The sequence below is a fragment of the Triturus cristatus genome, chromosome 1_1 (genome assembly GCF_964204655.1).
Source record: "Triturus cristatus chromosome 1_1, aTriCri1.1, whole genome shotgun sequence".
NCBI classification, from domain to species: Eukaryota; Metazoa; Chordata; class Amphibia; order Caudata; family Salamandridae; genus Triturus; species Triturus cristatus.
In genome coordinates this window covers 763268955-763340825 of record NC_140579.1, presented here as the reverse complement: position 1 = coordinate 763340825, position 71871 = coordinate 763268955, and positions in this window count along the sequence as shown.

Genomic DNA, 71871 nt, shown 5'->3' with positions numbered 1-71871 from the left:
CACAAATGTTGAAGAGATGAAGAAGTTCTTGGGTTTTTTGATGGGCTTGCTAAGGAAGCCATCATTGGCTTCATATTGGTCTAGCAGTCCCTTGATGGCAACGTCTATTTTTCCGGCAGTCATGACTCGTGACAGGTATTTGCTTCTGCTTCGGATGATGCACTTTGTTGATAATGGTTTAGCGTTGCCACGAGATCACCCTGATTGTGACCGTCTTTTTAAGATTAGGCCTGTCCTTGATCACTTTGTTGATCGATTTTCTGAGATTTATGCCCCTGGTAGAGAAATTGCAGTGGATGAGTCTTTGGTGTTGTTCAAGGGCCGCTTGGTTTTTAGGCAATACATTCCTAGTAAGAGGGCACGCTATGGAATAAAGCTGTATATGCTGTGTGACAGTAGGACTGGATATGTCTCTAATTTCAGGGTGTACACCGGTAAGGAATCTAGGTTTAACCTCCCCGGTTGTCCGTCCACTTTTGGAGTGACTGAGAAAATTGTTTGGGAACTTGGTAGAGGATTTTTTAACAAAGGCCACCATTTATATGTAGATAACTTCTACACTGGTGTACGGTTGTTCAGGGAATTGGCCAAAGTGGACACTTTTGCTTGTGGCACAGTCCGCTGTAACCGTAAAGGTTTTCCGAAAGAACTTGTTTGTCAAAAGCTTGTGCGGGGACAGTGCAGTGCGTTGCGTTGCCAGGAGCTTCTTGCTGTGAAGTTTACAGACAGGAGAGATGTCTACATGCTGACTTCCATCCATGATGAAAGCACTGCACCTGTGACTGTTTGGGGTCAGGTCGCTGAAGCGCGCAAACCTGTATGTGTTTTAGACTATAATAGGTACATGGGTGGTGTTGACAGAGTAGATCAGAGGTTGGAACCTTACACTGCTCTTCGTAAGGCTTACATTTGGTACAAGAAGTTGGCTATCCATCTTTTCCACTTGGCAATGTTTAATGCTTTTGTTGTGTTCCAGGATTCTTGCCCTGAGTCAAAGATGACTTTTGCTAAGTTTCAGGAGTCTGTAATAGGCAGCCTTGTTGTAGTGGAACAGGCAAGTGTTCCTAGAGTTGGACTGGTGGAGGATGTTGCTAGATTGAAAGAACGCCACTTTCCAGATCACATTCCTCCCACACCCGCAAAAGATTTTCCCAGTAGGAGATGTAGAGTCTGTTGGCGAAGAGGTTTGCGGAAGGAGAGTCGTATGTACTGCCCCGATTGTCCCTCTCATCCTGCACTGTGTCTCTCTGCTTGTTTCCGAGCGTACCACACGCGTAAAAACTTCTGGGAAGATTCATGAGTGGTAAAGTGAACTGCCTGGTCTGTATTCTTTGGAAAATATGATTCTGTTTCAAGGTTGGTGTTAGTGCAGCGTATTTAGTTGCTGATTTTCTGTTAGAAGATTTGTATCTATTTGCAATTTGTTTGTGTTTTTATTTTTTTCTAAAAAAATCCAAAATGTGATGGCGGTGTGTGTAGGCTTGCGCTTGGCTGTTGGTGTGTGTGGACTGGCACTTGGTTGGTGGTGTGCGTGGAATGGTGCTTGGCTGACGGTGTGCGTGGACTGGCGGTGTGCATGGACTGGCGGTGTGCGTGGACTGGTGCGTGGCTGGTGGTGTGCGTGGAATGGTGCTTGGCTGGCGGTGTGCGTGGACTGGTGCGTGGCTGGTGGTGTGCGTGGAATGGTGCTTGGCTGGCGGTGTGCGTGGAATGGTGCTTGGCTGGTGGTGTGCGTGGAATGGTGCTTGGCTGGCGGTGTGCGTGCACTGGTACTTGGCTGGCGGTGTGTGTGGACTGGTGGTGTGTGCGGACTGGTGTTTGGCTGGTGGTGTCCGTGGACTGGAGCTTGGCTGGTGGTGTCCGTGGACTGGAGCTTGTCTGGTGGTGTGTGTGGACTGGAGCTTGGCTGGCGGTGTGCGTGGAATGGTGCTTGTCTGGTGGTGTCCGTGGACTGGAGCTTGGCTGGCGGTGTAGGTGGATTGGCGATTGGCTGCCGGTGTGCCTGGACTGGCGATTGGATGGCGGTGTGCCTGGACTGGCGCTTGGCTAGCGGTGTGCGTGGACTGGCGTTTGGCTAGCGGTGTGTGTCGACTGGTGCTTGGCTGGCTGTGTGTGAGTAGTGACTTTCTGCTGGTCACTACACACACTGCTAGCTGAGTGCCACTCCACGCAATCCTTCAGCCTGTGTAGTTGCTGTGTCTGGATTGTGGGCGTGTGAAAGTGATGGGCCCTTGAATGGCGCTGTGTGCTGGTGTGAGTTTTGTTATGTGATGGGCCCGCGGCTGGCGGTGTGAATGGTTTTGTATGTCTCACACGTATGAAAGGTGTATGAATGGCCTGTAAAGAGGTTGGTGCCTTGTCGTGGCTTTACAGCTCACGAGCTGTGAGTCAATGGTTCAGTTTCTTGCCCTTTCAATTATTACCAGTGCATTTCATGTTTTGTGAAATCACTTGGTAATACAATTTTATCTACTGAACCATCACTCACCCTCGTGCCAAATCCAACCAGTATGTGTGTGTGCTTGCGTGTTAGATGACTGTGCAGTAATATTTGTCTTTCTGAAGCAGGGTGTACCTTGTCCCTTTTTGGTGATTTTTGTACTGTGTTGCTTTTGTACCTGGTGGTGCGAATGGTCTTGTTTGTATCACGTATGAAAGGTGTGTGAATGGCCTGTAAAGCGGTTGGTGCCTTGACGTGGCTTTACAGCTCACGAGCTGCAAGTCATTGGTTTGGTTTTTTGTGAATTTAATTATTGACAGTGCATTTCATTTTTGTGAAATCTCTTGTTAATAAAATTTAATACACTGAACCATGACTTGCCCTCGTGCCAAATCCAACCAGTATGTGTGTGTGTTTGAGGAATAGATGGTTGTGCAGGAATCTTTGTCTTTTGTTTCTCTGCCAAGGTACACTTTCCATGTAAGAATAACCCACCAACTGTAGATATTGTCGAAAACCCTTGGGAGTTCATGGTGATGTCTCTCTAGTAATTTGAAAAATATTTTTTATCCCCATTGTCCTGTAAACCTCAAATTGTCTGCCACATTTTCTTTGCAGTATTATTCCTAAATTCTCACGCTGTAGTAACAATAGGTAATCTGGTTTTGCAAGGGGGGTTACTTTGGTTTTTTGCCCAGGGCTCGGCGGCCATCTAGGGAAACCTTTCCAACCCACGCATTTCTGAAAACTAGACACCCGGCGGCTTCCAGGGAGGTATGGCTTGCGTGGATCCCCCTACATTTCCTTACCCAGAATCCCCTGCAATCCTCATTTTTTGCCCAAAAAATCACTTTTTTCACACATTTTGGGGTGGGAAAGTAGTGGCATCACCGGGCTCACACAAATTTACCACCACCCAGCGTTCCCCCAGGTCTCCCGGTAAAAATGGTGCCTCACTTGTGTGGGAGGCCCAAGTACCCGCGGCAGGCAAGGGCCCCAAACGTAGTGAGGCGACATCAAGATGGCCTATCGCCAAACCACCTGGTTTTGCAAGGGGGGTCACTTTGGTTTTTGGCCCGGTGCGCGGCGGCCATCTAGGGAAACCTACCAAACCCAGGCATTTTTGAAAACTAGACACCCGGCGGCTTCCAGGGAGGTATGGCTTGCGTGGATCCCCCAACGTTTCCTTACCCAGAATCCCCTGCAAACTTCATTTTTTGCTCAAAAAATCACTTTTTTCACACATTTTGGGGTGGGAAAGTAGTGGCATCACCGGGCTCACACAAATTTACCACCACCCAGCGTTCCCCCAGGTCTCCCGGTAAAAATGGTGCCTCACTTGTGTGGGAGGCCCAAGTACCCGCGGCAGGCAAGGGCCCCAAACGTAGTGAGGCGACATCAAGATGGCCTATCGCCAAACCACCTGGTTTTGCAAGGGGGGTCACTTTGGTTTTTGGCCCGGTGCGCGGCGGCCATCTAGGGAAACCTACCAAACCCAGGCATTTTTGAAAACTAGACACCCGGCGGCTTCCAGGGAGGTATGGCTTGCGTGGATCCCCCAACGTTTCCTTACCCAGAATCCCCTGCAAACCTCAATTTTTGCTCAAAAAAACCCTTTTTTCACACATTTTGGGGTGGGAAAGTAGTGGCATCACCGGGCTCACACAAATTTACCACCACCCAGCGTTCCCCCAGGTCTCCCGGTAAAAATGGTGCCTCACTTGTGTGGGAGGCCCAAGTACCCGCGGCAGGCAAGGGCCCCAAACGTAGTGAGGCGACATCAAGATGGCCTATCGCCAAACCACCTGGTTTTGCAAGGGGGGTCACTTTGGTTTTTGGCCCGGTGCGCGGCGGCCATCTAGGGAAACCTACCAAACCCAGGCATTTTTGAAAACTAGACACCCGGCGGCTTCCAGGGAGGTATGGCTTGCGTGGATCCCCCAACGTTTCCTTACCCAGAATCCCCTGCAAACCTCAATTTTTGCTCAAAAAATCACTTTTTTCACACATTTTGGGGTGGGAAAGTAGTGGCATCACCGGGCTCACACAAATTTACCACCACCCAGCGTTCCCCCAGGTCTCCCGGTAAAAATGGTGCCTCACTTGTGTGGGAGGCCCAAGTACCCGCGGCAGGCAAGGGCCCCAAACGTAGTGAGGCGACATCAAGATGGCCTATCGCCAAACCACCTGGTTTTGCAAGGGGGGTCACTTTGGTTTTTGGCCCGGTGCGCGGCGGCCATCTAGGGAAACCTACCAAACCCAGGCATTTTTGAAAACTAGACACCCGACGGCTTCCAGGGAGGTATGGCTTGCGTGGATCCCCCAACGTTTCCTTACCCAGAATCCCCTGCAAACCTCATTTTTTGCTCAAAAAATCACTTTTTTCACACATTTTGGGGTGGGAAAGTAGTGGCATCACCGGGCTCACACAAATTTACCACCACCCAGCGTTCCCCCAGGTCTCCCGGTAAAAATGGTGCCTCACTTGTGTGGGAGGCCCAAGTACCCGCGGCAGGCAAGGGCCCCAAACGTAGTGAGGCGACATCAAGATGGCCTATCGCCAAACCACCTGGTTTTGCAAGGGGGGTCACTTTGGTTTTTGGCCCGGTGCGCGGCGGCCATCTAGGGAAACCTACCAAACCCAGGCATTTTTGAAAACTAGACACCCGGCGGCTTCCAGGGAGGTATGGCTTGCGTGGATCCCCCAACGTTTCCTTACCCAGAATCCCCTGCAAACCTCATTTTTTGCTCAAAAAATCACTTTTTTCACACATTTTGGGGTGGGAAAGTAGTGGCATCACCGGGCTCACACAAATTTACCACCACCCAGCGTTCCCCCAGGTCTCCCGGTAAAAATGGTGCCTCACTTGTGTGGGAGGCCCAAGTACCCGCGGCAGGCAAGGGCCCCAAACGTAGTGAGACGACATCAAGATGGCCTATCGCCAAACCACCTGGTTTTGCAAGGGGGGTCACTTTGGTTTTTGGCCCGGTGCGCGGCGGCCATCTAGGGAAACCTACCAAACCCAGGCATTTTTGAAAACTACACACCCGGCGGCTTCCAGGGAGGTATGGCTTGCGTGGATCCCCCAACGTTTCCTTACCCAGAATCCCCTGCAAACCTCAATTTTTGCTCAAAAAATCACTTTTTTCACACATTTTGGGGTGGGAAAGTAGTGGCATCACCGGGCTCACACAAATTTACCACCACCCAGCGTTCCCCCAGGTCTCCCGGTAAAAATGGTGCCTCACTTGTGTGGGAGGCCCAAGTACCCGCGGCAGGCAAGGGCCCCAAACGTAGTGAGGCGACATCAAGATGGCCTATCGCCAAACCACCTGGTTTTGCAAGGGGGGTCACTTTGGTTTTTGGCCCGGTGCGCGGCGGCCATCTAGGGAAACCTACCAAACCCAGGCATTTTTGAAAACTAGACACCCGGCGGCTTCCAGGGAGGTATGGCTTGCGTGGATCCCCCAACGTTTCCTTACCCAGAATCCCCTGCAAACCTCAATTTTTGCTCAAAAAATCACTTTTTTCACACATTTTGGGGTGGGAAAGTAGTGGCATCACCGGGCTCACACAAATTTACCACCACCCAGCGTTCCCCCAGGTCTCCCGGTAAAAATGGTGCCTCACTTGTGTGGGAGGCCCAAGTACCCGCGGCAGGCAAGGACAACAAACGTAGTGAGGCAACATCAACATTGCCTATCCCAAATGTCGCCTCACTACGTTTGTTGTCCTTGCCTGCCGCGGGTACTTGGGCCTCCCACACAAGTGAGGCACCATTTTTACCGGGAGACCTGGGGGAACGCTGGGTGGTGGTAAATTTGTGTGAGCCTGGTGATGCCACTACTTTCCCACCCCAAAATGTGTGAAAAAAGTGATTTTTTGAGCAAAAAATGAGGTTTGCAGGGGATTCTGGGTAAGGAAACGTTGGGGGATCCACGCAAGCTATACCTCCCTGGAAGCCGCCGGGTGTCTAGTTTTCAAAAATGCCTGGGTTTGGTAGGTTTCCCTAGATGGCCGCCGCGCACCGGGCCAAAAACCAAAGTGACCCCCCTTGCAAAACCAGGTGGTTTGGCGATAGGCCATCTTGATGTCGCCTCACTACGTTTGGGGCCCTTGCCTGCCGCGGGTACTTGGGCCTCCCACACAAGTGAGGCACCATTTTTACCGGGAGACCTGGGGGAACGCTGGGTGGTGGTAAATTTGTGTGAGCCCTGTGATGCCACTACTTTCCCACCCCAAAATGTGTGAAAAAAGGGGTTTTTTGAGCAAAAATTGAGGTTTGCAGGGGATTCTGGGTAAGGAAACGTTGAGGGATCCACGCAAGCCATACCTCCCTGGAAGCCGCCGGGTGTCTAGTTTTCAAAAATGCCTGGGTTTGGTAGGTTTCCCTAGATGGCCGCCGCGCACCGGGCCAAAAACCAAAGTGACCCCCCTTGCAAAACCAGGTGGTTTGGCGATAGGCCATCTTGATGTCGCCTCACTACGTTTGGGGCCCTTGCCTGCCGCGGGTACTTGGGCCTCCCACACAAGTGAGGCACCATTTTTACCGGGAGACCTGGGGGAACGCTGGGTGGTGGTAAATTTGTGTGAGCCCGGTGATGCTACTACTTTCCCACCCCAAAATGTGTGAAAAAAGTGATTTTTTGAGCAAAAAATGAGGTTTGCAGGGGATTCTGGGTAAGGAAACGTTGGGGGATCCACGCAAGCCATACCTCCCTGGAAGCCGCCGGGTGTCTAGTTTTCAAAAATGCCTGGGTTTGGTAGGTTTCCCTAGATGGCCGCCGCGCACCGGGCCAAAAACCAAAGTGACCCCCCTTGCAAAACCAGGTGGTTTGGCGATAGGCCATTTTGATGTCGCCTCACTACGTTTGGGGCCCTTGCCTGCCGCGGGTACTTGGCCCTCCCACACAAGTGAGGCACCATTTTTACCGGGAGACCTGGGGGAACGCTGGGTGGTGGTAAATTTGTGTGAGCCCGGTGATGCCACTACTTTCCCACCCCAAAATGTGTGAAAAAAGTGATTTGTTGAGCAAAAAATGATGTTTGCAGGGGATTCTGGGTAAGGAAACGTTGGGGGATCCACGCAAGCCATACCTCCCTGGAAGCCGCCGGGTGTCTAGTTTTCAGAAATGCGTGGGTTTGCTAGGTTTCCCTAGGTGCCGGCAGGGCTAGGGTACAAAATCTACAGCTAGTCACTTTGCCAAAAAAAGGGTCATTTTTCACTGCAAAACCACGTTGCGTTTTGCGCCGTTTCCTGTCGCGGGCACTAGGCCAACCCGCACAAGTGAGGTACCATTTTTCTCGTAGGACTTTGGGGAACGCGGGGTGGGTGGAAATTTGTGGATCCACGCAGATTCCAGAACTTTCCATCACAGAAATGTGGGGAAAATGTGTTTTTTTTGTCAATTTTTTACGTTTGCAAGGGATTCTGGGTAACAGACCATGGTGGGAGGCAGTCAAGTCACCCCATCCTGGATTCCCCTGGGTGTCTAGTTTTCAGAAATGTATAGGTTTGCTAGGTTTCCCTAGGTGCCGGCAGGGCTAGGGTACAAAATCTACAGCTAGTCACTTTGCCAAAAAAAGGGTCATTTTTCACTCCAAAACCACGTTGCGTTTTGCGCCGTTTCCTGTTGCGGGCACTAGGCCGACCCGCACAAGTGAGGTACCATTTTTCTCGTAGGACTTTGGGGAACGCGGGGTGGGTGGAAATTTGTGGATCCACGCAGGTTCCAGAACTTTCCATCACAGAAATGTGGGGAAAATGTGTTTTTTTTTTCAATTTTTTACGTTTGCAAGGGATTCTGGGTAACAGACCATGGTGGGAGGCAGTCAAGTCACCCCATCCTGGATTCCCCTGGGTGTCTAGTTTTCAAAAATGTATAGGTTTGCTAGGTTTCCCTAGGTGCCAGCAGGGCTAGGGTACAAAATCTACAGCTAGTCACTTTGCCAAAAAAAGGGTCATTTTTCACTCCAAAACCACTTTGCGTTTTGCGCCGTTTCCTGTCGCGGGCACTAGGCCGACCCGCACAAGTGAGGTACCATTTTTCTCGTAGGACTTTGGGGAACGCGGGGTGGGTGGAAATTTGTGGATCCACGCAGATTCCAGAACTTTCCATCACAGAAATGTGGGGAAAATGTGTTTTTTTTGTCAATTTTTTACGTTTGCAAGGGATTCTGGGTAACAGACCATGGTGGGAGGCAGTCAAGTCACCCCATCCTGGATTCCCCTGCGTGTCTAGTTTTCAGAAATGTATAGGTTTGCTAGTTTTCCCTAGGTGCCGGCAGGGCTAGGGTACAAAATCTACAGCTAGTCACTTTGCCAAAAAAAGGGTCATTTTTCACTCCAAAACCACGTTGCGTTTTGCGCCGTTTCCTGTCGCGGGCACTAGGCCGACCCGCACAAGTGAGGTACCATTTTTCTCGTAGGACTTTGGGGAACGCGGGGTGGGTAGAAATTTGTGGATCCACGCAGATTCCAGAACTTTCCATCACAGAAATGTGGGGAAAATGTGTTTTTTTTGTCAATTTTTTACGTTTGCAAGGGATTCTGGGTAACAGACCATGGTGGGAGGCAGTCAAGTCACCCCATCCTGGATTCCCCTGGGTGTCTAGTTTTCAGACATGTATAGGTTTGCTAGGTTTCCCTAGGTGCCGGCAGGGCTAGGGTACAAAATCTACAGCTAGTCACTTTGCCAAAAAAAGGGTCATTTTTCACTCCAAAACCACGTTGCGTTTTGCGCCGTTTCCTGTCGCGGGCACTAGGCCGACCCGCACAAGTGAGGTACCATTTTTCTCGTAGGACTTTGGGGAACGCGGGGTGGGTGGAAATTTGTGGATCCACGCAGATTCCAGAACTTTCCATCACAGAAATGTGGGGAAAATGTGTTTTTTTTGTCAATTTTTTACGTTTGCAAGGGATTCTGGGTAACAGACCATGGTGGGAGGCAGTCAAGTCACCCCATCCTGGATTCCCCTGGGTGTCTAGTTTTCAGAAATGTATAGGTTTGCTAGGTTTCCCTAGGTGCCGGCAGGGCTAGGGTACAAAATCTACAGCTAGTCACTTTGCCAAAAAAAGGGTCATTTTTCACTGCAAAACCACGTTGCGTTTTGCGCCGTTTCCTGTCGCGGGCACTAGGCCGACCCGCACAAGTGAGGTACCATTTTTCTCGTAGGACTTTGGGGAACGCGGGGTGGGTGGAAATTTGTGGATCCACGCAGATTCCAGAACTTTCCATCACAGAAATGTGGGGAAAATGTGTTTTTTTTGTCAATTTTTTACGTTTGCAAGGGATTCTGGGTAACAGACCATGGTGGGAGGCAGTCAAGTCACCCCATCCTGGATTCCCCTGGGTGTCTAGTTTTCAAAAATGTATACGTTTGCTAGGTTTCCCTAGGTGCCGGCAGGGCTAGTGTACAAAATCTACAGCTAGTCACTTTGCCAAAAAAAGGGTCATTTTTCACTCCAAAACCACGTTGCGTTTTGCGCCGTTTCCTGTCGCGGGCACTAGGCCGACCCGCACAAGTGAGGTACCATTTTTCTCGTAGGACTTTGGGGAACGCGGGGTGGGTGGAAATTTGTTGATCCACGCAGGTTCCAGAACTTTCCATCACAGAAATGTGGGGAAAATGTGTTTTTTTTGTCAATTTTTTACGTTTGCAAGGGATTCTGGGTAACAGACCATGGTGGGAGGCAGTCAAGTCACCCCATCCTGGATTCCCCTGGGTGTCTAGTTTTCAGAAATGTATAGGTTTGCTAGGTTTCCCTAGGTGCCGGCAGGGCTAGGGTACAAAATCTACAGCTAGTCACTTTGCCAAAAAAAGGGTCATTTTTCACTGCAAAACCACGTTGCGTTTTGCGCCGTTTCCTGTCGCGGGCACTAGGCCGACCCGCACAAGTGAGGTACCATTTTTCTCGTAGGACTTTGGGGAACGCGGGGTGGGTGGAAATTTGTGGATCCACGCAGATTCCAGAACTTTCCATCACAGAAATGTGGGGAAAATGTGTTTTTTTTGTCAATTTTTTACGTTTGCAAGGGATTCTGGGTAACAGACCATGGTGGGAGGCAGTCAAGTCACCCCATCCTGGATTCCCCTGGGTGTCTAGTTTTCAGAAATGTATAGGTTTGCTAGGTTTCCCTAGGTGCCGGCAGGGCTAGGGTACAAAATCTACAGCTAGTCACTTTGCCATAAAAAGGGTCATTTTTCACTGCAAAACCACGTTGCGTTTTGCGCCGTTTCCTGTCGCGGGCACTAGGCCGACCCGCACAAGTGAGGTACCATTTTTCTCGTAGGACTTTGGGGAACGCGGGGTGGGTGGAAATTTGTGGATCCACGCAGATTCCAGAACTTTCCATCACAGAAATGTGGGGAAAATGTGTTTGTTTTGTCAATTTTTTACGTTTGCAAGGGATTCTGGGTAACAGACCATGGTGGGAGGCAGTCAAGTCACCCCATCCTGGATTCCCCTGGGTGTCTAGTTTTCAAAAATGTATAGGTTTGCTAGGTTTCCCTAGGTGCCGGCAGGGCTAGGGTTCAAAAACTACAGCTAGACTCTTTGCAAAAAAAGTGTAAATTTTCAGTGTGAAAATGTGGTGTGTTCACCTTAGGTTTTGAGCCACTTCCTGTCGTGGGCACTATGCCTACCCACACAAGTGAGGTACCATTTTTCTCGGGAGACTTAGGGTAGTTCAAATTTGTAAAGCAACTGTTATTACCTATTGATTTTTGATGCATTTCTCCCTTCCAAATGAAAGACATTGTGTAAAAAAAAAGTCATTTTGAAAAATGACCAATAATTGTCATGCAAATATGAGTATTCCCAATTTCGAAAATGTGCAAATATGCACTGTTTCTGAACTCTGTAATTTGTTCCCATTTCAGAAATACATAGGTGACTTTCATACCGATTTTTCCATGTATACATTTTCCCACAATAATTGCTATATACCCGGACCAAAAAAAAAAAACATTACAAAATGCTGCTCATTTTTCTACTCTGGGTTCGTTGGGCTCTTGGTGAACCTACAAGTCCTATATGTCCCCACAACCAGGAAGGTCTACCGGATGTAACGGTACATTGCTTTCAAAGAGATGTCATAATTCGAAGAAGTTACAGGTAAAAACGTTGACTCAAAAGGCTGCTTTTTTCAACAAATTTTTAATTTTTCCTATATTTGCCTGTAAATTTCTATAAAGAAACCTTGATGGATCTACGCAAATGACCCCTTGCTGAATTCAGAATTTTGTCTACTTTTCAAAAATGTATAGCTTTCCAGGATCCATTATTGTTTTGTTACCCTTTTCTACCGTTAACTGGAAGGAGGTTGAAAGCACAAAAAATAGCAAAAATAGGGTATGTCCCAGAAAAATGCCAAAACTGTGTAAAAAATGTTGGTTTTCTAACAAAATTCTGTCATTCCCTAAAAGCTGGAGAAATTGTGATTTCAGCCCCACAAACCCTTTTTTGATACCATTTGCAGAGAAAAACCCAGAAGCTTTCATTTGCAGCCCGTTTTTCACATTTTTCACAAAAAAAAAAAAAATTGCTGTATTTTGACTAATTTCTGGGAACCCTCTAGGAGAATCCACAAACCCTGGGTACCTTTAGAATCCCCAAGATGTTGGAAGAAAAGGACGCCAATTTGGCGTGGATACCTAATGTGGTCAAAAAGTTACAGGGGCCTAAGCGCGCACTACCTCAAATAGCCCAAAAAGGGCTTAGCACAGGAGGGGAAAAGGCCTAGCAGCGAAGGGGTTAAAGACTTTAGTCGTGTAGCAGTAGTAAACAATTTTTTGGGTGGCTGTGCATCTAATATATGAATCCTCTAGCCACATCTTCAAAATCAGCAATGGAATAAAAGAAGTTATAGGTTTGAATGTTACATTAAAATCTCCAGCAGTGATTTTTGTTAAACCTGTTCGCCTATTTGACAAATACTGGTCAAGTTTAGCAAGCATGAGAGTCTATTTGCTCAGTCCCACAGAACGGTTGTAAATATTATATACACTTAAGGGCCTCCTTAAAGTCAAACCAGTTACATCAGAACAAGCTAATGATACTTGTTTAACAAGCAGATTTAGCGAAATCCGTATTCAGATAAAAACACCTCTGGATGGATGCCCGGCTCTGAATGGGATAGCTTCAATGCTAAAATTTGTACATCCAGAAATAAACAGGATCTAAAAACGAGGTCTCTTGCAGCAAAATGAAATGTAATTGACCCAATCCGATTCTGCCATCTTAGCACATAGCTATATTCCATGACAGCAGCTGTAAACTAGAAAAGTAGCCTGACTGTCAATAAAGAAATAGCTGGATCTAGTATTTTGGAATCATGTTTGTTTACAGTACAGGCAAGAAAAGAGGGATTTTCTGGGCATAGATGGACATTTTGATTGCCTTTGTGTGAACCTGGTTCATGTAAGAAGGGAACAGATGAAAAAGTGAGTAGCTGATTCTGAAGGGTAATGAAGTCTACAACATCATGGAGAGGGATGCTTGATGCAAGGGCGGAGCCATGGTCCCTTCTCTTGGGCTGGCAGATCTGGAGTTGTTCCGCTTTGATTAATGCAGGAGCAGAGGGGCGCAGATATGGAATGGCCTTTTCAGCCCTTACTTTATGTTTTTAGGTGGTAGGAGTTTGCAGGGCATGGAGCACTTGAGTCACATGATCGCAGTCGGTGGCAGGGATCTGACTTCCATTTCCAGTAAGCCATCTACTAAATCAGTACCGTCTAAAACAAGCTTAATTGAGTCACAATTGTTCGACTGACCAGAAAGGCGACAAGCCAAAATTAAATCTTTGTGTATTAAGGAACAGCACTACTGATTGTTTTGGATCCAGTGGATGGTTTTATTGATTAGAACTTCCTTGCCTTTCCTTTGAACTTGGTTACATTCGGCATAAAAATTACAGCCCCTGTATCAGAACCTATCTGCTGGGTCGGACCAGAAAAGACAGGGACGTCTTTGTAAATCTGGTGCAAGGTTCCTCTTAATGTCTTCCCCTGTGTTGTGGTGGAAGAAGTAGCACCGCTCCTACACTATTGAGGGGGTGGATGGAATTAACTACCCCAGAGTTGCAGAGGATCATCAGTTGCTTATCATGGCTCTGTAGAAGCACCAACTTTCCTCTGTTTTTTCCATGAAAATGTAAGCGATTCTTCTGTTTGGTGTTTGCTCTTTGGGTCATCCTTGATGCATTATTAGAGCCTCCACAGCGTGGAGGTGATGATCTGTCTTGCATGTATCCAAACTTAGGGCCATTAATGTCAATGGCCAACTGTCCTGAGAGCTTTTTCATTTGGGGCTCGAGGGCACCAGAGGCCCTCTGATTGGTAGATGGTATTGGGGCTCGATCAAAGTTCTGCTGTAGATCTCAGAGCCTGCTGTCTAGCAAAGAGATTCCATCTTTAATCAAATATACCTCTGGTCTCAAATAGTCCATTACGGTCTTAATTCCCTCATTGTCCAATGATTGTACTCTCTTCCCATGTTCAGCCATAGGTGCATTAGATCTCTGGGATGTTGCTTGCGAGGTGTGGGAATTGGCGTAGCTTGGGCCATGTGGATCATGTTGGAAGATGGACTCTTTAGGAGAAGTGGCTTCTGTAATGCAGGAGCCCTCTTGGGCAGATGGAATAGGTAATTGGACCTCGTCCTGAGAATGATTTGTAAGTTCTATAAACACTGCAGCAGAGGAAGAAATAGCTGCTGGCAAACCTTTGTCAGCAGAGGAGATTGGTCTAATGAGTGCACGTTTGACTTAGAAGCCACCTTGGCTAGTAGCTTGAGGCAGTTTATTGCCTTGGTTAAGTATGCCTTCAACCTGCAGAATCAACTCGTCAATCTCTTGGAGGGGTTCTGTTTTTTGCCATGTGCCTTGCTGCTTTCAGCCCTTAGCACTGTCCAAGATTGCGTCTGCTTCCTTTCCCGCCCTCATAATTATGGCAGAAATTACTCCAGTAAGGATAGGTGCAATCTGTCTTTGCCTCAATCCCCGTCCAATTTGTAATGTAATCATAATAGAAAATGAACTTGAGATTCTGACCACATCCTCCTCCTCATTTTTTGCATCCTAACTGGCAGTTTTTGAAGGATTACATTCATGTTTATTTATTTTTTACAGGCAATTAGTATGTTGTGGTAAGAAAATAGTATATGCATTTAGTTGTAGAGGGTTGGTCCGTGAACTACGGGCAATGGTTTTGTATTGTTTTTGTTTATAAACTTTTCTTCACTTCTGTTGTTTATCCTTTTGCCAAAGGTAGGCAAATTTGCCAATTAGCACATTTTGGGCAAACGGTCATAATGTACATCACTGAAGAATCTGTAGACACCTAACATTTTTTGAGTTCAGAGAATAGATTTCTTTAAAGAATGTGGGCTTCATTTAGAAGTGGGCAGTAACAAGCCTTCTGCCACAAATAGATGGAAGTCTACTTCACCTTCCTTTCTGCTCTGCAATCAACAACAGCCTTTTGACAGTTCTGATATGGAACTCGATGCCCTAGTTAGTATAGTTGGCACTAAGTAATTTCCGCAAGCATATAATTGTTAGGGATCACCCTTTAACCCCTTTGCTGCTAGGCCTTCTCCCCTGTGTTAAGCCTTCTTTTTTGCTATTTTATTTGAACTGTTTGTTGGACTTGACCCTTTGTGCAGGGTCATCCCTGAACTTTTTGCCTTCCTCTTATATATTTTCTGACCTGTTGTTGGCTGTTTTATGACTCTGGGCACTTTACCACTGCTGATCAGTGCTAAAGTGCATATGCTCTCCCTATTGTAAATTGATGTATGAATTTGTGATTCCATGATTGGTTGGTTTGGTTTACCTATCAGACCCTAGTACAGTGCACCAGGAGTGCCCAGGGCTTGTAAATCCAAATGCTGGTGGGCTTGCAGCACTGGTTGTGCCACCCACAGAAGCAGCCTGTAAAAGTGTGTCTAAGGTCTGCCATTGCAGAGCCTGCATGCAGTCTGGTACTGTCATGCCGACTTGGCAAGTGCACCCACTTGCCAGTCCCTAAACCATCCCTTTTCTTCATATCAGACACCCCTATGGTAGGCCCAAGGGCAGGGTGCATTGTAAGGATAAGGTAGGACATGCCCTGGTGTGTGTGGCATGTTCTAAAAGTGAATTACAGCCATTTTCATTTTTCACTATTGCAAGGCTACCTGTTCTCCATAGGTCAGAATGAGCAGTTTGATTATTACATCTTATAATCCTAACTGACTCAGGGAACAAGGTAGAAATTCGAATTTAGTATGCCTGAACTCAGAATGATAAAATACATCTTTTAGTGAAGTTGGTTTTAACATTCTGTGTTTGAAAATGCCACTTTTAGAAAGTATATAAAGAACAATGGTTCCCTTGGGTAGAAACAATGCGTATTGCAGTTAGCCGTAGTTACTTCAGCATAACATATGATACATTTCTGAAAGCCAGAACATTTCTTAAGCAAATGGGGGAAGGAACAAGAACACAGAAAAAGGGTTTTTCATTAATTTATGTATCAGAATTGATAGCATTCGTTATGCGAACCAAATTACATACAACAAAAATACATTGCAGAATTTTTGCACTTCAAAAGGAATTTAATTACTTTCGAACAATGGGAACTTGAACACTCATTATTATAATACTCCTTCCCATAGGCGGCCTCTCCTCCTCCACAGTCCTGATGAAGACCCGCTTGTGACACTCCACCAAGCGCCCATAGGGTTGAAACGTCGACGATCTATTTTGGCACAGATTGCAGGACATAGTCGCTATCAACTATATAATTTGTTTAACGTACTTGTCACTGCTTCTTGAATTTGGCCCTCCAAAACAAACCGCATCCCCCCACTACCACCTCACTGCACTGTGTATCTATATCACCACTGAGCATTACTATCTCACCATTGTGTATCACTGTATGAATTTTGAAGTGCAAAAATTCTGCAATGTATTTTTGTTGTATGTAATTTGGTTCGCATAACGAATGCTATCAATTCTGATACATAAATTAATGAAAAACCCTTTTTCTGTGTTCTTGTTCCTTCCCCCATTTGCTTAAGAAATGTTCTGGCTTTCAGAAATGTATCATATGTTATGCTGAAGTAACTACGGCTAACCGCAATACGCATTGTTTCTACCCAAGGGAACCATTGTTCTTTTTTTTATATCAAATACCCAGGTTCCTAGGGACACAGGGTCACCCCATTTTGTTAATATATAACTTTTAGAAAGTAGGCATTTTCTTGTCTAACCATTCAAGCCTGACTCTGCTAGGCTGTGTATTCCCTGTCTTGAGTTTTGAGTGACAGGGCTAGGGAATTCCAGGAGACAGGGTGAGGTGTCCCAGTGGTGAATAGAGAGATCTGTATCTAGATGGGTGGGAGGGGTTGCACCCGGGACCTGAATAGGGCTGTGCCTTCCCTCCACAATCCTAGCTCCACCTCCTGGGGTGCGTCTGATGTCTCTGCCCTGCACTCTGAAAGGAAAGGAGCAGTCAGGTAAATAGAGTGCTCCAGGACTGACCAGAACTGGTTTGAACAAGGCAAAGGCCCCTCTGCCTTCAGAGGACAAAGGATTTTGGGGTATAAGTATTGGGACCCTGATCCCAAGAATTCAGATCACTTTGGGAAACAAGAAGAAACTCTGCTGAGGAGAGGAACCAAGAAGAAACTGAGGAGAGACTATCCCTGAAACTGGGGGATTGGCCTGCAGGGGTTGCCTACTGCCAAAGAGAGGAGAAAGGAACTTAGTGTGTACTTTTGCTCAACTCGTGAAGGATCTCCAAGGGCTTGGAAAAGAGCTTGCCTCCTGCTGAAGTCTCAGGGACAACAGACTTCACCCCCCAGCTCCCTAGAGTTCTTTGGAAGTGCCTGCTGCTGTTCTTGGGCCTTCTGAGGGACTGCGTGTCGCAAGGAGCTGGAAGCGTGACTCAAGAAGGAGAAGCGCGCTGCCGTCGGAGCTGTTGTCGTCGCATTGTGTAAAGTGTGTCGCCGCTGCAGCATCGCATCGAGCGGAAGCGTCTCGCATCATCCAGGAAGTGTCTCGCAACGCCGAAGAAGCGTGTCGCCATCGCAGCCACCGTAGCTGACGCATTGCACCGCATCAAGCGAAGAGTCTCGCATCGAGGAAGAAGCATGTCGCCATCGCAGCCATCGTAGTTGTCGCATTGCACCGCATCAAGAAAAGCGGCTCGCATCCACGGAGAGGCGTGCCGCCGTCGGAGCTGTTGTTGTCGCATCGCGTAAAGGGGTGTCGCCGCTGCAGCATCGCATCGAGCGGAAGCGTCTTGCAACGTCGGAAAAGAGTGTCGCTGCCAAGGCCGTGGTCAACGCATCGCGTAAAGTGTGTCACCGCTGCAGCTGAAGCATCGAATCGAGTCTTCTCGCAACATCGGAGAAGCGTGCCGCATCTGGAATATCTTCACGTCTTTATTTCTTTGCACCAAAAACTTAATCGCATCAACATCGTTGCAACACTTTCGTTGCCCTGCGTGTCGCATCTAAAAAGGTACATTGACTTAAAGTGTCGCGTCTAAGAACTTAAGAGAACTAAGCTAAAATTCTACCATCTAAGTAACAGTATTGTCTGTATTTGTCGTTTAATGGTCTTGTGGTAAATCTTTATAAAGAATACTTATTTTTTATATAAAACCTATGTGGTGTCCATCTGTAGTGTTGTCACTTGATTACTGTATGTATTTACAAATGCTTTACACACAGCCTCTGAGATAAGCCTGTCTGCTCGTGCCAAGCTACCAAGGGGGTGAGCAGGGGTTATTTTAGGAGTGTACCCCCTCACCCTGACTAGAGGCGAGGGTCCCTATTTGTCACAAGTGCATACCTGTTCCAACTAGAGACCCCCAAGTCTAACCCTGTTAATATTTTAAATTTTTGTCCACATAAGGTATCCATGCCAAATTTGTGTTATTTTCATCCAACATCCTGAGGATTCTAAAGGTACCCAGGGTTTGTGGATTCTCCAGGAGAGGGTCGAGAAATTAGCCAAAATACAGCAAAATATAGTTTTTTGGGGGGGAAATGGGAAAAAAGTACTGCTGAAGAAAGCGTCTGGTTTTTTATCTACAAATAGTATCAGTAAAAGAGGTTTTGATACTAAAATTACCATCTTTCCATCTTTCAGGAACAGGCAGACTTTTGTCAGAAAACCTACATTTTCTGCACAGTTTTGGCATTTTACTGTGACATAGCCTATTTTTCCTATTTTGTGTGCTTTCAACCTCCTTCCAGTTAGTGGTAGAAATGGGTGTAAGACCGATAATGGATACTGGATAGCTATACATTTCTAAAAAGTAGACAATATTCTGAATTCAGCAAGGGGTCATTTGTGTAGATCCTTAAAGGTTTTTCTATAGCAGCTAACAGTTGAAATAACAAAATATTGAAATTGAGTTGAAAAAAACAGCCATTTCTGCCTATATTTTCACCTGTAACTTCAACTAAGTATGGCAGATTGTTGAAAGCAATATACCATTACGTTTGCTGGACCCTTCTGGTTGTGAGGATATATAGGACTTGTAGGTTCACCAAGAACTCGAGGTACCCACAGCCAATAACTGAGCTGCGTCTTGCAATGATTTTTCATTGTGTACCTGGTATCCAGCAATTCATTTGGTAAAATATAAAGAGTGTAAACTAGGTATGAAGAAAACCTATGTATTCCCAAAATGGGAACAAAGTATGGAAATTAGAAGCAGTGGTTATTTGCACATCTCCGAATTTGTGGGAACCCATACTAGCATGTGAATTAGAGGGCATTTTTCAAAATGACTTCTTCTTTACATGTTGTCTGACATTTGGAAAGCAGAAATGCATATAAAGTCAATTGGTTCTACCATTCTGTGTTCCCCTAAATCTTCCAATAAAAATGGTATCTCACTTGTGTAGATAGGCCTAGTGCCTCCGACAGGAAATGGCCCAAAACGCAATGTGGACCAATCACATTTTTCCATTCAAAATGGACCCTTATTTTTCGCAATGTGCCTAGCTGTGGATTTTGGACCTTAGCTCAGCCGGCACCTAGGGAAACCTAGCAAACGTGTACATTTCTGGAAACTTGATACCCAGGGGAATCCAGGATGGGGTGACTTGTGTGGCTCTCACTAGGTTCTGTTAACCAGAATCCCTTGCAAACCTCAACCTTTGTCAAAAAAACACATTTTCCTCACATTTCTGTGATGGAAAGTTCTGGAATCTGCGGGGAGCCACAAACGTCCACCCACCCAGCATTTCCCTAAGTCTCCCAATAAAAATGGTACCTCATGGGTGCGTGGCCAGGATGGCGTCTCTGTAAAATGCATTTTCGGAGCTCTCTGCTTCCACCGGATCCACTTCAGCGATCTCGATGGCACGATAGTGCCGATCCTGGCAGAAAGCATCGCTGGTGTGGAGCTGTCCTGTGAAGGGGGGCACTCGCGACACAGACTCTGCGGCCGTTCAACCATGAGGAGCTGTTGGGCGCCCGGAGGAGCCTATGACGATCCTGGCGGGGAGACCAGGAGCCCGATCCCATGAGGGAGCCCCCCGTGTGCTGGGGGGGCTGCCATGCTGCTTCAGTTGGGCGATACCTGTGCAGTGGAGCTGCCTTGACCCCACCGACGCCATACCGGAGGACCCGGGCTGCGGTGAACACGCGAGGCCCCGGCGCTAAGGTAGGAAAGGGCCTCGCCCTCGAGATCTAGGCAAGAGAGGAACCGCTGTGCCTGCGGCCCTCATGGCGCCCGGCGCTCCCTCGCACCATCCATCGACCTTACTCCCTGAGGAGCTCACTGAGAGTCCCTGGAAGACGGGATGTCGGCCCTGCGGCCGACCTCACTGCAGCCCCAGGGAGCTGGGACAAGTAAAGGCACAAGTAGGGGCCCGGAGGACTTGAAGGCCTCAAGACCAGGCCCGAGCACATACAGGGCCCTAGCAGCGAGTGCACGTGGCGAGGACGCCTGGCCAAGCCCACCTACGCATCGGCCCAGCGGGTGAGGCTGCCTGGGCCCCGCGCTACCGTAATTGGCCCCCCTCCATAGCGGCTATCAGTTCGTCCCAGCGCATCCCCCGGCGGCTCAACTAGACGACAGTCAGCCCTGTCTGGGCAGGTACCCCACTAGAGAGACTCAGCGGGCGCAGAATCCTTCCGGACTGGCCCCCACATGCCACGCTCCGTAGACGCGGTCGTTCCCGATCAGGGTCAGACCAGGGGCCCTCCTGTAAGCCACCTGCACCATTGCGCCCCCAGGGATCACGGTTGCTAAGGCCCACACCTCGTGGTGGTGCCGGGGCCCCTGAAGCAGACAAACGCAACCTCAGATGCCTGGGCTGTGAAGGTGGCGCCTGGGTGACTCTGATGAGATGACCAGGCCCGGAAGCAGGTCCCGGCTGCACGCTACACCCTAGCTGTGTGGCCGGCCGCAGGGCGATCGGAGGGGACCCGGGTGAACTGTTGCATAGCTGTGGCCCTCTTGCCGGGCTACTCTCTCCACTGCCTATCCTAGGCCTCCCTCGCCGGCCGTCCTACATTCCTCTTGCACCCATACCTGCAACGGATCCCACCCACATTGAGACCATGGCGGCTCCCAAAAGCAGGAAGGACAGATCAGTCAAAGAGCTCCTTTTTAATTCACAGCCAGAGCACCAGACGAGTCCATGGCATGCAGACGATACTTGGAGTCCCTCTTTTCCTCCCTCCGAGATGACTTGGCTACCATGAAGCGCGACCTTCAAGTGGATTTGCGGGATGTACGCCACACTGTGGACTCCTTGGGAGAGTGAGTCCACTCGTTGGAAGAGCACGAAGCAGGCAGAGACGAGGCAATTGAGACCCTCCAACAAGAAATACTCCGGTTACAGGAGCAGCACCTGGACTTGCAGGCTCATACCGAGGACCTAGAAAATAGGGCCCGAAGGAATAACATTCGCATCCGGGGTCTGGTGCATGGCGACAGCGACATCGAAGCCTTCGTAGCAGGCCTCTTTCGCCCTATTTTAGTAGATCCTCCAGAGTTCCCGGTCAGGCTAGACTGTACTCACAAAGATGGCCCACGCAGGGCGGCCCATGCCCCCCGGCGGACATTTTAACTTGTGTCCATGACTATCAACTGAAGGAGAAGATACTCTGTGAGTTTCGCGGAAACCCGGAACTCACGTATCGGGGACAAAAACCCGCTTTATTACAAGACTTGGCCACTTCCACCCTGCTCAAGCGCAAGTCTTTCAGACCAATCACGCTCCACCTTCAGGCCTCTGGCATAAAATACTCCTGGGGGAATCCATTCAGGCTGATTTTCTCCTAATAGGAGGAGCTGAGACAAATCTGCTCCCTTTCGGCGGCCTACAAACTCTTGGGACTCGACGAACCCACACTGGATCAACCTAGCCAGAGCTCACGCCCTCGCAGACGCCGAAGCGGCCATGGCTGGACCACCATTAAGCCTCTGAGCTCCACAGCGCGTCCTGGTCCAGACACTATGGCCAAGGAGCCGCAAGCAGTGCTCTCCTCCCTCTCAGAGGCACCCTCGGATTGAGGCGGCATCTCTACTACCTGCATTTTGGTGCTCTGCATGCACACTCTCGTGTCTAGCCAATAGTGTTTGGTGGGCCTCACTGGTGGGAGCGGGAGCTGCGGGCTACGAATACCCTTCTTCCTCTCTTCCAAGGGCAGGACGCTCTGGACATTGACTCTGACCTCTCATTTCATTTTCGGTTTCTGTTCTCTATTGGGTTTTGTTTGTTTCAATGTTGGGGTCTCCTCCCCCTTGCAGAGTTTCTCTCATGTACACGTGGGTCAATCGCTCATGCATGCCATCAGCGACCTACCGGGGCTCCTCCGGCTCACAGACAATTGCGACTCCCCTGGCCCTTCAAAAATTGCAGCGCATTGCGCCCCCCCTCATCCCGGGTAGATGAGTTTTAAGATCCTGACATTAAACGTCAACGGGCAAAATCAACCCAGTTAAAGGTAGGGCTCTCTTATCTTATTTGGAAAACTCTGGGACCCATATCTGTTTACTTCAGGAGACCCATTTGGTGCCCAGCGATACCCATAGAATGCACTCCAAGGCCTTCCCGCAACAGTATTACTCCTCCCTCCCTTCCAAAAAAGCTGGGGTAGCTATCCTAGTTACCTGCACGTTCCCCGGGAAGGTGGAGGCCAAGGTGACAGAGATCAAAGGGCGGCTTTTGGCACATTCGGTGACCATAGGGGGGACACCTTCACTCTAGCCTCTATATACTTCCCAAACGAGGGTCAAGAGCCCTTTCTACGCAAGGCGATAGGCGACTTAACTACCGCACCTGACCGACAAATCCTTCTCGGGTGCGACCTGAATATTGTATTCGATGGTCAGATAGACCGTTCAGCACAAAGACAGGGACAGACAAGGGCCCTTTCTGCCACGCAGCGCCAATAGATGCATGACCTAGGATTAACGGATCTATGGCGGCACTTCCACCCCCACACGCTCGACTATACGTTTTACTCACATGCCCGGGGAACATACGCCGGACTGGACTACTTTTTAGCAACCCATTCTCTCCTTCAGGCAGCGCAGACCTCAGTCATCGAGCTTCAGACACTTTTGGACCATGCGGCCCTGACCACGACTTTGCTGTTCCCTCCTACCCTACCTCTAGACCGTCATACTCCTGGATGCTTAGGGACACCCTCCTTCACAGGCCTGAAATCGTAACCCGCCTTACACAGACACTAGAAGACTATCTAGCCACGAATGACACGCAAGACACCTCCATTCTTTCACTCTGGGAAACACTCAAACTAGTAGCTCGGGCCGACTTCATAGCCACATCGGCTGCTGACAACAGGGCACGCAGAGAGACGAGGGACAAACTTTCCAAACAGGCACTTGAATTAGTAGGGATCCACAAGAGGACTGGGGCCCCCCCGAATCTGGAGACAATTGAAAGCTGTCAGGGCACAACTGGCCAGCCTTGATCTTGATAGGGCGGAACATTCTACGCTCCGCTTGAATCATGCATTCTATACTGTGGGAGACAAATGCGGCCGCTTATTGGCCCATAAATCATGCGCACAAAGGCAGGCAGTGACAGTCCCACTCATTTACTCTGATAAGGGGGTCGAGGTAACACGGGTCGAGGATATAGCAAACGCCTTCTGGGATTTTTACGCTAACCTGTATACCGCACAGTCTCTACCTGATCAGAACCCATCTGGATATGTCCAAGGCATAACGCACTCCAAGCTGACGGCTGACCAAGAAGCGTCTCTCGATAGTCCTATTAGAGTTGGAGAAGTTATTTTGCCCATAGCCCGTCTTAAACCCCTTAAATCCCCTGGCCCAGACGGCTTTACTGCCCTTTTTTCTAAAACGTTTTGCTCGCTTGTAGCTCCTGTACAAATACGACTGTTTAATGCCATTGATGACAATAGGGAGCTGCCGCCCAAGATGCTTTAAGCCTCTGTGGTGGTCTTGCCCAAGCCCGGCAAAGACAATAGATACTGCGCCTCCTACAGGTCGATATCTCTCTTGAATATTGACTTCAAAATTCTTACAGAAATACTTGCAGCTAGACTGGGGCCTCTTATGCTGGGATTAATGGACCGAGACCAAGCCGGATTCGTGACAAGGCAGTGCAGCAACAATACTAGAAGGCTATTGCATCTCCTGGACAAGTACCATCGACAGTCGAAGGAGAGTGTTTTCCTATCAATAGTAGCCGAGAAGGTCTTCGATAGGGTCTACTGGCCCTTCCTAGAGACAGTATTAGAGAGCTTCGGGTTTGGTCGCCGCTTACGCCAATGGGTTTTTAGCGGCTACAGCTGCCCTTCGGCTACTGTCAGAGTGAATGACTTCACCTTCACCCCCTTTAATATCACCAGGGGCACGCGCCAGGGCTACCCGTTCTCTCCCTTGTTATTTGCTCTCTATGTGGAGCCACTGGCTCAATGGGTCAGGGAGAATCAGCTTATACATGGGGGAATGCCATACGGTTAGCCTTTACGCCGATGATGTTGTGGCTACACTGGACTACGCAACTTGATAGGGTCCTAGGCTACAATGGGACTCATTTTTTAATACCTGATATACACTGGTTGAACAAGGGCTAGTGTATATATTTCACTAACAAAGAGGTGTCTGTGGTGTTTGGTGAGTGTGGCGACCCCATATGGGATGTGTGAGGGTGGAGTAACACGCACTCTTTGGTGACTATGTGAGACTGGCTGCATGTAGGTAAATGGGTTGAAGACATGATTTTCAGTTTCATAAGGAGGAACACACAAAGGTTGGGGAATAAAAGACTGAGAGGTTTTGTCCTTTCTCCTCCCTCCCCTTTTTCTTTTTATAGGAATTTGTTCCCTCTTGGAAATTCCCAGAGTATATAAGAATTGGATATTGTTCCACAGTCTGAATAAGAAGGTAAACACCCGAATAGGGGTGAAGACCAGAAAGGAGGGGCCAACACCCTGATGAATGCCAGAGCAATCCTTGTGGGCGCATAATATTGGCAGAAACATGTTGGTATTTGCAGTGGGGCTATAGGGGTCGTTACCTCCCCTTTATATCCCTGATCTTGTTTTTAATCCTACCAGGGGTTAACAGACAGAATAAAATACTAAGTGTTGACCCTTAGGTTGTTTTAAGTATATGTATCTGCACTGTTTAGTCTCGTCTCCCAGGGGTAAACATTTCCCCTCTTTAAGTTGTGTCATGTTTGTTACATGTTTTTTGTGTGTTCTATTACTTTTCCTTACTTTCTCTACCCTCACCACTGTTCTTCGTCCAAAAATTATTGCGCTCCATCCAGAGTGTTGGTCTGCACCTGGATGTATGATGCGGCCCTATGATGAAGCATGACACTGCAAAGTGTGTGAGGGCAGTATTAAGACATTTATTGTCTTTCCCTTGTTTGTCGTGGGTCTGGGTGGATATGATATGTACCATTCCCATGTGAATGGCTACATGAATGGTAGCACCTGTCTACCTTGGATCCCAGGGGATAGGATATTGTTTGCAGGACTTCTCTGTTGTGTGAGATTTACACTGGAGTCTCCCCATAGTTCTCTTACGGTGTTCTTGGCCGAACTAGAAGCATTTGCAGCAACCTCTGGCTTTAAGGTCAACATAGCCAAGTCCCAAGCATTGGGTTTTTCCCTGACGCAAACCACTCTCACAGCTTTGTCCCAGGCGTGCCCTATTAGGTGGGATCAAAAGACTATGCCCTATCTTGGTATTACGCTATCTCTATCCACGGCCGAAGCAACGTCCTTGAACTACTCCCGGCTACTGCGTCAAACTAAGCAGGAGCTCAAGCGGTGGCCACCATTCAATCTCTCCTGGTTGGGCAGAATAGCAGCCCTCAAGATGAGCATACTCCCCAAAATACTATATCTCTTCCAGACCCTTCCGGTGGAGCCCCCCCGCGGGTGCTCTAAAGCAGCTACAGTCTGAATTTAATGCCTTCGTTTGGGCGGTAGGAGGCCGCAACTACATAGGGACCTGGGTTTTAGACCCCATGATGAGGGGGGGCTGGGGATCCCTGATATTGACCGTTATTACTAAGCGACACAGCTGCAGGCTCTACCAGAGTCTGAGAAAAGCTGGCTATTTATGGAACGCACGCTAGCAAAAAAAGCCCAATGGAAGGTCCCGTTTCTTCGCAAGGCTTCTGGACCCCCTGGGCTAAATGGCTCCCCTATAGCTCGTGCCACGCTGAAGGCCTGGGATGCCACTGCTCTCTGCAATGGATTGACATCTTTCCCTTAGCCCCTTACTCCCATCGCGGAAAATCCGGATTTCTCCCCAGGCCTTAACTGGGAGGCATTCTGTCAGTGGGACGCAGCTAGACGTAGGTATATCGGGTATTTTTATGATCTCGATGGCCCTCGATCCTTTGAGGACTTTAAGTCCGACTCCCCCATACCTGAAGCCGAACGCTACCATTACATGTAAATCAGACATTGGGTCCTGCAACCTCAAATCCGCCCAGGAGCGGAGAGGCTCTTCACCCGATATGAGCGCTCGTTACTCTCAAAGAACCCCTCCAAACGACTGATCACAGAACTCTACCACATTCTACGTCCCCCAGAACCAGCAGCTAAGTCTGCAGGACAAAGACGGTGGGAGGCCACAAAAATGATGGCATACTGGTATCTTACACCCTCCCGACTCCATAAGCGCGATCCTGATTGCTCCCCTACTTGCTGGAGGGGGTGCGATGCTGAAGGCACACTCTTACACCTCTTGTGGGAATGCCCTATCCTCACCAAATACTGTACTCAAGTGCTCGAGAAAGACGGCCACTTTGACACCACGCTCCTATGCTTCCCCTCATACATGGTTCTGGGAGTATCAGATAGGCTTACCTTTCCCCTCAGGTCTCGTAGGGGTAAGCAACTGGGTATAGCCCTAGGGGCGGCACTGCAGAACATACTGTCACATTGGGGCACAGATGGAACACCAACGGTGCAGGGGTGGCTACATCGACTATGGTATGTTCTAGGCATGGAGCGCATCTCTTTCTCACTTCAGGGTGAAGGAGCCTCTTTTGCTGAGGCGTGGCAGCCCTTTGTTGCTTTGTTATGCACTGAGTTCCGGGAGTTGTGTTGCCCTCGATACTTGCGACTGCTCCGCCTTCCTGAACTGAGTCAAAGTACACACTAAACATCACGATCTGGCGCATTCTGATGCTAGGTCTATATTTTGTTCTACAGCTGGAACACGTTACACGGGGAAGGAGATGGGAGGGGGTAGGGGCGGTTGGGGATAGGAAGGGGGGCGGGTTGGTTCACCTGGCTGTTTTTGTTTCTGATGCTCTGCGCAGCACCAAAATATCTGCTGGCCTATGACCTAGGCCTCTTTACTCAATGCATCTTGTTTGTTGACAACCCAAAAAAAGATTTCAAACTAAAAATGGTACCTCACTTGTGTGGGTAAGCGTTGTGCCCGTGACAGGAAACGGCCTAAAACACAGCGTAGACAAATCACATTTTTCCAGTGAAAACTGACCCTTTTTTCACAATGTGCCTAGCGGTGGATTTTGGACCCTAATTCAGCCAGCACCAGGCACCCAAGGGAATCCAGGATGGGGTGACTTGTGTGGCTATCATCAAGTTCTGTTACCAAAATCCATTACAAACCTCAAACTTTGTAAAAATAAACACATTTTTCGTACATTTCTGTGATGGAAAGTTCTGGAATCTGTGGTGAACCACAAACGTCCACCCACCCAGCATTCCCCCAAGTCGTCAGATAAAAATGGTACCTCACTTGTGCATTTAGGCCTAGTGCCGGTGACAGGAAACGGCCCAAAATGCAACATGGACACATTACATTTTTCCTGTGAAAACTGATCCTTTTTAGGTCGAGCCTAGACAGCGTTTGTGCTGTCTGCAAGACATGTTGTATTGTATCGTTGTGTATTAAAAAAATAACTGCTTTCTATTGGCTGTTGGCTGTGCCATTCAAAAATGTAGCCTGTGTATTGGTGTTGGGTTGTAACAGTCCCTCCATTCTCTCCTTCTGGCGATTTCACTTACTGAATATTTAGTTTGGCCATCACCCTGTGTAGCGTGTGGTGGCTCCTGTTTACAGAGATGTGCATCTGTTAGCAATTATCTTTATCGTAACTGCAGTCTGACTTTCATTCTGCCCTAAAGAAGCTCTGTGGATTTATTTCTGTTTCAGCGTGCATCTGTTAGCAATTATCCTTATCTTAACCGCAGTTTCACTTTAATTCCTACCTAAAAAAGCCCTGCGCCTTTGTTTATGTTTTAACGTGCATCTGTTATGAATTATCCTGATGGTAACTGCAGTATAACTTTATTCCAACCGTCAAACTTAAAAATGATATTAAAAAACCACAGAGCATTTTATTTCACTAATATTAAACATTGCGTGTCATTAATTAAATAATATGGCAGAGCGTTTTTAGTTTCCTTTTCTGTTGAAGTTGTTGGGGCCTGTTTTCCGTTTTTCCAGCAGACATAGGTAGAGATGCCGAAGTCATGTAAGGTGTGGCTGGAAGTAAATCGCAGTGCATATGCATTTGTTTCAGCACCAGCTTTTTAGAGCGAACAATGGTGAGCACCGGCAGGACCCAGGACAATTAAAGCTAGTGTTATTAAAAAATAAGTTCGAGCATTTTTAGTTGCTTTTTCTGTTGACGTTCTCGGGGTTTGTTTTCCGTTTTTCCGGCGGACATAGGCAGAGATGCCGAAGTCATGTAAGGTGTGGCTGGAAGTAAATCGCAGTGCATATACACTTGTTTCGGCACCAGCTTTTTAGAGCTAACAATGGTGAGCAGCACCCGGGCCAATTAAAGCTGGTGTTATTAAAAAATACGTTAGCATTTTTTGTTTCCTTTTCTGTTGACGTTGTCTGGGTTTGTTTTCCGTTTTGCTAGCGGACATGGGCAGAGATGCTGGAGTCATGTAGGGGGTGGCTGAAAGTAAATCGCAGTGCATAGGCACATTTTAGAGCTAACAATGGTGAACACCGGCAGGACCTGGGCCAATTAAAGCTGGTGGTATCAAATAAATACGTTAAAGCATTTTTAGTTTCTTTTTCTGTTGACGTTGGCGGGGTTTGTTTTCCGTTTTGCCAGCGGACATGGGCAGAGATGCTGTAGTCATGTAAGGTGTGGCTGGAAGTAAATCGCAGTGCATATGCACTTTTTAGAGCTAACGATGGTGAGCACCGGCAGTACTCGGGCCAATTAAAGCTGGTGTTATTAAAAAATATGTTAGAGCATTTTTAGTTTCCTTTTCTGTTGACGTTGTCTGGGTTTGTTTTCCGTTTTGCCAGCGAACATGGGCAGAGATGCTGGAGTCATGTAATATGTGGCTAGAACTAAAACGCAGTGCATATGCACTTGTTTCTGCACCAGCTTTTTAGAGCTAACGATGGTGAGCACCCGCACGACCCGGGCCAATTAAAGCTGGTGTTATTAAAAAATACGTTAGAGCATTTTTAGTTTATTTTTCTGTTGACGTTGTCGGGGTTTGTTTTCCGTTTTGCCAGTGGACATGGGCAGAGATGCTGGAGTCATGTAGGGTGTGGATGGAAGTAAATCGCACTGCACATGGACTTGTTTTTTCACCAGCATTTTTGAGTTAACAGTGGTGAGCACCCGCAGGACCCGGGCCAATTAAAGCTGGTGTTATTAAAAAATACGTTAGAGCATTTTTAGTTTCTTTTTCTGTTGACTTTGTCGGGGTTTGTTTGCCGTTATGCCAGCGGACATAGGAAAGAGATGCTGGAGGTCATGTAAGGTGTGGCTGGAAGTAAATCGCAGTGCATATGCACTTTTTAGAGGTAACGATGATGAGCACCCGCACGACCCGGGCCAATTAAAGCTGGTGTTATTAAAAAATACGTTAGAGTAGTTAGTTTCCTTTTCTGTTGACGTTGTCTGGGTTTATTTTCCTGTTTGCCAGTGGACATGGGCACAGATGCTGGAGTCATGTAGGGTGTGGCTGGAAGTAAATCGCAGTGCATATGCACTTGTTTCGGCACCAGCTTTTTAGAGCTAACGATGGTGAGCACCGACAGGACCCAGGCTATTAAAGCTGGTGTTATTAAAAAATACGATGGAGTATTTTTAGTTTCTTTTTCTGTTGACGTTGTCGGGGTTTGTTTTTCCGTTTTGCCAGCGGACATGGGCAGAGATGCTGGAGTCATATAAGGTGTGGCTGCAAGTAAATCGCAGTGCATATGCACTTTTTAGAGCTAACAATGGTAAGCACCGGCGGGACCCGGGCCAATTAAAGCTGGTGTTATTAAAAAATACGTTAGAGCATTTTTAGTTTCCTTTTCTGTACAGGTTGTCGGGGTTTGTTATCCGTTTTGCCAGTGAACATGGTCAGAGATGCTGGAGTCATGTAAGGTTTGGCTGGAAGTAAATCGCAGTGCACATGGACTTGTTTTGGCACCAGCATTTTAGAGCTAACAATGGTGAGCACCCGCAGGACCTGGGCCAATTAAAGCTGGTGTTATTAAAAAATACGTTAGAGCATTTTTAGTTTCTTTTTCTGTTGACGTTGTTGGGGTTTGTTTTCCGTTATGCCAGCAGACATGGGCAGAGATGCTGGAGGTCATGTAAGGTGTGGCTGGAAGTATATCATAGTGCATATTCACTTGTTTCGGCACCAGCATTTTAGAGCTAACAATGGTGAGCACCCGCAGGTCCTGGGCCAATTAAAGCTGGTGTTATTAAAAAATACATTAGAGCATTTTTTGTTTCTTTTTCTGTTGACGTTGTCTGGATTTGTTTTACGTTCTGCTAGTGGACATGGGCAGAGATGCTGGAGTCATGTAAGGTGTGGCTGGAAGTAAATCGCAGTGCATATGCACTTTTTAGCGCTAACTCTGGTGAGCACTGGCAGGACCCGGGCCAATTAAAACTGGTGTTATTCAAACATACATTAGAGCATTTTTTGTTTCCTTTTTTGTTGACGTTGTCGAGGTTTGTTTTCCTTTTTGCCAGCGGACATGGGCAGAGATGATGGAGTCATGTAAGGTGTGGCTGGAAGTAAATCGCAAAGCACATGCACTTTTTTCGGCACCAGCTTTTTAGAGCTAACGATGGTGAGCACCGGCTGGACTCGGGCCAATTAAAGCTGGTGTTATTAAAAAATACGTTAGAGCATCTTTAGTTTCCTTTTCTGTTGACGTTGTCTGGGTGTGTTTTCCTTTTTGCCAGTGGACATGGGCAGAGATGCTGGAGTCATGTAGGGTGTGGCTGGAAGTAAATTGCAGTGCATATGCACTTTTTAGAGCTAACGATGGTGAGCACCGGTAGGACCTGGGCCATTAAAGCTGGTGTTATTAAAAAATACGTTAGAGCATCTTTAGTTTCCTTTTCTGTTGACGTTGTCGGGTTTGTTTTCCGTTCTGCCAGAGGACATGGGCAGAAATGCTGGAGTCCTGTAAGGTGTGGCTGGAAGTAAATCGCAGTGCATTTGCACTTTTTAGCGCTAACAACGGTGAGCACCGGCAGGACCTGGGCCAATTAAAGCTGGTGTTATTAAAAAATACGATAGAGCATTTTTAGTTTCCTTTTCCATTGACGTTGTCGGGGTTTGTATTCTGTTTTGCCAGTGGACATGGGCAGAGATGCTGGAGTCCTGTAAGGTGTGGCTGGAAGTAAATCGCAGTGCATATGCACTTTTTAGTGCTAACGATGGTGAGCACCGACGGGACCCAGGCTATTAAAGCTGGTGTTATTAAAAAATAAGATGGAGTATTTTTAGTTTCCTTTTCTGTTGACGTTGTCGGGGTTTGTTTTTCTGTTCTGCCAGCGGACATGGGCAGAGATGCTGGAGTCATATAAGGTGTGGCTGCAAGTAAATCGCAGTGCATATGCACTTGTTTCTGCACTAGCTTTTTAGAGCTAACGATGGTGAGCAACTACAGGACCCGAGCCAATTAAAGCTGTTGTTATTAAAAAATACGTTAGAGTATTTTTAATTTCTTTTTCTGTTGACATTGTCGGGGTTTGTTTTCCGTTTTGCCAGTGGACATGGGCAGAGATGCTGGAGTCATTTAGGGTGTGGCTGGAAGTAAATCGCAGTGCATATGCACTTTTTAGTGCTAACGATGGTGAGCACCGACAGGACCCAGGCTATTAAAGCTGGTGTTATTAAAAAATACGATGGAGTATTTTTAGTTTCCTTTTCTGTTGACGTTGTCGGGGTTTGTTTTTCCGTTTTGCCAGCGGACATGGGCAGAGATGCTGGAGTCATATACGGTGTGGCTGCAAGTAAATCGCAGTGCATATGCACTTTTTAGAGCTAACAATGGTGAGCACCGGCGGGACCCGGGCCAATTAAAGCTGGTGTTATTAAAAAATTAGTTAGAGCATTTTTAGTTTCCTTTTCTGTACACGTTGTCGGGGTTTGTTATCCGTTTTGCCAGCGGACATGGTCAGAGATGCTGGAGTCATGTAAGGTTTGGCTGGAAGTAAATCGCAGTGCACATGGACTTGTTTTGGCACCAGCATTTTAGAGCTAACAATGGTGAGCACTCGCAGGACCCGGGCCAATTAAAGCTGGTGTTATCAAAAAATACGTTAGAGCATTTTTAGTGTCTTTTACTGTTGACGTTGTCGGGGTTTGTTTTCCGTTATGCCAGCGTACATGAGCAGAGATGCTGGAGGTCATATAAGGTGTGGCTGGAAGTAAGTCACAGTGCATATGCACTTGTTTCGGCACCAGCTTTTTAGAGCTAACGATGGTGAGCTCCGGCAGGACCCAGGCCAATTAAAGCTGGTGTTATTAATATATACGTTAGAGCATTTTTAGTTTATTTTTCTGTTGACGTTGTCGGGCTTTGTTTTCCGTTTTGCCAGTGGACATGGGCAGAGATGCTGGAGTCATGTAGGGTGTGGCTGGAAGTAAATTGCAGTGCATATGCACTTTTTAGAGCTAACGATGGTGAGCACCGGTAGGACCTGGGCCATTAAAGCTTGTGTTATTAAAAAATACGTTAGAGCATCTTTAGTTTCCTTTTCTGTTGATGTTGTCGGGTTTGTTTTCCGTTCTGCCAGAGGACATGGGCAGAAATGCTGGAGTCCTGTAAGGTGTGGCTGGAAGTAAATCGCAGTGCATTTGCACTTTTTAGCGCTAACAACGGTGAGCACCGGCAGGACCTGGGCCAATTAAAGCTGGTGTTATTAAAAAATACGATAGAGCATTTTTAGTTTCCTTTTCCATTGACGTTGTCGGGGTTTGTATTCTGTTTTGCCAGTGGACATGGGCAGAGATGCTGGAGTCCTGTAAGGTGTGGCTGGAAGTAAATCGCAGTGCATATGCACTTTTTAGTGCTAACGATGGTGAGCACCGACGGGACCCAGGCTATTAAAGCTGGTGTTATTAAAAAATAAGATGGAGTATTTTTAGTTTCCTTTTCTGTTGACGTTGTCGGGGTTTGTTTTTCTGTTTTGCCAGCGGACATGGGCAGAGATGCTGGAGTCATATAAGGTGTGGCTGCAAGTAAATCGCAGTGCATATGCACTTGTTTCTGCACTAGCTTTTTAGAGCTAACGATGGTGAGCAACTACAGGACCCGAGCCAATTAAAGCTGTTGTTATTAAAAAATACGTTAGAGTATTTTTAATTTCTTTTTCTGTTGACGTTGTCGGGGTTTGTTTTCCGTTTTGCCAATGGACATGGGCAGAGATGCTGGAGTCATTTAGGGTGTGGCTGGAAGTAAATCGCAGTGCATATGCACTTTTTAGTGCTAACGATGGTGAGCACCGACAGGACCCAGGCTATTAAAGCTGGTGTTATTAAAAAATACGATGGAGTATTTTTAGTTTCCTTTTCTGTTGACGTTGTCGGGGTTTGTTTTTCCGTTTTGCCAGCGGACATGGGCAGAGATGCTGGAGTCATATACGGTGTGGATGCAAGTAAATCGCAGTGCATATGCACTTTTTAGAGCTAACAATGGTGAGCACCGGCGGGACCCGGGCCAATTAAAGCTGGTGTTATTAAAAAATTAGTTAGAGCATTTTTAGTTTCCTTTTCTGTACACGTTGTCGGGGTTTGTTATCCGTTTTGCCAGCGGACATGGTCAGAGATGCTGGAGTCATGTAAGGTTTGGCTGGAAGTAAATCGCAGTGCACATGGACTTGTTTTGGCACCAGCATTTTAGAGCTAACAATGGTGAGCACTCGCAGGACCCGGGCCAATTAAAGCTGGTGTTATCAAAAAATACGTTAGAGCATTTTTAGTGTCTTTTACTGTTGACGTTGTCGGGGTTTGTTTTCCGTTATGCCAGCGTACATGAGCAGAGATGCTGGAGGTCATATAAGGTGTGGCTGGAAGTAAGTCACAGTGCATATGCACTTGTTTCGGCACCAGCTTTTTAGAGCTAACGATGGTGAGCACCGGCAGGACCCGGGCCAATTAAATCTGGTGTTATTAAAAAATAAGTTAGAGCATTTTTAGTTTCTTTTTCTGTTGACGTAGTCGGGGTTTGTTTTCCGTTTTGCCAGTGGACATGGGCAGAGATGCTGGAGTCATGTAAGGTGTGGCTGGAAGTAAATCGCAGTGCATATGCACTTTTTAGAGCTAACGATGATGAGCACCGGCAGGACCCGGGTCAATTAAAGCTGGTGTTATTCAAAAATACGTTAGAGCATTTTTCGTTTCCTTTTTTGTTGACGTTGTCGGGGTTTGTTTTCCATTTTGCCAGCAGACATGAGCAGAGATGCTGGAGTCATGTAAGGTGTGGCTGGAAGTAAATCGCAGTGCATATGCACTTTTTAGAGGTAACGATGATGAGCACCGGCAGGACCCGGGCCAATTAAAGCTGGTATTATTCAAAAATATGTTAGAGCATTTTTAGTTTCCTTTTCTTTTGACGTTGTCGGGGTTTGTTTTCCATTTTGCCAGCGGACATGGGCAGAGATGCTGGAGTCATGTAAGGTGTGGCTGGAAGTAAATCGCAGTGCATATGCACTTGTTTTGTCATCAGCTTTTTAGAGCTAACGATGGTGAGCTCCGGCAGGACCCTGGCCAATTAAAGCTGGTGTTATTAAAAAATACGTTAAAGCATTTTTATTTTATTTTTCTGTTGACGTTGTTGGGGTTTGTTTTCCGTTTTGCCAGTGGACATGGGCAGAGATGCTGGAGTCATGTAGGGTGTGGCTGGAAGTAAATCACAGTGCATATGCACTTTTTAGTGCTAGCGATGGTGAGCACCGGCAGGACCCAGGCTATTAAAGCGGGTGTCATTAAAAAATACGATGGAGTAATTTTTGTTTCCTTTTCTTTTGACGTTGTCGGGGTTTGTTTTCCATTTTGCCAGCGGACATGGGCAGAGATGCTGGAGTCATGTAAGGTGTGGCTGGAAGTAAATCGCAGTGCATATGCATTTGTTTTGTCATCAGCTTTTTAGAGCTAACGATGGTGAGCACCGGCAGGACCCGGGCCAATTAAAGCTGGTGTTATTAAAAAATAAGTTAGAGCATTTTTAGTTTCTTTTTCTGTTGATGTTGTCGGGGTTTGTTTTTCCGTTTTGCCAGCGGACATGGGCAGAGATGCTGGAGTCATATAAGGTGTGGCTGCAAGTAAATCGCAGTGCATATGCACTTTTTAGAGCTAACAATGGTGAGCACCGGTGGGACCCGGGCCAATTAAAGCTGGTGTTATTAAAAAATACGTTAAAGCATTTTTAGTTTCCTTTTCTGTACACGTTGTCGGGGTTTGTTTTCCGTTTTGCCAGCGGACATGGTCAGAGATGCTGGAGTCATGTAAGGTTTGGCTGGAAGTAAATCGCAGTGCACATGGACTTGTTTTGGCACCAGCATTTTAGAGCTAACAATGGTGAGCACCCGCAGGACCCGGGCCAATTAAAGCTGGTGTTATTAAAAAATACGTTAGAGCACTTTTATTTTCTTTTTCTGTTGACGTTGTTGGGGTTTGTTTCCGTTATGCCAGCGGACATGGGCAGAGATGCTGGAGGTCATGTACGGTGTGGCTGGAAGTAAATCGCAGTGCATATGCACTTGTTTCGGCACCAGCTTTTTAGAGCTAACGATGGTGAGCTCCGGCAGGACCTAGGCCAATTAAAGCTGGTGTTATTAATATATACGTTAGAGCATTTTTAGTTTATTTTTCTGTTGACGTTGTCGGGCTTTGTTTTCCGTTTTGCCAGTGGACATGGGCAGAGATGCTGGAGTCATGTAGGGTGTGGCTGGAAGTAAATCGCAGTGCATATGCACTTTTTAGTGCTCACGATGGTGAGCACCGACAGGACCCAGGCCAATTAAAGCTGGTGTTATTAAAAAATACGTTAAAGCATTTTTAGTTTCCTTTTCTGTTGATGTTGTCGGGGTTTGTTTTTCCGTTTTGCCAGCGGACATGGGCAGAGATGCTGGAGTCATATAAGGTGTGGCTGCAAGTAAATCGCAGTGCATATGCCCTTTTTAGAGCTAACAATGGTGAGCACCGGTGGGACCCGGGCCAATTAAAGCTGGTGTTATTAAAAAATACGTTAGAGCATTTTTAGTTTCCTTTTCTGTACACGTTGTCGGGGTTTGTTATCCGTTTTGCCAGCGGACATGGTCAGAGATGCTGGAGTCATGTAAGGTTTGGCTGGAAGTAAATCGCAAAGCACATGCACTTTTTTCGGCACCAGCTTTTTAGAGCTAACGATGGTGAGCACCGGCTGGACTCGGGCCAATTAAAGCTGGTGTTATTAAAAAATACGTTAGAGTATTTAGTTTCCTTTTCTGTTGACGTTGTATGGGTGTGTTTTCCTTTTTGCCAGTGGACATGGGCAGAGATGCTGGAGTCATGTAGGGTGTGGCTGGAAGTAAATCGCAGTGCATATGCACTTTTTAGCGCTAACTCTGGTGAGCACTGGCAGGACCCGGGCCAATTAAAACTGGTGTTATTCAAACATACATTAGAGCATTTTTTGTTTCCTTTTTTGTTGACGTTGTCGAGGTTTGTTTTCCTTTTTGCCAGCGGACATGGGCAGAGATGATGGAGTCATGTAAGGTGTGGCTGGAAGTAAATCGCAAAGCACATGCACTTTTTTCGGCACCAGCTTTTTAGAGCTAACGATGGTGAGCACCGGCTGGACTCGGGCCAATTAAAGCTGGTGTTATTAAAAAATACGTTAGAGTATTTAGTTTCCTTTTCTGTTGACGTTGTATGGGTGTGTTTTCCTTTTTGCCAGTGGACATGGGCAGAGATGCTGGAGTCATGTAGGGTGTGGCTGGAAGTAAATTGCAGTGCATATGCACTTTTTAGAGCTAACGATGGTGAGCACCGGTAGGACCTGGGCCATTAAAGCTGGTGTTATTAAAAAATACGTTAGAGCATCTTTAGTTTCCTTTTCTGTTGACGTTGTCGGGTTTGTTTTCCGTTCTGCCAGAGGACATGGGCAGAAATGCTGGAGTCCTGTAAGGTGTGGCTGGAAGTAAATCGCAGTGCATTTGCACTTTTTAGCGCTAACAACGGTGAGCACCGGCAGGACCTGGGCCAATTAAAGCTGGTGTTATTAAAAAATACGATAGAGCATTTTTAGTTTCCTTTTCCATTGACGTTGTCGGGGTTTGTATTCTGTTTTGCCAGTGGACATGGGCAGAGATGCTGGAGTCCTGTAAGGTGTGGCTGGAAGTAAATCGCAGTGCATATGCACTTTTTAGTGCTAACGATGGTGAGCACCGACGGGACCCAGGCTATTAAAGCTGGTGTTATTAAAAAATAAGATGGAGTATTTTTAGTTTCCTTTTCTGTTGACGTTGTCGGGGTTTGTTTTTCTGTTTTGCCAGCGGACATGGGCAGAGATGCTGGAGTCATATAAGGTGTGGCTGCAAGTAAATCGCAGTGCATATGCACTTGTTTCTGCACTAGCTTTTTAGAGCTAACGATGGTGAGCAACTACAGGACCCGAGCCAATTAAAGCTGTTGTTATTAAAAAATACGTTAGAGTATTTTTAATTTCTTTTTCTGTTGACGTTGTCGGGGTTTGTTTTCCGTTTTGCCAGTGGACATGGGCAGAGATGCTGGAGTCATTTAGGGTGTGGCTGGAAGTAAATCGCAGTGCATATGCACTTTTTAGTGCTAACGATGGTGAGCACCGACAGGACCCAGGCTATTAAAGCTGGTGTTATTAAAAAATACGATGGAGTATTTTTAGTTTCCTTTTCTGTTGACGTTGTCGGGGTTTGTTTTTCCGTTTTGCCAGCGGACATGGGCAGAGATGCTGGAGTCATATACGGTGTGGCTGCAAGTAAATCGCAGTGCATATGCACTTTTTAGAGCTAACAATGGTGAGCACCGGCGGGACCCGGGCCAATTAAAGCTGGTGTTATTAAAAAATTAGTTAGAGCATTTTTAGTTTCCTTTTCTGTACACGTTGTCGGGGTTTGTTATCCGTTTTGCCAGCGGACATGGTCAGAGATGCTGGAGTCATGTAAGGTTTGGCTGGAAGTAAATCGCAGTGCACATGGACTTGTTTTGGCACCAGCATTTTAGACCTAACAATGGTGAGCACTCGCAGGACCCGGGCCAATTAAAGCTGGTGTTATCAAAAAATACGTTAGAGCATTTTTAGTGTCTTTTACTGTTGACGTTGTCGGGGTTTGTTTTCCGTTATTCCAGCGTACATGAGCAGAGATGCTGGAGGTCATATAAGGTGTGGCTGGAAGTAAGTCACAGTGCATATGCACTTGTTTCGGCACCAGCTTTTTAGAGCTAACGATGGTGAGCACCGGCAGGACCCGGGCCAATTAAAGCTGGTGTTATTAAAAAATAAGTTAGAGCATTTTTAGTTTCTTTTTCTGTTGACGTAGTCGGGGTTTGTTTTCCGTTTTGCCAGTGGACATGGGCAGAGATGCTGGAGTCATGTAAGGTGTGGCTGGAAGTAAATCGCAGTGCATATGCACTTTTTAGAGCTAACGATGATGAGCACCGGCAGGACCCGGGTCAATTAAAGCTGGTGTTATTCAAAAATACGTTAGAGCATTTTTCGTTTCCTTTTTTGTTGACGTTGTCGGGGTTTGTTTTCCATTTTGCCAGCAGACATGAGCAGAGATGCTGGAGTCATGTAAGGTGTGGCTGGAAGTAAATCGCAGTGCATATGCACTTTTTAGAGGTAACGATGATGAGCACCGGCAGGACCCGGGCCAATTAAAGCTGGTATTATTCAAAAATATGTTAGAGCATTTTTAGTTTCCTCTTCTTTTGACGTTGTCGGGGTTTGTTTTTCATTTTGCCAGCGGACATGGGCAGAGATGCTGGAGTCATGTAAGGTGTGGCTGGAAGTAAATCGCAGTGCATATGCACTTGTTTTGTCATCAGCTTTTTAGAGCTAACGATGGTGAGCTCCGGCAGGACCCGGGCCAATTAAAGCTGGTGTTATTAAAAAATACGATGGAGTAATTTTTGTTTCCTTTTCTGTTGACGTTGTCGGGGTTTGTTTTTCCGTTTTGCCAGTGGACATGGGCAGAGATGCTGGAGTCATGTAAGGTGTGGCTGCAAGTAAATTGCAGTGCATATGCACTTTTTAGAGCTAACAATGGTGAGCATCGGCGGGACCCGGGCCAATTAAATCTGGTGTTATCAAAAAATACGTTAGAGCATTTTTAGTTTCTTTTTCTGTTGACTTTGTCGGGGTTTGTTTTCCGTTATGCCAGCGGACATGGGCAGAGATGCTGGAGGTCATGTAAGGTCTGGCTGCAAGTAAATCGCAGTGCATATGCACTTGTTTTGGCACCAGCTTTTTAGAGCTAACGATGGTGAGCACCGGCTGGACTCGAGCCAATTAAAGCTGGTGTTATTAAAAAATACGTTAGAGTAGTTAGTTTCCTTTTCTGTTGACGTTGTCTGGGTTTGTTTTCCTTTTTTCCAGTGGACATGGGCAGAGATGCTGGAGTCATGTAGGGTGTGGCTGGAAGTAAATCGCAGTGCATATGCACTTGTTTCGGCACCAGCTTTTTAGAGCTAACGATGGTGAGCTCCGGCAGGACCCGGGCCAATTAAAGCTGGTGTTATTAATAAATACGTTAGAGCATTTTTAGTTTATTTTTCTGTTGACGTTGTCGGGCTTTGTTTTCCGTTTTGCCAGTGGACATGGGCAGAGATGCTGGAGTCATGTAGGGTGTGGCTGGAAGTAAATCGCAGTGCATATGCACTTTTTAGTGCTCACGATGGTGAGCACCGACAGGACCCAGGCCAATTAAAGCTGGTGTTATTAAAAAATACGTTAAAGCATTTTTAGTTTCCTTTTCTGTTGATGTTGTCGGGGTTTGTTTTTCCGTTTTGCCAGCGGACATGGGCAGAGATGCTGGAGTCATATAAGGTGTGGCTGCAAGTAAATCGCGGTGCATATGCACTTTTTAGAGCTAACAATGGTGAGCACCGGTGGGACCCGGGCCAATTAAAGCTGGTGTTATTAAAAAATACATTAGAGCATTTTTAGTTTCCTTTTCTGTACACGTTGTCGGGGTTTGTTTTCCGTTTTGCCAGCAGACATGGTCAGAGATGCTGGAGTCATGTAAGGTTTGGCTGGAAGTAAATCGCAGTGCACATGGACTTGTTTTGGCACCAGCATTTTAGAGCTAACAATGGTGAGCACCCGCAGGACCCGGGCCAATTAAAGCTGGTGTTATTAAAAAATACGTTAGAGCATTTTTCTTTTCTTTTTCTGTTGACGTTGTTGGGGTTTGTTTCCACACACCCATGTCCGCTGGCATAACGCCAGCGGACATGGGCAGAGATGCTGGAGGTCATGTACGGTGTGGCTGGAAGTAAATCGCAGTGCATATGCACTTGTTTCGGCACCAGCTTTTTAGAGCTAACGATGGTGAGCTCCGGCAGGACCCAGGCCAATTAAAGCTGGTGTTATTAATAAATACGTTAGAGCATTTTTAGTTTATTTTTCTGTTGACGTTGTCGGGCTTTGTTTTCCGTTTTGCCAGTGGACATGGGCAGAGATGCTGGAGTCATGTAGGGTGTGGCTGGAAGTAAATCGCAGTGCATATGCACTTTTTAGTGCTCACGATGGTGAGCACCGACAGGACCCAGGCCAATTAAAGCTGGTGTTATTAAAAAATACGTTAAAGCATTTTTAGTTTCCTTTTCTGTTGATGTTGTCGGGGTTTGTTTTTCCGTTTTGCCAGCGGACATGGGCAGAGATGCTGGAGTCATATAAGGTGTGGCTGCAAGTAAATCGCAGTGCATATGCCCTTTTTAGAGCTAACGATGGTGAGCACCGGTGGGACCGGGCCAATTAAAGCTGGTGTTATTAAAAAATACGTTAGAGCATTTTTAGTTTCCTTTTCTGTACACGTTGTCGGGGTTTGTTATCAGTTTTGCCAGCGGACATGGTCAGAGATGCTGGAGTCATGTAAGGTTTGGCTGGAAGTAAATCGCAGTGCACATGGACTTGTTTTGGCACCAGCATTTTAGAGCTAACAATGGTGAGCACCCGCAGGACCCGGGCCAATTAAAGCTGGTGTTATTAAAAAATACGTTACTGCATTTTTATTTTCTTTTTCTGTTGACGTTGTTGGGGTTTGTTTCCGTTATGCCAGCGGACATGGGCAGAGATGCTGGAGGTCATGTACGGTGTGGCTGGAAGTAAATCACAGTCCATATGCACTTGTTTTGGCACCAGCTTTTTACAGCTAACGATGATGAGCTCCGGCAGGACCCGGGCCAATTAAAGCTGGTGTTATTAAAAAATACGTTCGAGCATTTTTAGTTTATTTTTCTGTTGAAGTTATCGGGGTGTCTTTTCTGTTTTGCCAGTGGACATGGGCAGAGATGCTGGAGTCATGTAGGGTGTGGCTGGAAGTAAATCACAGTGTATATGCACTTTTTAGTGCTAACGATGGTGAGCACCAGCAGGACCCAGGCTATTAAATCGGGTGTTATTAAAAAATACGATGGAGTATTTTTTGTTTCCTTTTCTGTTGACGTTGTCGGGGTTTGTTTTTCCGTTTTGCCAGCGGACATGGGCAGAGATGCTGGAGTCATGTAAGGTGTGGCTGCAAGTAAATTGCAGTGCAAATGCACTTTTTAGAGCTAACAATGGTGAGCACCGGCGGGACCCGGGCCAATTAAAGCTGGTGTTATTACAAAATACGTTAGAGCATTTTTAGTTTCTTTTTCTGTTGACTTTGTCGGGGTTTGTTTTCCGTTATGCCAGCGGACATGGGCAGAGATGCTGGAGGTCATTTAAGGTGTGGCTGGAAGTAAATCGCAGTGCATATGCACTTGTTTCGGCACCAGCTTTTTAGAGCTAACGATGGTGAGCACCGGCTGGACCCAGGCCAATTAAAGCTGGTGTTATTAATAAATACGTTAGAGCATTTTTAGTTTATTTTTCTGTTGACGTTGTCGGGCTTTGTTTTCCGTTTTGCCAGTGGACATGGGCAGAGATGCTGGAGTCATGTAGGGTGTGGCTGGAAGTAAATCGCAGTGCATATGCACTTTTTAGTGCTCACGATGGTGAGCACCGACAGGACCCAGGCCAATTAAAGCTGGTGTTATTAAAAAATACGTTAAAGCATTTTTAGTTTCCTTTTCTGTTGATGTTGTCGGGGTTTGTTTTTCCGTTTTGCCAGCGGACATGGGCAGAGATGCTGGAGTCATATAAGGTGTGGCTGCAAGTAAATCGCAGTGCATATGCCCTTTTTAGAGCTAACGATGGTGAGCACCGGTGGGACCGGGCCAATTAAAGCTGGTGTTATTAAAAAATACGTTAGAGCATTTTTAGTTTCCTTTTCTGTACACGTTGTCGGGGTTTGTTATCAGTTTTGCCAGCGGACATGGTCAGAGATGCTGGAGTCATGTAAGGTTTGGCTGGAAGTAAATCGCAGTGCACATGGACTTGTTTTGGCACCAGCATTTTAGAGCTAACAATGGTGAGCACCCGCAGGACCCGGGCCAATTAAAGCTGGTGTTATTAAAAAATACGTTACTGCATTTTTATTTTCTTTTTCTGTTGACGTTGTTGGGGTTTGTTTCCGTTATGCCAGCGGACATGGGCAGAGATGCTGGAGGTCATGTACGGTGTGGCTGGAAGTAAATCACAGTCCATATGCACTTGTTTTGGCACCAGCTTTTTACAGCTAACGATGATGAGCTCCGGCAGGACCCGGGCCAATTAAAGCTGGTGTTATTAAAAAATACGTTCGAGCATTTTTAGTTTATTTTTCTGTTGAAGTTATCGGGGTGTCTTTTCTGTTTTGCCAGTGGACATGGGCAGAGATGCTGGAGTCATGTAGGGTGTGGCTGGAAGTAAATCACAGTGTATATGCACTTTTTAGTGCTAACGATGGTGAGCACCAGCAGGACCCAGGCTATTAAATCGGGTGTTATTAAAAAATACGATGGAGTATTTTTTGTTTCCTTTTCTGTTGACGTTGTCGGGGTTTGTTTTTCCGTTTTGCCAGCGGACATGGGCAGAGATGCTGGAGTCATGTAAGGTGTGGCTGCAAGTAAATTGCAGTGCAAATGCACTTTTTAGAGCTAACAATGGTGAGCACCGGCGGGACCCGGGCCAATTAAAGCTGGTGTTATTACAAAATACGTTAGAGCATTTTTAGTTTCTTTTTCTGTTGACTTTGTCGGGGTTTGTTTTCCGTTATGCCAGCGGACATGGGCAGAGATGCTGGAGGTCATTTAAGGTGTGGCTGGAAGTAAATCGCAGTGCATATGCACTTGTTTCGGCACCAGCTTTTTAGAGCTAACGATGGTGAGCACCGGCTGGACTCAGGCCAATTAAAACTGGTGTTATTAAAAAATACGTTAGAGTAGTTAGTTTCCTTTTCTGTTGACGTTGTCTGGGTTTGTTTTCCTTTTTGCCAGTGGACATGGCCAGAGATGCTGGAGTCATGTAGGGTGTGGCTGGAAGTAAATCGCAGTGCATATGCACTTGTTTCGGCACCAGCTTTTTAGAGCTAACGATGGTGAGCACCGACAGGACCCAGGCTATTAAAGCTGGTGTTATTTAAAAATACGATGGAGTATTTTTAGTTTCCTTTTCTGTTGACGTTGTCGGGGTTTGTTTTTCCGTTTTGGCAGCTGACATGGGCAGAGATGCTGGAGTCATATAAGGTGTGGCTGCAAGTAAATCGCAGTGCATATGCACTTTTCAGAGCTAACAATGGTGAGCACCGGCGGGACCCGGGCCAATTAAAGCTGGTGTTATTAAAAAATAAGTTAGAGCATTTTTAGTTTCCTTTTCTGTACACGTTGTCGGGGTATGTTATCCGTTTTGCCAGTGGACATGGTCAGAGATGCTGGAGTCATGTAAGGTTTGGCTGGAAGTAAATGGCAGTGCACATGGACTTGTTTTGGCACCAGAATTTTAGAGCTAACAATGGTGAGCACCCGCAGGACCTGGGCCAATTAAAGCTGGTGTTATTAAAAAATACGTTAGAGTAGTTAGTTTCCTTTTCTGTTGACGTTGTTTGGGTTTGTTTTCCTTTTTGCCAGTGGACATGGGCAGAGATGCTGGAGTCATGTAGGGTGTGGCTGAAAGTAAATCGCAGTGCATATGCACTTGTTTCGGCACCAGCTTTTTAGAGCTAACGATGGTGAGCTCCGGCAGAACCCGGGCCAATTAAAGCTGGTGTTATTAATAAATACGTTAGAGCATTTTTAGTTTATTTTTCTGTTGACGGTGTCGGGCTTTGTTTTCCGTTTTGCCAGTGGACATGGGCAGAGATGCTGGAGTCATGTAGGGTGTGGCTGGAAGTAAATCGCAGTGCATATGCACTTTTTAGTGCTCACGATGGTGAGCACCGACAGGACCCAGGCCAATTAAAGCTGGTGTTATTAAAAAATACGTTAAAGCATTTTTAGTTTCCTTTTCTGTTGACGTTGTCGGGGTTTGTTTTTCCGTTTTGCCAGCGGACATGGGCAGAGATGCTGGAGTCATATAAGGTGTGGCTGCAAGTAAATCGCAGTGCATATGCACTTTTTAGAGCTAACAATGGTGAGCACCGGTGGGACCCGGGCCAATTAAAGCTGGTGTTATTAAAAAATACGTTAGAGCATTTTTAGTTTCCTTTTCTGTACACGTTGTCGGGGTTTGTTATCCGTTTTGCCAGCGGACTGGTCAGAGATGCTGGAGTCATGTAAGGTTTGGCTGGAAGTAAATCGCAGTGCACATGGACTTGTTTTGGCACCAGCATTTTAGAGCTAACAATGGTGAGCACCCGCAGGACCCGGGCCAATTAAAGCTGGTGTTATTAAAAAATACGTTAGAGCTTTTTTATTTTCTTTTTCTGTTGACGTTGTTGGGGTTTGTTTTCCGTTATGCCAGCGGACATGGGCAGAGATGCTGGAGGTCATGTACGGTGTGGCTGGAAGTAAATCACAGTCCATATGCACTTGTTTTGGCACCAGCTTTTTACAGCTAACGATGGTGAGCTCCGGCAGGACCCAGGCCAATTAAAGCTGGTGTTATTAAAAAATACGTTAGAGCATTTTTAGTTTATTTTTCTGTTGACGTTATCGGGGTTTCTTTTCTGTTTTGCCAGTGGACATGGGCAGAGATGCTGGAGTCATGTAGGGTGTGGCTGGAAGTAAATCACAGTGTATATGCACTTTTTAGTGCTAACGATGGTGAGCACCGGCAGGACCCAGGCTATTAAAGCGGGTGTTATTAAAAAATACGATGGAGTATTTTTTGTTTCCTTTTCTGTTGACGTTGTCGGGGTTTGTTTTTCCGTTTTGCCAGCGGACATGGGCAGAGATGCTGGAGTCATGTAAGGTGTGGCTGCAAGTAAATTGCAGTGCAAATGCACTTTTTAGAGCTAACAATGGTGAGCACCGGCGGGACCCGGGCCAATTAAAGCTGGTGTTATTAAAAAATACGTTAGAGCATTTTTAGTTTCCTTTTCTGTATGTTGTCGGGGTTTGTTATCCGTTTTGCCAGTGGACATGGTCAGAGATGCTGGAGTTATGTAAGGTGTGGCTGGAAGTAAATTGCAGTGCACATGGACTTGTTTTGGCACCAGCATTTTAGAGTTTCAGTTAACAGTGGTGAGCACCCGCAGGACCCGGGCCAATTAAACCTGGTGTTATTACAAAATACGTTAGAGCATTTTTAGTTACTTTTTCTGTTGACTTTGTCGGGGTTTGTTTTCCATTATGCCAGTGGACATGGGCAGAGATGCTGGAGGTCATGTAAGGTGTGGCTGGAAGTAAATCGCAGTGCATATGCACTTGTTTCGGCACCAGCTTTTTAGAGCTAACGATGGTGAGAACCGGCTGGACTCAGGCCAATTAAAACTGGTGTTATTAAAAAATACGTTAGAGTAGTTAGTTTCCTTTTCTGTTGACGTTGTCTGGGTTTGTTTTCCTTTTTGCCAGTGGACATGGCCAGAGATGCTGGAGTCATGTAGGGTGTGGCTGGAAGTAAATCGCAGTGCATATGCACTTGTTTCGGCACCAGCTTTTTAGAGCTAACGATGGTGAGCACCGACAGGACCCAGGCTATTAAAGCTGGTGTTATTAAAAAATACGATGGAGTATTTTTAGTTTCCTTTTTTTGTTGACGTTGTCGGGGTTTGTTTTTCCGTTTTAGCAGCGGACATGGGCAGAGATGCTGGAGTCATATAAGGTGTGGCTGCAAGTAAATCGCAGTGCATATGCACTTTTCAGAGCTATTAATGGTGAGCACCGGCGGGACCCGGGCCAATTAAAGCTGGTGTTATTAAAAAATAAGTTAGAGCACTTTTAGTTTCCTTTACTGTACACGTTGTCGGGGTATGTTATCCGTTTTGCCAGTGGACATGGTCAGAGATGCTGGAGTCATGTAAGGTTTGGCTGGAAGTAAATGGCAGTGCACATGGACTTGTTTTGGCACCAGAATTTTAGAGCTAGCAATGGTGAGCACCCGCAGGACCTGGGCCAATTAAAGCTGGTGTTATTAAAAAATACGTTAGAGCATTTTTAGTTTCTTTTTCTGTTGACGTTGTTGGGGTTTGTTTTCCGTTATGCCAGTGGACATGGGCAGAGATGCTGGAGTCATGTGGGGTGTGGCTGGAAGCAAATCGCAGTGCATATGCACTTTTTATAGCTAACGATGGTGAGCTCCGGCAGGACCCGGGCCAATTAAAGCTGGTGTTATTAAAAAATACATTAGAGCATTTTTAGTTTATTTTTCTGTTGACGTTGTCGGGGTTTGTTTTTCCGTTTTGGCAGCGGACATGGGCAGAGATGCTGGAGTCATATAAGGTGTGGCTGCAAGTAAATCGCAGTGCATATGCACTTTTCAGAGCTAACAATGGTGAGCACCGGCGGGACCCGGGCCAATTAAAGCTGGTGTTATTAAAAAATAGGTTAGAGCATTTTTAGTTTCCTTTTCTGTACACGTTGTCGGGGTATGTTATCCGTTTTGCCAGTGGACATGGTCAGAGATGCTGGAGTCATGTAAGGTTTGGCTGGAAGTAAATGGCAGTGCACATGGACTTGTTTTGGCACCAGAATTTTAGAGCTAACAATGGTGAGCACCCGCAGGACCTGGGCCAATTAAAGCTGGTGTTATTAAAAAATACGTTAGAGTAGTTAGTTTCCTTTTCTGTTGACATTGTCTGGGTTTGTTTTCCTTTTTGCCAGTGGACATGGGCAGAGATGCTGGAGTCATGTAGGGTGTGGCTGAAAGTAAATCGCAGTGCATATGCACTTGTTTCGGCACCAGCTTTTTAGAGCTAACGATGGTGAGCTCCGGCAGGACCCGGGCCAATTAAAGCTGGTGTTATTAATAAATACGTTAGAGCATTTTTAGTTTATTTTTCTGTTGACGGTGTCGGGCTTTGTTTTCCGTTTTGCCAGTGGACATGGGCAGAGATGCTGGAGTCATGTAGGGTTTGGCTGGAAGTAAATCGCAGTGCATATGCACTTTTTAGTGCTCACGATGGTGAGCACCGACAGGACCCAGGCCAATTAAAGCTGGTGTTATTAAAAAATGCGTTAAAGCATTTTTAGTTTCCTTTTCTGTTGACGTTGTCGGGGTTTGTTTTTCCGTTTTGCCAGCGGACATGGGCAGAGATGCTGGAGTCATGTAAGGTGTGGCTGCAAGTAAATTGCAGTGCAAATGCACTTTTTAGAGCTAACAATGGTGAGCACCGGCGGGACCCGGGCCAATTAAAGCTGGTGTTATTAAAAAATACGTTAGAGCATTTTTAGTTTCCTTTTCTGTATGTTGTCGGGGTTTGTTATCCGTTTTGCCAGTGGACATGGTCAGAGATGCTGGAGTTATGTAAGGTGTGGCTGGAAGTAAATTGCAGTGCACATGGACTTGTTTTGGCACCAGCATTTTAGAGTTTCAGTTAACAGTGGTGAGCACCCGCAGGACCCGGGCCAATTAAACCTGGTGTTATTACAAAATACGTTAGAGCATTTTTTGTTTCTTTTTCTGTTGACTTTGTCGGGGTTTGTTTTCCGTTATGCCAGCGGACATGGGCAGAGATGCTGGAGGTCATGTAAGGTGTGGCTGGAAGTAAATCGCAGTGCATATGCACTTGTTTCGGCACCAGCTTTTTAGAGCTAACGATGGTGAGAACCGGCTGGACTCAGGCCAATTAAAACTGGTGTTATTAAAAAATACGTTAGAGTAGTTAGGTTCCTTTTCTGTTGACGTTGTCTGGGTTTGTTTTCCTTTTTGCCAGTGGACATGGCCAGAGATGCTGGAGTCATGTAGGGTGTGGCTGGAAGTAAATCGCAGTGCATATGCACTTGTTTCGGCACCAGCTATTTAGAGCTAACGATGGTGAGCTCCGGCAGGACCCGGGCCAATTAAAGCTGGTGTTATTAATAAATACGTTAGAGCATTTTTAGTTATTTTTCTGTTGACGTTGTCGGGCTTTGTTTTCCGTTTTGCCAGTGGACATGGGCAGAGATGCTGGAGTCATGTAGGGTGTGGCTGGAAGTAAATCGCAGTGCATATGCACTTTTTAGTGCTCACGATGGTGAGCACCGACAGGACCCAGGCCAATTAAAGCTGGTGTTATTAAAAAATATGTTAAAGCATTTTTAGTTTCCTTTTCTGTTGATGTTGTCGGGGTTTGTTTTTCCGTTTTGCCAGCGGACATGGGCAGAGATGCTGGAGTCATATAAGGTGTGGCTGCAAGTAAATCGCAGTGCATATGCACTTTTTAGAGCTAACAATGGTGAGCACCGGTGGGACCCGGGCCAATTAAAGCTGGTGTTATTAAAAAATACTTTAGAGCATTTTTAGTTTCCTTTTCTGTACACGTTGTCGGGGTTTGTTATCCGTTTTGCCAGCGGACATGGTCAGAGATGCTGGAGTCATGTAAGGTTTGGCTGGAAGTAAATCGCAGTGCACATGGACTTGTTTTGGCACCAGCATTTTAGAGCTAACAATGGTGAGCACCCGCAGGACCCTGGCCAATTAAAGCTGGTGTTATTAAAAAATACGTTAGAGCATTTTTATTTTCTTTTTCTCTTGACGTTGTTGGGGTTTGTTTTCCGTTATGCCAGCGGACATGGGCAGAGATGCTGGAGGTCATGTACGGTGTGGCTGGAAGTAAATCACAGTCCATATGCACTTGTTTTGGCACCAGCTTTTTACAGCTAACGATGATGAGCTCCGGCAGGACCCGGGCCAATTAAAGCTGGTGTTATTAAAAAATACGTTAGAGCATTTTTAGTTTATTTTTCTGTTGACGTTATCGGGGTTTCTTTTCTGTTTTGCCAGTAGACATCGGCAGAGATGCTGGAATCATGTAGGGTGTGGCTGGAAGTAAATCACAGTGTATATGCACTTTTTAGTGCTAACGATGGTGAGCACCGACAGGACCCAGGCCAATTAAAGCTGGTGTTATTAAAAAATATGTTAAAGCATTTTTAGTTTCCTTTTCTGTTGATGTTGTCGGGGTTTGTTTTTCCGTTTTGCCAGCGGACATGGGCAGAGATGCTGGAGTCATATAAGGTGTGGCTGCAAGTAAATCGCAGTGCATATGCACTTTTTAGAGCTAACAATGGTGAGCACCGGTGGGTCCCGGGCCAATTAAAGCTGGTGTTATTAAAAAATACGTTAGAGCATTTTTAGTTTCCTTTTCTGTACACGTTGTCGGGGTTTGTTATCCGTTTTGCCAGCGGACATGGTCAGAGATGCTGGAGTCATGTAAGGTTTGGCTGGCAGTAAATCGCAGTGCACATGGACTTGTTTTGGCACCAGCATTTTAGAGCTAACAATGGTGAGCACCCGCAGGACCCTGGCCAATTAAAGCTGGTGTTATTAAAAAATACGTTAGAGCATTTTTAGTTTATTTTTCTGTTGACGTTGTCGGGGTTTGTTTTTCCGTTTTGCCAGCGGACATGGGCAGAGATGCTGGAGTCATGTAAGGTGTGGCTGCAAGTAAATTGCAGTGCAAATGCACTTTTTAGAGCTAACAATGGTGAGCACCGGCGGGACCCGGGCCAATTAAAGCTGGTGTTATTAAAAAATACGTTAGAGCATTTTTAGTTTCCTTTTCTGTATGTTGTCGGGGTTTGTTATCCGTTTTGCCAGTGGACATGGTCAGAGATGCTGGAGTTATGTAAGGTGTGGCTGGAAGTAAATTGCAGTGCACATGGACTTGTTTGGGCACCAGCATTTTAGAGTTTCAGTTAACAGTGGTGAGCACCTGCAGGACTCGGGCCAATTAAACCTGGTGTTATTACAAAATACGTTAGAGCATTTTTAGTTTCTTTTTCTGTTGACTTTGTCGGGGTTTGTTTTCCGTTATGCCAGCGGACATGGGCAGAGATGCTGGAGGTCATGTAAGGTGTGGCTGGAAGTAAATCGCAGTGCATATGCACTTGTTTCGGCACCAGCTTTTTAGAGCTAACGATGGTGAGCACCGGCTGGACTCAGGCCAATTAAAACTGGTGTTATTAAAAAATACGTTAGAGTAGTTAGTTTCCTTTTCTGTTGACGTTGTCTGGGTTTGTTTTTTTTTTTGCCAGTGGACATGGGCAGAGATGCTGGAGTCATGTAGGGTGTGGCTGAAAGTAAATCGCAGTGCATATGCACTTGTTTCGGCACCAGCTTTTTAGAGCTAACGATGGTGAGCACCGACAGGACCCAGGCTATTAAAGCTGGTGTTATTTAAAAATACGATGGAGTATTTTTAGTTTCCTTTTCTGTTGACGTTGTCGGGGTTTGTTTTTCCGTTTTGGCAGCAGACATGGGCAGAGATGCTGGAGTCATATAAGGTGTGGCTGCAAGTAAATCGCAGTGCATATGCACTTTTTAGAGCTAACAATGGTGAGCACCGGTGGGACCCGGGCCAATTAAAGCTGGTGTTATTAAAAAATACGTTAGAGCATTTTTAGTTTCCTTTTCTGTACACGTTGTCGGGGTTTGTTATCCGTTTTGCCAGCGGACTGGTCAGAGATGCTGGAGTCATGTAAGGTTTGGCTGGAAGTAAATCGCAGTGCACATGGACTTGTTTTGGCACCAGCATTTTAGAGCTAACAATGGTGAGCACCCGCAGGACCCGGGCCAATTAAAGCTGGTGTTATTAAAAAATACGTTAGAGCTTTTTTATTTTATTTTTCTGTTGACGTTGTTGGGGTTTGTTTTCCGTTATGCCAGCGGACATGGGCAGAGATGCTGGAGGTCATGTACGGTGTGGCTGGAAGTAAATCACAGTCCATATGCACTTGTTTTGGCACCAGCTTTTTACAGCTAACGATGGTGAGCTCCGGCAGGACCCAGGCCAATTAAAGCTGGTGTTATTAAAAAATACGTTAGAGCATTTTTAGTTTATTTTTCTGTTGACGTTATCGGGGTTTCTTTTCTGTTTTGCCAGTGGACATGGGCAGAGATGCTGGAGTCATGTAGGGTGTGGCTGGAAGTAAATCACAGTGTATATGCACTTTTTAGTGCTAACGATGGTGAGCACCGGCAGGACCCAGGCTATTAAAGCGGGTGTTATTAAAAAATACGATGGAGTATTTTTTGTTTCCTTTTCTGTTGACGTTGTCGGGGTTTGTTTTTCCGTTTTGCCAGCGGACATGGGCAGAGATGCTGGAGTCATGTAAGGTGTGGCTGCAAGTAAATTGCAGTGCAAATGCACTTTTTAGAGCTAACAATGGTGAGCACCGGCGGGACCCGGGCCAATTAAAGCTGGTGTTATTAAAAAATACGTTAGAGCATTTTTAGTTTCCTTTTCTGTATGTTGTCGGGGTTTGTTATCCGTTTTGCCAGTGGACATGGTCAGAGATGCTGGAGTTATGTAAGGTGTGGCTGGAAGTAAATTGCAGTGCACATGGACTTGTTTTGGCACCAGCATTTTAGAGTTTCAGTTAACAGTGGTGAGCACCCGCAGGACCCGGGCCAATTAAACCTGGTGTTATTACAAAATACGTTAGAGCATTTTTAGTTACTTTTTCTGTTGACTTTGTCGGGGTTTGTTTTCCATTATGCCAGTGGACATGGGCAGAGATGCTGGAGGTCATGTAAGGTGTGGCTGGAAGTAAATCGCAGTGCATATGCACTTGTTTCGGCACCAGCTTTTTAGAGCTAACGATGGTGAGAACCGGCTGGACTCAGGCCAATTAAAACTGGTGTTATTAAAAAATACGTTAGAGTAGTTAGTTTCCTTTTCTGTTGACGTTGTCTGGGTTTGTTTTCCTTTTTGCCAGTGGACATGGCCAGAGATGCTGGAGTCATGTAGGGTGTGGCTGGAAGTAAATCGCAGTGCATATGCACTTGTTTCGGCACCAGCTTTTTAGAGCTAACGATGGTGAGCACCGACAGGACCCAGGCTATTAAAGCTGGTGTTATTAAAAAATACGATGGAGTATTTTTAGTTTCCTTTTTTTGTTGACGTTGTCGGGGTTTGTTTTTCCGTTTTAGCAGCGGACATGGGCAGAGATGCTGGAGTCATATAAGGTGTGGCTGCAAGTAAATCGCAGTGCATATGCACTTTTCAGAGCTAACAATGGTGAGCACCGGCGGGACCCGGGCCAATTAAAGCTGGTGTTATTAAAAAATAAGTTAGAGCACTTTTAGTTTCCTTTACTGTACACGTTGTCGGGGTATGTTATCCGTTTTGCCAGTGGACATGGTCAGAGATGCTGGAGTCATGTAAGGTTTGGCTGGAAGTAAATGGCAGTGCACATGGACTTGTTTTGGCATCAGAATTTTAGAGCTAGCAATGGTGAGCACCCGCAGGACCTGGGCCAATTAAAGCTGGTGTTATTAAAAAATACGTTAGAGCATTTTTAGTTTCTTTTTCTGTTGACGTTGTTGGGGTTTGTTTTCCGTTATGCCAGTGGACATGGGCAGAGATGCTGGAGTCATGTGGGGTGTGGCTGGAAGCAAATCGCAGTGCATATGCACTTTTTATAGCTAACGATGGTGAGCTCCGGCAGGACCCGGGCCAATTAAAGCTGGTGTTATTAAAAAATACATTAGAGCATTTTTAGTTTATTTTTCTGTTGACGTTGTCGGGGTTTGTTTTTCCGTTTTGGCAGCGGACATGGGCAGAGATGCTGGAGTCATATAAGGTGTGGCTGCAAGTAAATCGCAGTGCATATGCACTTTTCAGAGCTAACAATGGTGAGCACCGGCGGGACCCGGGCCAATTAAAGCTGGTGTTATTAAAAAATAGGTTAGAGCATTTTTAGTTTCCTTTTCTGTACACGTTGTCGGGGTATGTTATCCGTTTTGCCAGTGGACATGGTCAGAGATGCTGGAGTCATGTAAGGTTTGGCTGGAAGTAAATGGCAGTGCACATGGACTTGTTTTGGCACCAGAATTTTAGAGCTAACAATGGTGAGCACCCGCAGGACCTGGGCCAATTAAAGCTGGTGTTATTAAAAAATACGTTAGAGTAGTTAGTTTCCTTTTCTGTTGACATTGTCTGGGTTTGTTTTCCTTTTTGCCAGTGGACATGGGCAGAGATGCTGGAGTCATGTAGGGTGTGGCTGAAAGTAAATCGCAGTGCATATGCACTTGTTTCGGCACCAGCTTTTTAGAGCTAACGATGGTGAGCTCCGGCAGGACCCGGGCCAATTAAAGCTGGTGTTATTAATAAATACGTTAGAGCATTTTTAGTTTATTTTTCTGTTGACGGTGTCGGGCTTTGTTTTCCGTTTTGCCAGTGGACATGGGCAGAGATGCTGGAGTCATGTAGGGTGTGGCTGGAAGTAAATCGCAGTGCATATGCACTTTTTAGTGCTCACGATGGTGAGCACCGACAGGACCCAGGCCAATTAAAGCTGGTGTTATTAAAAAATGCGTTAAAGCATTTTTAGTTTCCTTTTCTGTTGACGTTGTCGGGGTTTGTTTTTCCGTTTTGCCAGCGGACATGGGCAGAGATGCTGGAGTCATGTAAGGTGTGGCTGCAAGTAAATTGCAGTGCAAATGCACTTTTTAGAGCTAACAATGGTGAGCACCGGCGGGACCCGGGCCAATTAAAGCTGGTGTTATTAAAAAATACGTTAGAGCATTTTTAGTTTCCTTTTCTGTACACGTTGTCGGGGTTTGTTATCCGTTTTGCCAGCGGACATGGTCAGAGATGCTGGAGTCATGTAAGGTTTGGCTGGAAGTAAATCGCAGTGCACATGGACTTGTTTTGGCACCAGCATTTTAGAGCTAACAATAGTGAGCACCCGCTGGACCCGGGCCAATTAAAGCTGGTGTTAGTAAAAAATACGTTAGAGCTTTTTTATTTTCTTTTTCTGTTGACGTTGTTGGGGTTTGTTTTCCGTTATGCCAGCAGACATGGGCAGAGATGCTGGAGGTCATGTACGGTGTGGCTGGAAGTAAATCACAGTCCATATGCACTTGTTTTGGCACCAGCTTTTTACAGCTAACGATGGTGAGCTCCGGCAGGACCCGGGCCAATTAAAGCTGGTGTTATTAAAAAATACGTTAGAGCATTTTTAGTTTATTTTTCTGTTGACGTTATCGGGGTTTCTTTTCTGTTTTGCCAGTGGACATGGGCAGAGATGCTGGAGTCATGTAGGGTGTGGCTGGAAGTAAATCACAGTGTATATGCACTTTTTAGTGCTAACGATGGTGAGCACCGACAGGACCCAGGCTATTAAAGCGGGTGTTATTAAAAAATACGATGGAGTATTTTTTGCTTCCTTTTCTGTTGACGTTGTCGGGGTTTGTTTTTCCGTTTTGCCAGCGGACATGGGCAGAGATGCTGGAGTCATGTAAGGTGTGGCTGCAAGTAAATTGCAGTGCAAATGCACTTTTTAGAGCTAACAATGGTGAGCACCGGCGGGACCTGGGCCAATTAAAGCTGGTGTTATTAAAAAATACGTTAGAGCATTTTTAGTTTCCTTTTCTGTATGTTGTCGGGGTTTGTTATCCGTTTTGCCAGTGGACATGGTCAGAGATGCTGGAGTTATGTAAGGTGTGGCTGGAAGTAAATTGCAGTGCACATGGACTTGTTTTGGCACCAGCATTTTAGAGTTTCAGTTAACAGTGGTGAGCACCCGCAGGACCCGGGCCAATTAAACCTGGTGTTATTACAAAATACGTTAGAGCATTTTTTGTTTCTTTTTCTGTTGACTTTGTCGGGGTTTGTTTTCCGTTATGCCAGCGGACATGGGCAGAGATGCTGGAGGTCATGTAAGGTGTGGCTGGAAGTAAATCGCAGTGCATATGCACTTGTTTCGGCACCAGCTTTTTAGAGCTAACGATGGTGAGAACCGGCTGGACTCAGGCCAATTAAAACTGGTGTTATTAAAAAATACGTTAGAGTAGTTAGGTTCCTTTTCTGTTGACGTTGTCTGGGTTTGTTTTCCTTTTTGCCAGTGGACATGGCCAGAGATGCTGGAGTCATGTAGGGTGTGGCTGGAAGTAAATCGCAGTGCATATGCACTTGTTTCGGCACCAGCTATTTAGAGCTAACGATGGTGAGCTCCGGCAGGACCCGGGCCAATTAAAGCTGGTGTTATTAATAAATACGTTAGAGCATTTTTAGTTATTTTTCTGTTGACGTTGTCGGGCTTTGTTTTCCGTTTTGCCAGTGGACATGGGCAGAGATGCTGGAGTCATGTAGGGTGTGGCTGGAAGTAAATCGCAGTGCATATGCACTTTTTAGTGCTCACGATGGTGAGCACCGACAGGACCCAGGCCAATTAAAGCTGGTGTTATTAAAAAATATGTTAAAGCATTTTTAGTTTCCTTTTCTGTTGATGTTGTCGGGGTTTGTTTTTCCGTTTTGCCAGCGGACATGGGCAGAGATGCTGGAGTCATATAAGGTGTGGCTGCAAGTAAATCGCAGTGCATATGCACTTTTTAGAGCTAACAATGGTGAGCACCGGTGGGACCCGGGCCAATTAAAGCTGGTGTTATTAAAAAATACTTTAGAGCATTTTTAGTTTCCTTTTCTGTACACGTTGTCGGGGTTTGTTATCCGTTTTGCCAGCGGACATGGTCAGAGATGCTGGAGTCATGTAAGGTTTGGCTGGAAGTAAATCGCAGTGCACATGGACTTGTTTTGGCACCAGCATTTTAGAGCTAACAATGGTGAGCACCCGCAGGACCCTGGCCAATTAAAGCTGGTGTTATTAAAAAATACGTTAGAGCATTTTTATTTTCTTTTTCTCTTGACGTTGTTGGGGTTTGTTTTCCGTTATGCCAGCGGACATGGGCAGAGATGCTGGAGGTCATGTACGGTGTGGCTGGAAGTAAATCACAGTCCATATGCACTTGTTTTGGCACCAGCTTTTTACAGCTAACGATGATGAGCTCCGGCAGGACCCGGGCCAATTAAAGCTGGTGTTATTAAAAAATACGTTAGAGCATTTTTAGTTTATTTTTCTGTTGACGTTATCGGGGTTTCTTTTCTGTTTTGCCAGTAGACATCGGCAGAGATGCTGGAATCATGTAGGGTGTGGCTGGAAGTAAATCACAGTGTATATGCACTTTTTAGTGCTAACGATGGTGAGCACCGACAGGACCCAGGCCAATTAAAGCTGGTGTTATTAAAAAATATGTTAAAGCATTTTTAGTTTCCTTTTCTGTTGATGTTGTCGGGGTTTGTTTTTCCGTTTTGCCAGCGGACATGGGCAGAGATGCTGGAGTCATATAAGGTGTGGCTGCAAGTAAATCGCAGTGCATATGCACTTTTTAGAGCTAACAATGGTGAGCACCGGTGGGTCCCGGGCCAATTAAAGCTGGTGTTATTAAAAAATACGTTAGAGCATTTTTAGTTTCCTTTTCTGTACACGTTGTCGGGGTTTGTTATCCGTTTTGCCAGCGGACATGGTCAGAGATGCTGGAGTCATGTAAGGTTTGGCTGGCAGTAAATCGCAGTGCACATGGACTTGTTTTGGCACCAGCATTTTAGAGCTAACAATGGTGAGCACCCGCAGGACCCTGGCCAATTAAAGCTGGTGTTATTAAAAAATACGTTAGAGCATTTTTAGTTTATTTTTCTGTTGACGTTGTCGGGGTTTGTTTTTCCGTTTTGCCAGCGGACATGGGCAGAGATGCTGGAGTCATGTAAGGTGTGGCTGCAAGTAAATTGCAGTGCAAATGCACTTTTTAGAGCTAACAATGGTGAGCACCGGCGGGACCCGGGCCAATTAAAGCTGGTGTTATTAAAAAATACGTTAGAGCATTTTTAGTTTCCTTTTCTGTATGTTGTCGGGGTTTGTTATCCGTTTTGCCAGTGGACATGGTCAGAGATGCTGGAGTTATGTAAGGTGTGGCTGGAAGTAAATTGCAGTGCACATGGACTTGTTTGGGCACCAGCATTTTAGAGTTTCAGTTAACAGTGGTGAGCACCTGCAGGACTCGGGCCAATTAAACCTGGTGTTATTACAAAATACGTTAGAGCATTTTTAGTTTCTTTTTCTGTTGACTTTGTCGGGGTTTGTTTTCCGTTATGCCAGCGGACATGGGCAGAGATGCTGGAGGTCATGTAAGGTGTGGCTGGAAGTAAATCGCAGTGCATATGCACTTGTTTCGGCACCAGCTTTTTAGAGCTAACGACGGTGAGCACCGGCTGGACTCAGGCCAATTAAAACTGGTGTTATTAAAAAATACGTTAGAGTAGTTAGTTTCCTTTTCTGTTGACGTTGTCTGGGTTTGTTTTTTTTTTTGCCAGTGGACATGGGCAGAGATGCTGGAGTCATGTAGGGTGTGGCTGAAAGTAAATCGCAGTGCATATGCACTTGTTTCGGCACCAGCTTTTTAGAGCTAACGATGGTGAGCACCGACAGGACCCAGGCTATTAAAGCTGGTGTTATTTAAAAATACGATGGAGTATTTTTAGTTTCCTTTTCTGTTGACGTTGTCGGGGTTTGTTTTTCCGTTTTGGCAGCAGACATGGGCAGAGATGCTGGAGTCATATAAGGTGTGGCTGCAAGTAAATCGCAGTGCATATGCACTTTTCAGAGCTAACAATGGTGAGCACCGGCGGGACCCGGGCCAATTAAAGCTGGTGTTATTAAAAAATAAGTTAAAACATTTTTAGTTTCCTTTTCTGTACACGTTGTCGGGGTATGTTATCCGTTTTGCCAGTGGACATGGTCAGAGATGCTGGAGTCATGTAAGGTTTGGCTGGAAGTAAATGGCAGTGCACATGGACTTGTTTTGGCACCAGAATTTTAGAGCTAGCAATGGTGAGCACCCGCAGGACCTGGGCCAATTAAAGCTGGTGTTATTAAAAAATACGTTAGAGTAGTTAGTTTCCTTTTCTGTTGACGTTGTCTGGGTTTGTTTTCCTTTTTGCCAGTGGACATGGGCAGAGATGCTGGAGTCATGTAGGGTGTGGCTGAAAGTAAATCGCAGTGCATATGCACTTGTTTCGGCACCAGCTTTTTAGAGCTAACGATGGTGAGCTCCGGCAGGACCCGGGCCAATTAAAGCTGGTGTTATTAATAAATACGTTAGAGCATTTTTAGTTTATTTTTCTGTTGACGGTGTCGGGCTTTGTTTTCCGTTTTGCCAGTGGACATGGGCAGAGATGCTGGAGTCATGTAGGGTGTGGCTGGAAGTAAATCGCAGTGTGTTGGACTTGGCCCTTTTTCCCTGATTTTTTTCGTTTTTGTAGTGTTAAGGTGCAGGTGCTCCCTTCTCCCAAGATGGCTGCCACAGACCCCTGCTACTGCAGGGTGGTCGTTTTTCATAGTAGCACCCTAGCTGCCAGGAGCTGGCTGGGACCCACAACAATGTTGCGATACCAGCCCGCCTTTTTGTCCCAGAGGTAGAGTGGGGAAGCTCCTGGAAGATGCTGGAACCTTCTAGAAGGGAGGTGGGGTTTTACTTTTGCCGCCTTGGCTAGAGGTCACCTGACCTAGGGCTACTTAAGAGTGGGAGGGAAACTTTTGTAGTGAGTTTGCCATTGGGGTGAAGCAGAGCTGGAAGAATCCACCAGGAGTGTAGGCGGTAGGGCCTAGCCAGGGACTTATGCCTCTGAGAGTGACAGGATTTAGGTACTGCCTCTTAAGTGAGTGAGGTGCCCTGTGAATCCCACTGATCTTGCCCAGTAGTAGGAGGACCCAGAGACTCTCTGCCAGCCTGACTAGGAAGGACCTAGTCGCCCTCTCCATCCCTACCCCTGTAACAGAACCCCTTAAGGGCGCCAGATACATCTGCGCCAAAAGACTTCATCTGTCAACTGAGAACTGAAACCTAACTTTAAGAACTGAGACTGCATGACAAGAGCGAGCTGTAAGCCTTGAATGCCAGAGCTGAGACTGCGTGTCCAAGCTACCCTAGTGAACAAAATACTAAGCCGATTGCCAAGCCACCGGGGATCGACCAGGTACTAGCGCTGTGACCCCCGCGCTCCCTGCCCTGGTCTGGGACCCCCGGCAGCGTGCTCCGCTGAGCACCATATCCCCATCCTTAATTTGAGCCCCCCCCTGCGACGACGAAGCCAGCGTGCTCACGGCCGCGGCCTGGAGGCCTGGGAGAGTGCCCTGCTGTGTCGCGAGGCCCAGGCGAAGTCCGGGGCCCCGTCGCTGCCGTCGCAGCCGTGTGAGGAGAAGCGCAAGGTCGGGGCCGAGTTCCCCCAACGTCGTGAGGACGGACGCCTGCTGACACCGAGACGGAGGTAAGCCCGGAGGCCGAGATCCCCCCTGGTGCGCCCCCTGCTGGTCTGGAAACCACACCGCGCTTGGCCCGGGTTGTCCCCTCCGTGGGAATCCCCTCCCCTGCCTGCGCGACGGAGAGACCCCGCCGAGGGATCCTGTCCGTGTCCCCCCTCCTGTGTTACTGAGCGCGGTGCTCTGTGAACTGCACCGGAGCATAGGGACTCGCTCCTCAAGTCCAGTAATCTTCCCCGCTGGAAGCCGTTCAAAGTACTGACAGACATTACTCTCGTGTGGCGCTTCACGCCACCGACTCTGCTTCCTCAGCCGGAGGGACCGGGACGGCGAGTAACCCCATGTGGTATATGCACTGCTCGAAAGTAACTATATGCCAAGGAATGCGAGTAGCGCATTGTGTTATATGCTCTGCTCGAAAGTAATTACATGCCAAGGAATGCGAGTAGCGCATTGTGTTGTATGCTCTGCTCGAAAGTAATTACATGCCAAGGAATGCGAGTAGCGCATTGTGTTATATGCTCTGCTCGAAAGTACTTACATGCCAAGGAATGCGAGTAGCGCATTGTGTTATATGCTCTGCTCGAAAGTAATTACATGCCAAGGAATGCGAGTAGCGCACTGTGTTACATGTTCTGCTCGAAAGTAATTACATGCCAAGGAATGAGAGTAGCGCATGGTGTTATATGCTCTGCTCGAAAGTAGTTACATGCCCAGGAATGCGAGTAGCGCACTGTGTTATATGCCCTGCTCAAAGGTAATGACATGCGACTGATTACGAGTCACGCGATGTATTAAATGTTCTACGCAAACGTATCCACATGCAACTGATTGCGCGTAGCGCTATGTTTATATGCCTTGCTTCACAGTACTAGGGGCCCTTGATCACGAGGAGCGCTCAGTTCTACAGGCGCCATGTTAGTGAACCCAATGTGTCCCCTTTCAAGTATTACGCTTAGTTAGACGGCCGGTTCAGGGAAAGACTTTACGTAAGCGCGCACGGCGCTAGAACAAGGTTAGGCACTGCATAGATATCACCCAGAGTGTCGAATGTAATGTCACAACGGTATTATGATTCATGTATTACCTTGTTATTTCCTGAACTGCATCTGACCAGCTATACTTGGATAAACTTGAAGTATTTGCATAATTTAAACGGTGTGGCGTCCCTTATTGTGTGTGACTCTAGTCCATGAGAAGCGTGTGGTGTATGGTTGCTTAACACATAGCCCTCTGGTTGCCCGACCGGCTCGCGCCACGCTACCGCCTATAGGGCCTGGTGACCCCAGGTTCCTACATTGTTGGCCAGCGGTGGGATCCTTGGGACCTGTGACCATACAGCACCCTTCCGTGAGGCGAAGGGCGCCACAATTAAACGCCTGTTGTGTTCCAAAGCTCTAAAAACATTGATTGCTGCATTGTTAGTTCCACTGTCCAGGTTGAGAGTGCAAGAAGCCTGGTGAGCCGTTAACTGTTGCCTATACCCTAGGAATTTTTCTCCTTAGTGTCTAGGTCCCCACCTGCTAGAATGGAATTCCGGTTAGCTGACCTCGAGGGGTACACTGTGAAGCAACTAAGGGAGTTCGGGCAGGGGATGGGGGTGCCTGGGATGCGGAAGGCCAAAGGACCAGAACTCCGCACCGCCATTAGGGCATGGGTAGAAGCCCACCCAGAAGGGAGAGGGGATGAGGGGCAGGAGGCGCCAGATGCACCTCAAGAGGAGAGCACCCAGGAGGTGGTTGACCTCTTGAACGTGGATATGTCTGAAAATGTGCCCCCAGGGAGACGTTCTGGGGCCAGTAGTAGGACAGGGTCTAGTAGGAGCGCGTCTCCCAAGGAGTATGAGGACAGGAGGGAGGAGAGGCAGTTAAAATGGGAGCTGGCCAAACTGGGACAGGAAAGAGAGAATAAGAAATGGGCAATGGAGGAGAGGAGGATGGCGCACGAGCTTCGAATGAAGGAGTTGGAGCTGCGTGCCCTCCAGATGAATGTGTCCAGTGAGGACACTGGTGGCAGCATACCGGAAGCTCCACAGGAGCTAGGATTTTATTTACCCCAGGATGACATCACTAGGGTGTCTGAGGAGGCATTGGGGTGTGAACCTGAAGGGGGTGGTGCAGGGAGCTCCCAACCCAGCGAGGTGGGAGAAGTGGCAGATAGCCCAGCTAGGTCCCAGGGAGAGAGGGTTGTAGGGCCTCACGACCTATCTATAGGAAGGCGTGAGACGGGGAGGTGTCCCGAGGTGCCCCAACCGAAGTCTCAGGGCCTGGAGAATTCCGCAAGGGAGCCCCAGGTTGGGAGCCTAGGCTGTCCCGATGTGCCATCCAGTGCAGGGGAGCCCCTAGTGTCAGGAGGACCCAGGGCGACTGTAACCAGCGCGCCTGAGGTTCTGGGGTTGGCCCAGTTTCAGGGTTTAGATCCTGTGCTGGGATGCCAGGCTCAGGGGTTGCCTGACCTGGCGGGTGGGGCCTCTGCTAACAGGGTCCCCTCGAAATTGACTTCCAGGGGTACCTTTCCCGGTGGGAGGGTGCGGAACTCTGGGAGGGGGTGCAGTGGGAGGAAGGTCTCGCCTCGGGCACCGACTCAGCCTAAGGGTTTAGACCCTCGTTTGAGGAATCAGTTGAAGGGTCAAGGCCCTAGACTGAGGAGGAAGTGGTGGTCTGAGGGTGCCTCACAGGGTAGGGTGAGGAACCCCAGAAGGAGAGTTAGGGGGAGGAGAGCCTCGCCCCTGAAGGCTGGTCAGCCTAAGGGTGTGAACCCCAGGAGGAAGGACCAGAGGCAGTTTAGGACTGCAAGGAGGAGGACCGGAGTGGTCAACAGGCACTACAGGCCTGGGGATACTGCCCCCCACTCCGCGAGATCACCCGGGCCAGAGACATCTGGACGGCCCAGGGGCCGGTCCTGGCCACAACTAGCTAGGGAGCCCCAGTGGGGTGGTTTCGTTGGTCCAGGGAGGTTTGTTAGGGAACCATTTGGTTCCAGAGCGGCGGAGAACCTGCGGGTGCTCCAGCCGTTGCGGGCCTGCGTCCACCTTTTCTCGCCCCAAGCAGGGAAGACCATCAAGGCATTGATCGGTCTACCCTGGCTTTTGGCTGGAAGGGGGTTATGTTGGACTTGGCCCTTTTTCCCTGATTTTTTTCGTTTTTGTAGTGTTAATGTGCAGGTGCTCCCTTCTCCCAAGATGGCTGCCACAGACCCCTGCTACTGCAGGGTGGTCGTTTTTCATAGTAGCACCCTAGCTGCCAGGAGCTGGCTGGGACCCACAACAATGTTGCGATACCAGCCCGCCTTTTTGTCCCAGAGGTAGAGTGGGGAAGCTCCTGGAAGATGCTGGAACCTTCTAGAAGGGAGGTGGGGTTTTACTTTTGCCGCCTTGGCTAGAGGTCACCTGACCTACGGCTACTTAAGAGTGGGAGGGAAACTTTTGTAGTGAGTTGGCCATTGGGGTGAAGCAGAGCTGGAAGAATCCACCAGGAGTGTATGCGGTAGGGCCTAGCCAGGGACTTATGCCTCTGAGAGTGACAGGATTTAGGTACTGCCTCTTAAGTGAGTGAGGTGCCCTGTGAATCCCACTGATCTTGCCCAGTAGTAGGAGGACCCAGAGACTCTCTGCCAGCCTGACTAGGAAGGACCTAGTCGCCCTCTCCATCCCTACCCCTGTAACAGAACCCCTTAAGGGTGCCAGATACATCTGCGCCAAAAGACTTCATCTGTCAACTGAGAACTGAAACCTAACTTTAAGAACTGAGACTGCATGACAAGAGCGAGCTGTAAGCCTTGAATGCCAGAGCTGAGACTGCGTGTCCAAGCAACCCTAGTGAACAAAATACTAAGCCGATTGCCAAGCCACCGGGGATCGACCAGGTACTAGCGCTGTGACCCCCGCGCTCCCTGCCCTGGTCTGGGACCCCCGGCAGCGTGCTCCGCTGAGCACCATATCCCCATCCTTAATTTGAGCCCCCCCCCTGCGACGACGAAGCCAGTGCGCTCACCGCCGCGGCCTGGAGGCCTGGGAGAGTGCCCTGCTGTGTCGCGAGGCCCAGGCGAAGTCCGGGGCCCAGTCGCTGCCGTCGCAGCCGTGTGAGGAGAAGCGCAAGGTCGGGGCCGAGTTCCCCCAACGTTGTGAGGACGGACGCCTGCTGACGCCGAGACGGAGGTAAGCCCGGAGGCCGAGATCCCCCCTGGTGCGCCCCCTGCTGGTCTGGAAACCACACCGCACTTGGCCCGGGTTGTCCCCTCCGTGGGAATCCCCTCCCCTGCCTGCGCGATGGAGAGACCCCACCGAGGGATCCTGTCCGTGTCCCCCCTCCTGTGTTACTGAGTGCGGTGCTCTGTGAACTGCACCGGAGCATAGGGACTCGCTCCTCAAGTCCAGTAATCTTCCCCGCTGGAAGCCGTTCAAAGTACTGACAGACATTACTCTCGTGTGGCGCTTCACGCCACCGACTCTGCTTCCTCAGCCGGAGGGACCGGGACGGCGAGTAACCCCATGTGGTATATGCACTGCTCGAAAGTAACTATATGCCAAGGAATGCGAGTAGCGCATTGTGTTATATGCTCTGCTCGAAAGTAATTACATGCCAAGGAATGCGAGTAGCGCATTGTGTTGTATGCTCTGCTCGAAAGTAATTACATGCCAAGGAATGCGAGTAGCGCATTGTGTTATATGCTCTGCTCGAAAGTACTTACATGCCAAGGAATGCGAGTAGCGCATTGTGTTATATGCTCTGCTCGAAAGTAATTACATGCCAAGGAATGCGAGTAGCGCACTGTGTTACATGTTCTGCTCGAAAGTAATTACATGCCAAGGAATGAGAGTAGCGCATGGTGTTATATGCTCTGCTCGAAAGTAGTTACATGCCCAGGAATGCGAGTAGCGCACTGTGTTATATGCCCTGCTCAAAGGTAATGACATGCGACTGATTACGAGTCACGCGATGTATTAAATGTTCTACGCAAACGTATCCACATGCAACTGATTGCGCGTAGCGCTATGTTTATATGCCTTGCTTCACAGTACTAGGGGCCCTTGATCACGAGGAGCGCTCAGTTCTACAGGCGCCATGTTAGTGAACCCAATGTGTCCCCTTTCAAGTATTACGCTTAGTTAGACGGCCGGTTCAGGGAAAGACTTTACGTAAGCGCGCACGGCGCTAGAACAAGGTTAGGCACTGCATAGATATCACCCAGAGTGTCGAATGTAATGTCACAACGGTATTATGATTCATGTATTACCTTGTTATTTCCTGAACTGCATCTGACCAGCTATACTTGGATAAACTTGAAGTATTTGCATAATTTAAACGGTGTGGCGTCCCTTATTGTGTGTGACTCTAGTCCATGAGAAGCGTGTGGTGTATGGTTGCTTAACACATAGCCCTCTGGTTGCCCGACCGGCTCGCGCCACGCTACCGCCTATAGGGCCTGGTGACCCCAGGTTCCTACACAGTGCATACGCACTTTTTAGTGCTCACGATGGTGAGCACCGACAGGACCCAGGCCAATTAAAGCTGGTGTTATTAAAAAATACGTTAAAGCATTTTTAGTTTCCTTTTCTGTTGACGTTGTCGGGGTTTGTTTTTCCGTTTTGCCAGCGGACATGGGCAGAGATGCTGGAGTCATATAAGGTGTGGCTGCAAGTAAATCGCAGTGCATATGCACTTTTTAGAGCTAACAATGGTGAGCACCGGTGGGACCCGGGCCAATTAAAGCTGGTGTTATTAAAAAATACGTTAGAGCATTTTTAGTTTCCTTTTCTGTACACGTTGTCGGGGTTTGTTATCCGTTTTGCCAGCGGACATGGTCAGAGATGCTGGAGTCATATAAGGTTTGGCTGGAAGTAAATCGCAGTGCACATGGACTTGTTTTGGCACCAGCATTTTAGAGCTAACAATGGTGAGCACCCGCAGGACCCGGGCCAATTAAAGCTGGTGTTATTAAAAAATACGTTAGAGCATTTTTAGTTTATTTTTCTGTTGACGTTATCGGGGTTTCTTTTCTGTTTTGCCAGTGGACATGGGCAGAGATGCTGGAGTCATGTAGGGTGTGGCTGGAAGTAAATCACAGTGTATATGCACTTTTTAGTGCTAACGATGGTGAGCACCGGCAGGACCCAGGCTATTAAAGCGGGTTGTAGGAGAGTAGGGTCTGCTATCCTATGGTCACCCCAAATTTTTGCTTTTTGCTTCACTGGTTTTTGACATATTGAGGCTGTGGGCCTGCCAATCAGACCCCCAGCCTGCTGTTCTCTCTACTAAATTAAAACTATGCACCCTAGGTGCATAACCAATTGGAAGTGGATCACCCTGTCAGCCCCTGTACCAGTGTACACTAGGTACCCAGGGCATTGGTGTACCCAAGGCCTGCCAGGGGCTGCAGCATGTATTATGCCACCCCAGGCTTGGCCTAACAATCTGACACAACTGGCTGATCACTCAGCTGGGGTAAGTTGGTGTAATCACCTCTTACTTAGGTGTAGTATACCTATACCTAACCTTAAATGGGACACCTGGTAACCTCTAAGTCACTCCTATGGCAGGCCTTAACAATCCTGAAGGCAGAGTGCTTGGTTCCATGTGAGATGGTGCTCTGGCATGAGCTGAGCCTGTCTGCAGTGGTCGGAACAACTTCCTTCTACTGTTTCCAGATATCGTCATACCATATACTCTTAAGTGCATTATGAACCTCGCGGTTAAATGCTATCTTTGGTTTGGCTTTATCAAAACATGTCGAGTAAGGTGTCATACGAATTGGAATACTAACCCCTCGCCAATTCTGGCGACGGGGTTAGCATTCCACCCTTCTAGAGGGACACGACATGTACAGTACCTGAAACCCGGGTAAAATCAGACATAGCCTCAGCTCCACAAAATGGATGCTGCCACCACAGACACAAGTCTGCCCTCCTGCTGCTGGGAGTCCTTCCAGCTTGGGAGGTGTGGACAAAGGGTTTCCTGCCAGGGGAGGTGCGTGCACCACCCCAGACAGGATTTTGTGTATTGGTCAGGTAGGGCTTGAAAGAAACCAGACATGCCTGTGGCTCACAAGGAGCCTCGGTGCATATGCCAGTTCAAACCGGTCCTGGGGCACACCAGTCCCGGGCCTGGGGCGAGCTGGACAAAGGATTGGGGGTGTAACCACCCCCCTTCCTGGTCCCACCCATAGGGAGGGACCTAGCAGGTAGTCCGGCCCCTAGAATCCGCTTAAAGGTAGGAGCTGTGTCCTAAGACTTCAGACATCCTGGAATCAACTTGAAACTAAGAAGAAGACGGGAACTTCGACATTCTGCTGCACAGAAGACTGAAGAAAATCTCCCCTGTGGTCAGGGAGTGACCACCTTGCTAACGCAAGCACCATCCAGCGAATCACCGTCTGCTTTGCCGCCGCCTCCCGCCGGAGCCCGAGCCCAGAGACTGACAAGACCTGGACCTCCAGACCTCTCACCGCCCGACCCACAGTCCCTGAAAAGAGGAGACCCGTGGAGGCACCGAGACACGTGGAGCCAGCCATCTTGGAACGACTACGACAAGCTGACCAGTGCAACAACCGAGGCTCCCTCCAAGTTGTGCTTTGGGTCCTGAGAAGCCCAACCCTCGAGCAGCATCTGCACCAAAGGTGAGCCCTCCAGCATCTCCACGATCTGCGTGGGGCCCTTCTGCATTTTGCCACTCGACGCGCCTAACCGGTTGCTGGCCCGCTGGCTAGTGGCCATCTTGGCGACGAAATCTACGACAAACACCGCTGGTCTGGTTGCTCCAGACTGGCCCTTGCTCCCCTCCAAAGGAGCAATCCCTCTGACCTTGCTGGTCAGAACCAACAGCTGATTTCCGAATCCTCCTGCAATTGCTTTTGCCAAGGCTTGTTTGCTTCGATCAAGTCGCCGACACCGTCGACAGCGAGAGCCTGCGTGGGACAGCTCGTGAGCCGACTCCTGGACGTCGTCGACCTTCAGGGACCACGTGGCTGCGGAGACAAGCTACCCCTCATCACCTGTTTGCACCCGACATCGCCTGGTACCCACCTGGTGCCACGCTGGTCACTGGCTAGTGACTGTGAACACTGTCCCCTCTGCTTACAGGTCTTCAACATCTCCGATCCACTCTTGGACCCACTGCATCTCTTCCCGACCGACCGCCTGCAGCATCTTTGTCCCAGGCTCAACGGAACAGATAGAAGAAACCCGACGCACTTTGAGGCCTATGCACCCGCTTCCTGTGGGTGAGGTAAAGCTGGCACTCCGGTGCCCATGTGTAGTAATACATCTCTAGTGCCTGTGTTCCAAATCTTAAGTTCCTAGGTCATCCGGAAGATTCCTTTTGCAGTAACTTTGTACTTTTTACGCACCCATTGAAACCTATGGGAGCCCGCGTGTGACTATTTGCTCTGCACACGCCACCCGTGGACCTCCTGGTCACTAACTGACGTTAGCTCCTTGTAGGCCCAGCGATTCTAGAGGCCCTAGGCCTTTTCCCTTTTCTGTTCGTGGTACTTATACCACTATTTTAGTATATGGTTCGAGTGGCCACCAGGGCCTATCCATATAAAGTGCAACTTCTGTGTATTCTGTGATAATCTTGTTTGACGATTTGTGCTCCTGTGCTCATAAAGAGACTAGGGGTTACTTTGAGAAATAAATACATATATATTTTGAATATATATCTGTGTGGTGTCCTTTCATTGGTATAAAAGGGGGTTACTATTGGTAAAACAGCTTGCTTAACACGCATCACGAGTTTAGCCTCAAAGACTGCTTAGCCTACGCTACCACTAGGGCAGCTAGTCCAAAAAGGTTGACTTACAACCACACCATAAGGGTTGCTTGGCATGGTACAAGGTGGTCACTAGAACTAGTGAACAGCATATACCAGGCCAACTTCTCACATTGGTGAGCAGCGGTTGGATTTGAGCTTGCTGTGTTTTACCATTGTAATCTCTTGGTTACCAATTGAAAGATCACATAGGTACCTGTAGGTACATATAAAACAAGATTAGATATACTTAAGTTCTACTGAACTTAGTTGTTGTAGAGCAAAGGGAGTAGCACACCCTGACTACAACTACTAGATAGGTTTAGTAGGTAAACCCAAGTGTAGGTAGATTGCAACACATCCACCCACACTTAAGAGCAATGGCCGGGGCAGAGGGGTCCACTGTACCCATCTCTGTTGAGAGTGACCCCCAGAGGGCACCATCCAGCTTTGCTACCCTTAATCAGAATGAGCTCAGGCATTTGGCAACTCTTAGAGGCCTTAAACAGCCCAAGAACCCAAACTCTGCTGAGCTCAGAGAGCTCTTACAGAATGATGAGAATCAGAGAGCACTCAAGAAAGCTTCCCAGTTAGCCCCCTTAGGGACAGGAACAGGAGGCCCCCCTTCTAAAGATGCCACTGAAGTACCCCTTCCCAATAGTCACCCCTTAGATGGGATGCCTACCACAGAGGATGAGAGTGAAAAGGATACTGACAGTAGTGAGGATGAAGGGAGAACTAGCCCAGTGCCAAGTATTATACTTGGCCCAGCTAAACCAAGGCTATTGGGGACTGACAGTGGGTTCAACCCACTGGATCTCCCCAGTGGACTTAACACAGGGCTTGGAAGGCAAAGGAATCGCTCAGGTGACTCCAATGCTTCCCATGGCTCTAGAGGCTCTCAAGGTCACTCCAGGAGAAGGATGACCACCCCTCAGAGGAGGGAACATGAGGCCAAGATGCAAGAGGCTCAGCTGAGGATCAGGAAGCAGGAGCTAGAAGTAGCCCTGATGGAAGAGAAACTTAGCAAGGCTAGACAGCATAAAGAGAGTGGGTCTATACCCACTGGTGGCAGCATTGTCCCTAAGGACAAAGATAGGGTCTTTGACAATAGGAACCTGTCTAAGGTTGTGCCCCCCTACAAAAGTGGGGATGACATCCACAAATGGATAACTGCTCTTGAGAGAGCCTGCAAAGTACAGCAGGTTCCTGAAGACCAGTGGGCAGCAATCCTCTGGCTCTCCTTTGAAGGAAGAGGCAGAGACAGACTCCTCACTGTTAGAGAAGAGGATGTCAGAAACTACAGAGTCCTGAAGAGTGTTCTGGTAGATGGGTTAGGCTTAACCACTGAACAGTACAGGTTAATGTTCAGAGACACCCAAAAGACACAGACTCAGGACTGGTCTGAATACATTGAATGTGCCACTAAGGCTTTGGAGGGTTGGTTGCTGGGAAGTAAGGTATCTGATTTTACAGGATTGTATAATTTGATGATGAGAGAGCAGATTTTAAATAACTGTCAAAACCAGCAACTGCATCAACACTTGGTTGACTCTGATCTGACCTCTCCCCAAGAATTGGGAAAGAAGGCAGACAAATGGGTCAGAACCAGGGTTAAGCAAAAGAACCAGAACCAGGGCCAAGGGGGTGATCAGAAGAAAACAGACCAAAAGGGTGGAGATCAGAAACCTAAAGACCAGAAGTCTTCAACAGGGCCCCAAACTACTACTAAGGAGGGTGGGTCCCAACAGTCCAAAAAGAAGAAAGAAGGTCAGAAGAAACCCTGGTGCAATCATTGTAAAAATACAACTCACTGGACTAGTGATTGCAAAAAGGGTGGAGCCCCCAACACTGTTGCCCCTAAGGCACCTGCTCCCAGTACTACTGTTAGCAGTGTTGGTCCCCAGACAAAGGGTGTAGTGGGAATCACTATGGGAACTGAAGGAGATTCTGACTTAGACAGAACCCTTACACAGGCAGTCTTGATCTGTGATGGGGACATTGATTTGTCCCTGACTGTGAGCCCCAGTAACCTGGGCAAGTACAGACAGACTCCTTTAATTAATGACAAAGTGGCTCAAGCCTACAGGGACACATGTGCCAGTGTCACTATGGTGACACCAGGCTTTGTGGATCCTGGACAGTACATACCAGGTGAGAACTACCTGGTGACCAATGCCAGCAATGCCACTACTTCACATAGTGTGGCAGTTGTTAACTTCTCATGGGGAGGGGTAACTGGCCTCAAAAGGGTTGTGGTTAGTGCAGACCTCCCAGTAGAATGTTTGTTGGGCAATGACCTAGAGAGTTCTCTATGGTCAGAAGTGGAGTACAGGACTCATGCAGAGATGTTAGGTATATCATCACATGTCCTTGCTGTGACCAGGTCACAGGCCAAAAAGTGCCTCACTGAACCACAGGTCTTGGATCCTGGAACAATGGACCAAGCACCTACCAAGAAGAAGAACAGGAGGGTCAAGGCTGTGCCTTCCCCCCTGCCTCAGAGTGATGATCAGCCTTCCCAGGAAGCTGATCTAGAGGACCCTGAAGGAACTGTCCCTGAAGAGCTTGAACCTGATCAGGTTGAGTTTCTGGGGACAGGGGGACCTTCAAGGGCTGACTTGAGGCAGGCTCAGTTATCCTGTCCCTCTCTTGAACCCCTCAGACAGCTGGCTGCTGCTGAGGCTGCTGGGAATGCTCAAGGTACCCATAAAGTGTATTGGGATGAAGGGCTCCTTTATTCAGAGGCTAGAGACCCCAAGCCTGGTGCAACCAGGAGGTTGGTCATACCTCTGCAATTTAGGGGCTTCCTTCTTACCTTGGCCCATGACATTCCTTTAGCAGGACACTTAGGCCAGAACAAGACTTGGGACAGGCTTGTCCCTCACTTTCACTGGCCTCATATGAATGAAGATACAAAGGAGTTTTGTCGCTCCTGTGTTACCTGCCAAGCCAGTGGCAAATCAGGTGGCACAACAAAGGCCCCCCTAATACCACTACCTGTGGTGGGGGTCCCCTTTGAAAGAGTGGGAATAGACATAGTGGGTCCCATGGATCCTCCCACTGCATCTGGACACAGATTTATACTGGTGGTAGTGGATCATGCCACCAGGTATCCAGAGGCAATTCCCCTTAGGACCACTACAGCTCCTGTTGTGGCCAGGGCCCTGCTGGGAGTATTCTCCA